The sequence below is a fragment of the Phyllobates terribilis genome, unplaced genomic scaffold (genome assembly GCF_046119375.1).
Source record: "Phyllobates terribilis strain yellow unplaced genomic scaffold, ASM4611937v1 Scaffold_4__5_contigs__length_816908805, whole genome shotgun sequence".
Classification (NCBI taxonomy): Eukaryota; Metazoa; Chordata; class Amphibia; order Anura; family Dendrobatidae; genus Phyllobates; species Phyllobates terribilis.
This window is the reverse complement of record NW_027362764.1, coordinates 90,586,290-90,658,378: the sequence shown is the minus strand read 5'-3', so window position 1 is coordinate 90,658,378 and position 72,089 is coordinate 90,586,290.

Genomic DNA, 72,089 nt, shown 5'->3' with positions numbered 1-72,089 from the left:
CTCTTTCCTGTAGAGTGTAAGCTCCTATGGTCAGCGGGGTCCTCTCTCTCTCTCCTGTAGAGTGTAAGCTCTTATGGTCAGCGGGGTCCTCTCTCTCTCCTGTAGAGTGTAAGCTCTTATGGTCAGCGGGGTCCTCTCTCTCTCTTATAGAGTGTAAGCTCTTATGGTCAGCGGGGTCCTCTCTCTCCTGTAGAGTGTAAGATCTTATGGTCAGCGGGGTCCTCTCTGTACTGTAGAGTGAAAGCTCTTATGCTCAGCGAGGTTCTCTCTCTCTCCTGTAGTGTGTAAACTCTTATGGTCAGCGCGGTGCGCTCTCTCTCTCCTGTAGAGTGTAAGCTCTTATGGTCAGCGGGGTCCTCTCTCTCCTGTAGAGTGTAAGATCTTATGGTCAGCGGGGTCCTCTCTCTCCTGTAGAGTATAAGATCTTATGGTCAGTGGGGTCCTCTCTCTCCTGCAGAGTGTAAGCTCTTATGGTGAGTGGAGTCCTCTCTCTCCTGTAGAGTGTAAGCTCTTATGATCAGCAGGGTCCTCTCTCTCCTGTAGAGTGTAAGCTCTTGTGGTCAGTGGGGTCCTCTCTCTCCTGTAGAGTATTAGCTCTTATGGTCAGCGGGGTGCGCTCTCTCTCCTGTAGAGTGTAAGCTCTTATGATCAGCAGGGTGCTCTCTCTCCTGTAGAGTATAAGCTCTTATGGTCAGCAGGGTCCTCTCTCTCCTGTAGAGTGTAAGTTTTTATGGTCAGTGGGGTCCTCTCTCTCTCCTGTAGAGTGTAAGCTCTTAAGGTCAGTGGGGTCCTCTCTCTCCTGTAGAGTGTAAGCTCTTAAGGTCAGTGGGGTCCTCTCTTTCTTGTAGAGTGTAAGATCTTATGGTCAGCGGGGTCCTCTCTGTACTGTAGAGTGAAAGCTCTTATGCTCAGCGAGGTTCTCTCTCTCTCCTGTAGTGTGTAAACTCTTATGGTCAGCGGGGTGCGCTCTCTCTCCTGTAGAGTGTAAGCTCTTATGGTCAGCGGAGTTCTCTCTCTCCTGTAGAGTGTAAGCTCTTATGGTCAGTGGGGTTCTCTCTCTTTCTTTCCTGTAAAGTGCAAGTTCTTATGATCAGCGGTGTCCTCTCTTTCTCACACGTAAAATCTAAGCTCTTATGGTCAGCAAGGTCCTGTTCCTCTCCTCTCCCGCACGTGTATTTTCCGAGCAATTAAAAGCTTTCCAGCATAGAGATTGACTCTAATTTTTTTGCCACAAATCAAATTTTTGGCCAAAAAGTCGGCCAATTCGAATTTCAAAAGATCTGCTCATCTCTAATTGGCTGGTCTTAATAGGCTGTTATACGAAGGGCAATCCCGTGATCAGCCGATAGTTATTCGTCCCAACTACCCCATGAACAGGCATCTTCATCTGTGGTCAGGGCACTTGATTTTTTCAATTGAAAGAGGGCGATATTTACTACTAAGGGAAAAGATCAGACGTTGCACTTTGACATGCTTAATCCTTCTATCCCACTACATTTTCTAACTTTTATCTCATAGGTATGACCAGTTTTCCACTTTCAGAGTCCATGGACTGTTTTACTCAAACTCTTTCCATCTCTGCCCCCCTTATCACATTACACCTTAAATATACTCACCACTGTTTTAGTAAACATTTGTGTTGACCATAACAAATTTAATAATCTGGATTTTTTTTTTCTTATTTTGCTGTCCTGCATTTCCCACATTGTAGGACAATCTTTGCCTTTTCAGTCCAAGCAATCAAAGCTATTTTGAGAACTCCTTTTCATGCGCTCCATTCTCAATGTTAAGATATTTACTAATGAAATCATAGACATCAGATTTCAATCAAGGCGAATGATTAATTAGCAAGTGTTATATAAACAGTATAATAGTGATATAGTTGATGTCGCTCACATCACAAGCATTGTTTATTGTACTAGTCATTTTATAATTTACCACGCAATTTACATTAACGAGCTACCTTGATTGAAGTCTGCAGACCAGATTACCAGAAGGATATGAAAACCTTCCTCATACTGAACTCCTGCTCATTAGCCAGCAAAAAGATCTAGGTCTATATATATATAAACAAGCTATGTAAATGGGGTCATGCTACTTATACATTAAGGATATAGTACACATGAGCTGGTGCTAATGCCTCAAAGCACAGAAGACGCCCTCATTAGTAGATAAATGTAACCTTAGCAGCAGCCAATTAGCACCGCTTCTTCGGTGGATTAAATAAGCAATGATAATCGTTGCAATCAAAGGTTATTTAATAGGCTGTTTCTAATGTTACTTCATCAGGTGTACTACCTCTTAAAGGGGTTGACCAGGATTTTTTTTAAAATGGGCTATGAAAAAGATATGTAAAAAAACATACTAGTTTCTGCCACTCCAGTGGTCTCCACCAGTCCTGCACTGATGACATCACGTACATGATTCACGTGACCACTGCAGCCAGTGACTGCATGCAGCAGTCATATGGCCGATGAGGGATTAAATAGGTGAGTTTCTAATGTAACTTCATTAGGTTATCTGCATTTCAAAATCACCTTATTTTATCATCTGCGATTTCTAATGTTATTTTAGAAGGTGAAATATGACTTAAAGGGGTTGTCCTGAATTTTTGAAATAATGGGCAAAGAGCATAAAATGTATTAACATATTTAAATAACTTATATTCAGCAATTCAATCCCCAGTTGTTCAGCGGCCTGCAGTGATGGCATCATGTACATTATTCACGTGACCATTGCAGCCATTGCTTGGCTCAGCAGCGATGCTTGCATATAGAGTATGACAGTGATTGGCTGCAGCAGTCATGTGACTGATGTATGAGATGTCATCTTTGCAGGACTGGTGGGACATTGAATATGTGAGTAATGGTAATTTTATGATTTTAACAAATTTTCTGCTCTTAGCCCATTTAACAATACCAGGTAACCCCTCTAAACTTTCACCATGCATGTATAGCAAACTTTCCTTGCATTCTAACATGCCCCATTATGTGGTTTATCGATACATGAATGCATTCACATTTTCACACACTACAGTTCTCATCTCACAGCATAACAGTGCTGTGAGATGAGAGCTGTAGTGTATGAGCAGAGCTTGTCATATACACTACTCTGCATCTATCCCAGGAATGAGGGCATTTTTCCCTGATACTTGGGATATATTCAGGGCTGCGTTTGTAATGACACAAAGCTCTGCTCTCTTCTCCTTGAACAGTAATCGCCGGCAGTTAGATCTGTGTGACCTGGTTAGACAAGAGTATTACCACATCACACAGAAAAAGCCGGTTCTAACACTTACTGGGGGTATTTTCTTTTTTCCGCCTACATGACACCTCCTAATTATGATTGGTCAACGTTATGCAAGGGAAAAGTAAATTCCTCCAGCTAAGAATCTTACTACCGCCTGGAGGAGAAATTAGAATCTAAACTTTACAAACTAATATCTTCGCAATAGAGATGATAAATTAAGAAATAAACGATTTATTCAGCTCTGAGGTCACTTCATGATGTGGCTAGTTTAGCATGTAAAATGAGGTGAAGGGTCCTCTTTAAGTAATGTCTCCAAGATATACATTTGTAGAACTGGGATTATTACATAATTTCGGACATATTGTATATAGATATACCACTTTACACCAATGAAGGTCCATTAAGAGAGCTAAGTGTTGGCTAGATTATGAAATCACTGCTGGAAGCCAGAAAATGTAATTGAAGCCGAGCTCATTTAGTCTATTAAAATGAGAACACACGAGAGGAAGTGAATCAGCCCACTGCAAAGTTTTCTAAACTATCTGTATGGCTGCCCTAAAGCTACTTAGGGAATAGCAACAACTAATTGCTCCAGGAGATTAAAAGACTGAAAATACTGTGAGTGCTTAAAGTTGCTCAGCAAATTAATTGATAGGAAAGAGAGAACTCACATTTATTGGTGTAATCAGCCATTAAAGTTGCTGTGCTGTAAACAAGAAGGGGATAGGCTGTAAAAGGAGCACACGGCAGTCATGTTCACTGCCCTCGATTCACCTGTTCACTCTCCAGGACCTTCATGCTCCAAGGAACAATTTATATATGTACAAGCTGAAAATTAAAATGCATCTGTTTTGTTTTTACATTGTGTTTTCTTGGGTCAGTGCTGATGTTTAGCTACATATCGACTAATGCACATAAACCTATTACAGAACTTTAATACAGCACACTTGGACTTACGTGGGCCCTTTTATACCACCAAACGTCTCCAATTTTATACTATGCTCCAGCATAGCATCTCTATATAAGGCCCCATGCACATTAGACTAATGTCTGCTGCACCAGTCGATATCGACAGGTTCATTCAACGCTCCAAATGTGAATGGGAGTGCCGGACAAACGGTTTGTCAGGGAAAAATGTCGATGGGTATGTCCTATTTCGGACTGCAGATCACTTTGTTCTCCTGGAGATAAATGGGTGGCGGATATGTCTGTAGGTGGCTTTCCTATTGAGAACACAGGAGTAACCCAGTGTATGGGAGAGATTGGTGGCGGACGAATAATCGGCTGAAGTCCATTTGGCCGACAGACATTTAAATTATATGGCCACCTTTAGACTACATTTATGTTAAGATAACATTTTCATTGGGAGGTTAACTTTTTCATATCAGAATTATTTTCTTTTGTAAGACACAATATAAAGTGGGGGAAATAAGTATTTGATACACTGACGATTTTGCAAGTTTTCCCACCTACAAAGAATGGAGAGGTCTGTAATTTTATCGGTGGAACATTTCAACTGTGAGAGACAGAATCAAAAAAGAAAAACTAAAAAATCACATTGTATGATTTTTAAATAATTAAATTGCATTTTGTTGCATTAACTAAGTATTTGATCACCTACTAACCAGCAAGAATTCTGGCTCTCACAGACCTGTTAGTTTTTCTTTAAGAAGCACTCCTCCTCTGCACTCATTACCTGTATTAATTGCACCTGTTTGAACTTGCTACCTGTATAAGAGACACCTGTCCACACACTCAATCAATCACACTCCAACCCCTCCACCCTGGCCAAGACCAAAGAGCTGTCTAAGGACACCAGGGACAAAATTGTAGACATGCACAAAGCTGGGATGGGCTACAGGACAGTAGGCAAGCAGCCTGGGAAGAAGGTAACAACTGTTGGCACAATTATTAGAAAGCGGAAGAAACACAAGATCTCTCCTCGTGGGGTAAGGAATAAGGATGATTCTGAGAAAGGTCAGAAATCAGCCCAGAACTACATCGGAGGACCTGGTCAATGACCTGAAGAGAGCTGGGACCACAGTCTCAAACATTACCGTTAGTAACACTCTATGCCATTGTAGCACCCTGAGGATTCGGCTGCTACAGGGGTATTGCACCTCAAACCAGAGGTGTGATATTCCACTCCCGGGTAAGGATGGAGTGTGGAACTGAGCTCAGATAGACTGCATGCACTACATACATCCCATTCCAGAGGAGCAGGCCGACGGTACTCCCACTTGGAAATGTGCAGGTACAACCGAGCCTGTTCCTGGCTGGAGTGGGAGGGGGGTGGTACATCCCATGTAGTGTAGGGGCAGATAGGGGGAGCAGTCTGGGTAGTGTTAGGAGCTCATTGGGTGCTGGTCACCTGAGCTCACACATAGAGGGATATATAAGGAGGGCACCAACTAGAATCAGGGTCAGACGCAGAGAGTCAGTCAGACGCAGAGAGTCAGTCAGCTGCAGAGGACAAGTCTGATGCAGAGAGCAGGAAACAGCAGCCCTGGAGAGAGAGAGAGTGGAGCAGAGAAAGACCCAGAGGGGGAAGACTGAAGGGACCCAAGAACCCAAATTAGAGCACCGGGTGAGGAGTCAGCATCAGGGTACCGGAACCCAAGCTGGTGGGGGCAAAAACAATCCCCAGCCAGAGACCGGAGACCGTGGGCAGTGTCTGTCACGGTCACCCACCACATTCACCCCGAAGGCACACCACATGCAGGGTCAGGGAACCCAGGGCCAAGGGTGTCCCAAAAGAAGGCCCGAGGGAGCTGGACCTAGGTGAATCCCTGGTGGGGACGGCTGAAGAAAGGACAGAGGGAGAGCTCAGGGCCACGCTCCGGACTTGTTTGGGGGTTGGCTGGATCCAGGACCTGGTGGACGCAGCACGGCTCGGGTGGTCACTAGCAGCTGGAGTGACCGAAACATCAGCAGTAAGTAAACTCCCTTAACTGCACAACCCGAGTCTGTCTTCATTGCCGGCTGCACCGCACCACCACAACCCCCATCCTCTGCGCCTGTCCCCTCTGAGGCTATACCCCTCCCGTTGGGGGTTATCCCACCAAGCTGCGCATCCACCATCAGCCTCAGCGGACCCTGCTGCAGCGGCGGCCACAGTGACCGCATCACAACGGGTGGCGTAGTCGACACAAAAGAACTTTAGTAACATCTGTAAAGCTGCCACATAACACTGAGCTTGACGCCCTGGGCACGGGGCCGGGTCACAGCCGCTCGGAGACTACAACCCCCCATCTGATCCGGTGCCGGGTATTCCCCTCAAAAAGGAATATGTCCCAGGGGGCGCGTCAACTTTGGCGTAGTCGGCAGGATTACGTGCCCGCAACACCCGGGTACTGCGTGCCTGAAGAAAAGTGCAAGTTTACCTCAGAAAGAAGTCTCCCGCCAGTTCCGGAGGGTCCACGCCATCGGACTCCATCACCAGTCGTTTCCCGCCGATTGTCCGCCATTTCCAACTTGTTCCCGCCATCTGCAGAGTTTCCCGCCACTGGGCGACGCTTCCCGCCAAAACCGCAGATTTCCCGCCTTGGAAGAGCAGCGGACGCCATTATGGGCGTGCCAAAAGAGGGCAAGAGGCCACCTCCCATCGTGGGCCAGGACAGAAAATGGCGCCAAAAGTGGAAACCGCCCCCACCAACAGAGACTGTGATGCTGGAGGTGTCTGTCAGCGTGAAAGAACTCCCCCTGGAGCTGACAGTCACCGAGTTGCCCCGGGACCGCCCTCGAAGTGGGTGGAGACGAAAGAGAAGAACAAAGATGGGTGTCGCTTGGAGCAGTCTGGAGCGAGCGCACCCGGAGGCAAGAGGTCTAACAAGGAGTAGCGGAGGAGCTCACCCGGAGATGGAGAGAAAGCAGAACAGCACCGGCCCGCTGGCCAGGAGTCTGCTAGAGACCGAGGAAGGAGGGCAGAGCAGCACCGGCCCGCTGGCCAGGAGCCTGCCGGAAGCCGAGCAGAGCAGCACCGACCCGATGGTCAGGAGCCTGCTAGAGTCCACAACCCCGCTAGGTCTAGCGGAGATCCTAGCGCAGCTCCCCCGAGACCGGGAGTGTGCACAAACTGCCCTGGAGGGCCTCGCAAGGAGGATGGCCCGGGTACAGCGCGAGATACTGGCGGAGTGGAGCCGGGAGATGGCCCAGCAACCAGAGACCAGTCAACGGAGCACGCTACCCTGGAAGAGGAAGCAGACCGCCTCTGAGGATGGCGCAGGAGGACCCAAGGCCGGAGACGGCGCCGAGGAGGGAGCCGAACGCATGGAGGCAGGTAAAGGGGACGCCTATACCCCAAGCCGTGACACCGCTTACCTGCCCCAGCTCCCCGTCGCAGAGCCCGAAAGTCCCCCTGCTGTGCCCGTAGCCGCCAGGTCACCGCCATGGACTAGGCCCCGACCGGAAGCCGCCGCCGCGACCCCTGTGACGTCACGCGCCTCGACCCGGAGCGTGACAAAACAGGAATTACCACCAGCCTGGTCGCAAGGCCTAGTACCCCCGGGCGCCGCATCACCAACAGCGCCCCCTACCTCCGCGGAGCCTCCGGCCTGGCCGCAAGGCCAGGTAGCCCAGGGCGCCGCCGTCCTAACGGTGCCCTTCACCTTCCAGGTGCCCCAGGCCTGGCCGCAAGGCCTGGGCAACCCGGGCGCCATCACCACCGCGCCCGTGCCCGCAATACCAAGGGTGCCACACCTGGGGGAGGACCTCTTCAGCCAGCTCACATGGCCGGACGGGCAGCCCTTCATCTGGCCCGAAGGATACCATGAGCTGGGGCGGCAACAGAGACGAGGGCCCTTGTGTGAGCCCCTGATCCCGGCTCCGAAGCCCGTGACTCGGGTCTCGCCTCCTTTGGAAGACGCACAGTTTGAGTGGGACCCCACCGGAGAAGATCTAATGGGGTTCACTCAGGAAACTCGGGCAGTCGCCGCTGAGCGGACTGAGTGTTGTCGTCAGCAGCTAGCAGAGTTTACGAGAGAACGGGAGGAGAGGCGGGTCAGAGAACAACAGGCCCAAATCCGGAGCGCGGAGCAGAAGAGCCGGACTAGGAGGAACCCCCGTGCAGCGCATTGTCCCCGCACCATCGGGACAGTGATAAAGTTCAACCCGCAGCATGGGTGGGGCTTTATTCGGGACCGTAACAACCGCGGTGACGTTTTTGTGACCCGCAGAGACGTCGAGTCCCACCTGCCGGAAGGTCACAAAGGCCGTGACCTCTACGTCGGAGACGAAGTCACTTTCACCCGGCACAAGTGTGCCAAAGGACCTTACGCCCTCCACGTACACCGCTTGACGGAGGAGGAGTTGCGGTACGGAGAGGAGGAGCCAGAGGACCCGGACGGGTCTGAAGCAACACCATATCAAGAAAGAGCAGGAGGAAGACGCCGTTGAGTGCGGCCGAGAAGTGATGTAAATAGTTACCCAATCGGGGTATAAAGGAACTGAAACTGAAACTGGAACTGTTGCTGCTGCTAAAATAGTCCCCGTTGGGACCAGTGAACTGTTTTACCCGTTAACCCCTTCATCTTACAGGCTGAGGACTGTGAGCAGCCATTCCCTTTCCTCTAACTGGCCGAGGACTGAGAGCGGCCAACTTTCCCTGTATATAGTTGCGCGTCCTAAAGCGCCCCCTACCGGTTTTATAGAAAACCAGATTTTCTAAGAGACTGTCGCACTTTTCCCGGACACACGTTGCACAGTGTCCGGAGGAGGAACCAGAGACAAGAGAAGTCTACGAGAAAGTTTTATCTGATAAGATATGTTATATATATAATGTTTTATATGTTTTATATGTTTATATGAAAAATTTGTATGTTTTGGTGTTTTATGTCTTACAGCCCGAGGACGTGCTGTGATTTACCAGGGGGGAATGTAGCACCCTGAGGATTCGGCTGCTACAGGGGTATTGCACCTCAAACCAGAGGTGTGATATTCCACTCCCGGGTAAGGATGGAGTGTGGAACTGAGCTCAGATAGACTGCATGCACTACATACATCCCATTCCAGAGGAGCAGGCCGACGGTACTCCCACTTGGAAATGTGCAGGTACAACCGAGCCTGTTCCTGGCTGGAGTGGGAGGGGGGTGGTACATCCCATGTAGTGTAGGGGCAGATAGGGGGAGCAGTCTGGGTAGTGTTAGGAGCTCATTGGGTGCTGGTCACCTGAGCTCACACATAGAGGGATATATAAGGAGGGCACCAACTAGAATCAGGGTCAGACGCAGAGAGTCAGTCAGACGCAGAGAGTCAGTCAGCTGCAGAGGACAAGTCTGATGCAGAGAGCAGGAAACAGCAGCCCTGGAGAGAGAGAGAGTGGAGCAGAGAAAGACCCAGAGGGGGAAGACTGAAGGGACCCAAGAACCCAAATTAGAGCACCGGGTGAGGAGTCAGCATCAGGGTACCGGAACCCAAGCTGGTGGGGGCAAAAACAATCCCCAGCCAGAGACCGGAGACCGTGGGCAGTGTCTGTCACGGTCACCCACCACATTCACCCCGAAGGCACACCACATGCAGGGTCAGGGAACCCAGGGCCAAGGGTGTCCCAAAAGAAGGCCCGAGGGAGCTGGACCTAGGTGAATCCCTGGTGGGGACGGCTGAAGAAAGGACAGAGGGAGAGCTCAGGGCCATGCTCCGGACTTGTTTGGGGGTTGGCTGGATCCAGGACCTGGTGGACGCAGCACGGCTCGGGTGGTCACTAGCAGCTGGAGTGACCGAAACATCAGCAGTAAGTAAACTCCCTTAACTGCACAACCCGAGTCTGTCTTCATTGCCGGCTGCACCGCACCACCACAACCCCCATCCTCTGCGCCTGTCCCCTCTGAGGCTATACCCCTCCCGTTGGGGGTTATCCCACCAAGCTGCGCATCCACCATCAGCCTCAGCGGACCCTGCTGCAGCGGCGGCCACAGTGACCGCATCACAACGGGTGGCGTAGTCGACACAAAAGAACTTTAGTAACATCTGTAAAGCTGCCACATAACACTGAGCTTGACGCCCTGGGCACGGGGCCGGGTCACAGCCGCTCGGAGACTACAACCCCCCATCTGATCCGGTGCCGGGTATTCCCCTCAAAAAGGAATATGTCCCAGGGGGCGCGTCACCATCATGGATTAAAATCCTGCAGGGCTCGCAAGGTCCCTATGCTCACGCCAGCACATGTCCAGGCCCATTTGGAGTTTTCCAATTTCCCTCTGGATGATTCAGAGGTGACATGGGAGAAAGTCATGTGGTCAGATGAGACCAAAATAGAACTTTTTGGTATCAACTCAACTCGCAATGTTTGGAGGAAGAGAAAGAATGAGTACAACCCCAAGAATACCACGCCAAATGTGAAGCATGATGGAGGAAGCATCATACTTTGGGGGTGATTTTCTGCAAAGGGGACAGGACGACTGCACCGTATTGAAGGGAGAATGGATGGGGTCATGTATCCCAAGATTTTGGCCAACAACCTCCTTCCCTCAGTAAGAGAACTGAACATGGATGGATAGTGGCTGGGTCTTCCAGCATGACATTGACCCAAAACACACAGCCAGGGCAACAAAGGAGTGGCTCTGTAAAAAGCATTTCAAGGTCCTGGAGTGGCCTAGCCAGTCTCCAGACCTGAATCCAATAGAAAATATTTGGAGGGAGCTGAAACTAAATGTTGCCTAGCAACAGCCCCGAAACCTTAAAGATCTGGAGAAGATCTGTATAACGGGTCTGGGAGGCGGAACCTCTGAGCTACTATACAAGGGGGTGGTCCTTGTAAGGGAGCGGGTGGCGACCAGGCAGGCAGTCACAGCAGGTGACCGGGACAGTCTCTAGAAGAACGGGCAGGAGGTCACGGCAAGTGACCGGGGCAGTCTCTGGATGAACGGGCAGATGGTCACGGCAAGTGACCGGGGCAGTCTCTGGGTGAACGGGCAGATGGTCACGGCAAGTGACCGGGGCAGTCTCTGGGTGAACGGGCAGATGGTCACGGCAAGTGACCGGGGCAGTCTCTGGGTAAAGGGTTGGTACGACCTGTGGCGGCTGATGGTAGACGTGAGCTCCCAGGTGAGCAGGCGAGAGTCTCTGGATAAACGGGTGGTCACAGCATGTGACGGCGGAGCCTCCAGGAAGACCAACAGACAGGCGGCAGATGAGCGCTCCCAGGTGAGCGGGCAGAAGTCTCTGGACAGGCGGGTGGTCACAGCACGTGACGGCAGAGCCTCCAGGTAGGCTAGCAGACAGGCAGCAGATGAGCGCTCCCAGGTGAGCGGGCAGGAGTCACTGGACAGGCAGGTGGTCACAGCACGTGACGGCAGAGCCTCCAGGTAGGCTAGCAGGCAGGTAGCAGATGTGCGCTCCCAGGTGAGCGGGCAAGCTGGTCCATAGACAGACTGACAAGAGTTGGAAGGCAGACCGTCGGACCTCAGGCAAGCAGGCAGGTAGTTGATGTGCGCTCCCAGGTGAGCGGGCAAGCTGGTCCTTAGACAGACTGACAGGAGTAGTAAGGCAGACCGTCGGACCTCAGGCTAGCAGGCAGGTAGCAGAATATCAGGCAGGAATAAGACAGCAAGCTGGTAGGAATCTAGCAGGTATCTGGCAGGTAACTGGCAACGGGACCTGAGGGCTGAAGCAGAGTAGTGAACAGTGCAACAACATTGCTCGGGCACCTCCATTTTGGAGGAGGTGCCTTATATATGGTGAAGTCCTCCGGCCATTGGCCGGGGACTCCTTAGGACGGCGCGCGCGGCCCCTTTAAGAGGGAGGGAGAGCGCGCGCGCGCCCTAAGCACAGTGGCCGGGAAGGAGCGCGCGCTGCCAGCAGAGCGGGAGGAGGACGCCGGGCACGGAGCAGAGAGGTGAGGGGAACAGCGTCCATGCCTAGCAGAGGGCAGGGACGCCGGCGCTACAATCTGTATGGAGGAGTGGACCAAAATCCTTGCTGCAGTGTGTGCAAACTTGGTCAAGAACTACAGGAAACGTCTGACCTCTGTAATTGCAATAAAGGTTTCTGTACCAAATATTAAGTTCTGTTTTTCTATTATATCAAATACTTATTTCATACATTAAAATGCAAATTAATTATGTAAAAATCATTCTATGTGATTTTCTGGATTTTTTTTAAGATCGTGTCTCACAGTTGAAGTGTACCTACAATAAAAATTACAGAGCTTTCCATTCTTTGTAGTTGCAAAGCCGGCAGTGTATCAAATACTTATTTTCCTCACTGTATTAGTGGACTCTGTCTCACTGCAGTGAACGGACATGTCAGGGGCAGGTATTGATATTGTTTTCCAGTATAAAGATGTAACTCCAGATAGAAAGCTTACTGTATAGCATTTTTCTAAATGTAAATGCAGCCAAATATGTGTACTGTACTTGAGGCAGCGTACGGCGCCAAATGGAGACCCTTAACTATGGAGTCATGGGAATTGTGTATGGCTTCAGGAGCAGATATACCACTATAGTATTCGGGGGAGGGGGGTTAAATGATGAAATGGTGTGCAGGAGAAGAACACAGCTGCAAGGCAGCTGATCTAGTAGGTGGCATAATAACAGAGTGGGAAATGCTCAGAGTTCGAATACAAGTGGGAAGGTGATGGTGTCCTCATGATTCAGTGGCAACCCGCAGTGGCCAGTCAAGCTAACAGAGACCCAAGACAGGGATCACACGTTCTCAAAGCCTATGGTATACTAATGCGACACAAGTGTAGAAGGTGAAAAAGGCTGTGAGTTATCATTCTAGTGAGTGTCTGGATTCTGCCCTACAAGGCTTACCCGTCACCTTACTGTACAGACAGTGTTAAGTGCCTTGTGATATGCTAGTTACACTGGGGTAGTAGACTGCTAAATTCTGTTTCTTAAAGATAATTTATCAATAGGATCAACCCTCCTAAGCTGTCTATATGGGCATGTAAGTCATAGAAAGTTTAATAAAATGATACCTTGATATCAACGATCTGATGTCTTATTCTGAAAAATCCACAGTTTTCTTAATATGTAAATGAGCTGTTAAGATCTATGGGCCGGACATAGATCTCCCCGAGAATCTGCCTCCAGACTAAAGCTTATTGTAAATGAAATGATGCATTACCAGTGTGAGACATGTAATGACTAGTGTTGAGCCACCCCCGTAGTGTTCGAGTTCGGTTCGGTTCGTCGAACACCCATGTGTTCGCCGAACTGTTCGTCGAACTGTTCGTCGAACACCTTCGAACACCGTTAAAACCAATGGCAGGCAAACAAAAACACATAGAAACACATAGAAAACACCTTCAAAGGTGTCCAAAAGCTGACAAACTGCTCTGAAGACACAACTAACACATGGAAAAGTGACAAGTACATATAGTCATGCAAAAAGAAAAGAGGTGGAGGAGTAAAAGGAGGGGGAGACACAGATATAGGCATGTCATGCCCTTCTAAAATCCAAAAAGTGAGAAGCCGACACGTTCAGTCAGCTCCTGCCCGTGCCACCTCCGTGTCGCCGGGTTTGTGCCAGAGCAGCAGTGAACCCTAACGGCCAGCCCCCCTCTCCCAATACTGGTGCCTGTCCGCTGGTGGGTCGAGCGAGCCCCCCTGTGGTGGAGGCAGCTCTAAGCTTTTTAATTTAAATTGTCTCTCTAATTTGAATGAATACACTTTAAATCCATTTACAAGGATCTATTGGAGGGCAAGTCTCATGCCAGCAGCCGCGTAATTCCAGCTCCAGTAGCGTCCACTAAAGCTGCTGCAGTTAAAAAGCTTTTATAAGGATCGAGCTCGGCTGTCCACCGCAAGGCATCCTACTGCCAGTCCCAGCCCCTATGCCTTGAGGTGCCTCCTGATGCTCTTCACTGAGTATCCCGTGGTCCCGAAGCATTTCCTTTGAAAAAATTAAGTGTCAAAACTACAGGTGGTGTAGCTTGCTTAACAGCCGGGATAATCCGCTGACTAGCAGACACTGCTACTAGGCACAAAGTATTTCCTGGGCTAGATGCAGTTAAAAATTTGTAATTAGATACTCTCGTTGGATGCTGAGAAAGCATTCCATAGAGTCTCCTGGCACGCCATATATGATTCTCTTAAAAAGCTTGGGGTAGGGGTCTAGGGGACCCTTTTATAGCCAAAATCACGGCCCTGTATCGCAATATGTCACCTAGGCTGAAGATAAATGGAACTGTATTACCCTGAGGGCTCGGTTGCTACAGAGGTATTGCACCTCACCCAGAGGTGTGATATCTCACTCTCAGGTAAGGATGGAGTGTGGATCAAGACCCGACACCTGCATGCATTACACCACATTGCCGTGGGGCAGGGCGACCAATATGCCCCTGAGTTGGGCACGACAGTCCCTGTCCCCGGCTGGAGTGGGGGGAGGGAACACTGAGGAAGGGGAACCCTGTAGTGAAGGAGCAGGGAGGAAGCAGTTCCTGGGTGCATTGAGAAGGGAGTATAAAAGGTGGCACCATCTTAGTTCAGTGCAGAGAAGTCTGAGCAGAACTGGCAGGGAGCAGGGGCTCTGCATGAGCTCTGCTCCGGAGGCGGGTCTAGTAACAGAGGCCCAGGCCTGGAAGAGGGAGAAGGAAGGAAGAGGAGCAGAGAAGGCTCCAGGAACGAGGAATGAAGGGATCCCAGGGGTGCGGACGGGCGAGTCGCCACCGCACGCCCGAATCCACCTGCGTGGAGGGGTCAGGCCAAAGGGGGTGACCGGTCCCCGAAACTAGTGGAGGCAGGAAACGACCCTCAGCTAGAAACCGGAGGCTGTGACATTTTATGTGGCGCAGCCCCTCGCTACACCCGCTAGGAAGGCACCACATAGGGTCAGGGAAACTGGCGCCAAGTTTACCAAGAGGAGGCCCGAGGCAGCCGGACAGAAGGGTTGGTAAGAAAGGCCAGACAAAGGACACACAAAGGGGGTCCTGTGAAGCGCTTCAAAGTTATCTGGGAGTTGTCAGAGCCCCTCACCTGGTGAGCACAGTACGACGTGGGCAGCCGTTACCTGCAGACGTGGTCTGGATAATAAGAACTGTGAGTAAAGGCCCTGGACTGCATCACTGACTCCGTGTCGTTACTGCTGCTGCCCTGCACCATCACCCCTATCCTCCGCATACACTGCCCTGAGGCTATACTCCTCCCATGGGGAGTTATGCTACGCTCTGCTGCACCCACAACACCAGCCTCAGCGGTCTGCCCTGGAGCGGCGGTTCACTCTGACCGCAATCCACGGGTGGCGTAGTCGGACATTTAAATATCAAAACCACATAAATAGTTCCGCCACTGGTTTGACCGCCCTGAGCCACGGAACCGGGTCGCCGCCACGGAGACTACAACCACCAGCATCCACCAAAAAGGGTCCGGCTCCGGGTGTCCCAAGGCCCAGGGGGCGCGTCAGAACATTTTCATCACCTTTCACAATCACCAATGGGACAAGGCAGGAATGTTCTCTGTCCCCTCTCTTATACATCCTAGTGACGGAGCACCTGCTCTCATCAATTCGCCATAACCCCAATATTAGGTGGATTGAGGTGGGAGGCACCGAGTACAAGTGCTCTCTATTTGCTGATGATGTCCTAGTATATATCACTCAATCACATATATCCATCCATGCTGTTATGGCTGAAATAGATCACTTTGTTACATGGTCAAATTTTAAAATCAATGCAGCGAAGTCTGAGGCCCTCGATGTCTCCCTCCCCAAATCCATATAGGATTCCATCCAGTCCAACTTTCCCTTTGCCTGGCCCTCACAGGGTATCAAATACTTAGGAATTCCTATTCATAGAGACCTCTCCCATCTATGTTATCTTAATTTTGGGCCCTTTATTGAACAACTCCATACAGACCACGGTTGGCAAGTTAGAACTGTAAGATTCACTACGTGAACCACTGGTGTTTTGTGGAAAAGCACATGTACACTGTGTTCCAAATTATTATGCAAAAAGTGTTTAGGAGTGATAAGGGAAGAATTTGTTTGTTTGTCAGTTAAACTCATTGATGGTGATGTGTGTCAGGGCTCTTTATATCACTGTAAGCAATTGCAGACACCTGTGCTAATTAGTTTGGCAGGTGTGTCCAATGAAAGGCAAGACTACTTAAGAAGGCTGTCTCACATTATTAAGCAGCCTACATTTTCTGCCAAAATGGGAAAGAAAAAGGATGTGTCGGCTGCTGAGAAGCAACAAATTGTGGAGTGTTTAGGTCAAGGCATGACTACAATCAACATTGTGCGATGATCAGGATGAAGTGTCTTGGCAATCAAGAAGTATGTAGCTGATTCACAGTACACACGTGTGCGTGCTGATAAGGGCAAATTGAGGACTCTTTCCTACAAGCAATTACGTCAGGTTAAAAGAGCAGCGGCAAAAAAGCCTTGTCATAGCAGCAGACAAGTTTTTGAAGCTGCTGGTGCCTCCAACGTCCCCCGAACAACAAGATGCAGGGTCCTTCAGAGGTTTGCAGCTGTGCATACGCCATCCTGTCGACCTCCTCTATCCACTTCACACAAGCAGAAACGGCTCCAGTGGGCCAAACATTACATGAAGACTGATTTCAAAACTGTTTTGTTCACGGATGAGTGCCGTGCAGCGCTCGATGGTCCAGATGGATGGAGTGGAGGATGGCTGGTTGATGGACACCCCACGCAAACACGGCTACAGCGCCAACAAGGAGGAGGTGGAGTAATGTTTTGGGCTGGAATCATGGGGAGAGAGATTGTCGGCCCCTTTAGGATCCCTGAAGGCGCTAAAGATGAACTCCATAATGTATGTGGATTTTCTCAAACAGCACTTCCTGCCATGGTTCAAGAAGAAGAACCGTGTATTTCACAGCAAGATCATTTTTTTGCATGATAATGCACCATCTCATGCTGCACATAAAACATCTGCATCTCTGGCTGATATGGGCATAAAAGGGGACAAACTTATGGTGTGACCCCCATGCTCCCCTGACCTCTACCCCATTCAGAACCTCTGGAGCATCATCAAAAGGAGTGTCTATGATGGCGGGAGGCAGTTCACATCTAAGCAACAGCTCTGGGAGGGTATTCTGTCCTCATGCAAAACAATTGAAGCAGAAACCATCCAAAACCTGACAAATTCAATGGACGAGAGAGTTCAGAAGCTCCTTTCGAACAAGGGGTCCTATGTGAAAATGTAACATCACCTAGAATAAAGTTTTGAGTTGAAAACTGTTTGATTTCAGTTTCTAATAACCTGCTAATGCTTATAATTTCAAAAATGACCATTTTTTTGGTCTTTATTAAAATGAAAAGGTTGATCGAAAAGTTTGGCGGATCTAAGAGTGTGGCAACCCAGTAGTCATGATTACTTCGAATTCTGACAATATGAGGGTCATGTTGCAGGTAGTGCAGCAAGAAGGCACTTATGTGTCTTGCGCATCTCGGAGCCCCAAAATTATTTTCCGGGCTAGATGCAGCTAAAAATTATTATTAATTTTAAATCTGGTGGAGCTTAGTATAGATGGCCTAATAGGATCAGTGCTGCACACTGCTACAAAGCCCAAATTATTTTCCAGCCAAGATACAGATAAACATGATTAGTAATTTTAAATCTGGTGGAGCTTATTATAGATGGCCTAATAGAATCAGTGCTGCACACTGCTACAAAGCCCAAATTATTTTCCAGCCAAGATACAGATAAACATGATTAGTAATTAGAAAGCTTAAAACGGTTGGTAGGGTGATTTTAACCAATCATCCATCTTTTACTCTCCCCAGGATGACACAGGGGTAGAAAACTCGTTTCGGATCCATGATTTGTTCATCTTTATGAACGTGAGTCTGTCTACATTATCAGTGGAGAGCCGCGTGCGCTTATCTGTCAGCACACCACCAGCAGCGCTGAACACACGTTCAGACAGAACGCTGGCTGCGGGGCATGACAAGATCTCCAAGGCGTAAGTGGCTAGCTCCGGCCATTTATCCAGATTGGAAGCCCAAAAAGAGCAAGGGTCCAGTGACACAGTCATGGCTTCAATGTTTACTTGGAGATACTCCTGTACCATCGTCTCTAGGCGTTGACTATGTGTCAGACTTCTTGTCTCCTGTGACCTTGCAAAGGATGGGCTAAAAAAGTGGTGAAATGATTGCGCAAAATTGATGTTACCAGCAGATACTGTGGTTCTGTTATGGTTTGAGTGCTGAACACTTGACGGTCCCACGGTTGGCAAGTTGGAACTGTGAGATTCACTACGTGCACCACTGGTGTTTTGTGGAAAAGCACATGTAAGATTCTGCAACAGTCTCTGCTGATACTCCTGCATGCGTGCATCCCTTTCTATGGCAGGAATAATTTCTGCAAATTTACTTTTGTACCGGGGATCTACCAGTGTGGCAACCCAGTAGTCAGGATTATTTCTAATTCTCCCAATTCGAGGGTCATGTTGCAGGTAGTGCAGCAAGAAGGCACTCATGTGTGTTGCGCATCCAGGAGCACCAAGTCCCTGTTGTGTTGGTGGCGAGGTAACAGTCATGCTTCCTTCCTCTGTCCTCTCCCCCCAACCTCGCACAACAGAAATGTGATCAAGGTCTCCCTCATCTGATGAGTCTTCCATCAGTTCGTCCTCCACTTCTTCCTGGGCTCCTGCACCTTCCTCACTAGTTTGGCTGCTACCATGCGCCCTGGTAAAACCATCTCCCCCACACTCACATGCCTGCCGCCTTGGTGCTGCCGACCGTCTGGACCTTGCAGACGTTAGCCCTTCCGCATACAACTCCTCCTCCTCTACTTCCTCCACCTCCTCTTGTGCCACCACCTGACTCCGAATTCTGTTTAACATGTGCTCCAGCATGTAAATCACCGGAATAGTCATGCTGATAATGGCATCGTCAGCACTAAACATCTTCGTCGCCATTTCAAAACTGTGCAGAAGGGTGCATAGGTCCCTGATCTGAGACCAGTCCTCCAGCATGATTTGCCCCACGTCTGGATCTCGTTGGCCCAGGCTATACGTCAGAACGTATTGCACCAGGGCTTGTCGGTGCTGCCACAGTCGCTGCAACATGTGCAGAGTTGAATTCCACCGGGTAGGCACATCGCATTTTAGCCGGTGAAGTGGCAGGCCCAACGACTTCTGTAGAGATGTAAGTCGCTGAGCTGCGGGATGCGAATGGCGGAAGTGAGCACACAGCGACCGTGCCCTCTGCAGAAGGCCATCTAGTCTGGGATAGTGGGCTAAAAATTGCTGGACAACCAGGTTCAACACGTGAGCCATACAAGGCACGTGTGTGACATTGCCCCGGCGAAGGGCCACACCCAGGTTTGCAGCATTGTCGCACACGGCCTTCCCTGGTTTCAGGTCCAGTGGAGACAACCATTCATGAAATTGGTTCTCCAGAGCTGACCACAACTCCTCAGCTGTGTGACTCACATTTCCCAGACATTTCAAAGTAAAAACCGCCTGATGACGTTGAGCCCTACTGCCAGCATAGTAAGGAGGTGTGCAGGATCCCTTCTGCGCAGTTAGAAAGCTTGTGGCATGACCAGACAGGCTTTGGGTGCAGGTGGAAGACCGAGAGGAGGTTGAGGAGGCAGAAGCAGTGGAGGAACTTTGACATAAAGAGGATTGACGCACAACTCGTGGGGACGGCAAGACTTGGACAGCAGCCCCTTGTCCTGCTGTCACCATAGTTACCCAGTGCCCAGTCAGCGACATGTAACGCCCCTGTCCATGCCTACTCGTCCAAGTGTCTGTGGTGAAATGCACCCTGTCACACACAGAGTTTCTCAAAGAAGCGGTGATGTTGTGTGCGACATGCTGGTGGAGCGCAGGCACACCTTTCTTTGAGAAGTAGTGCCGACTGGGCATCTGGTACTGGGGCACTGCGACGGACATAAGGTCTCGAAAATCCTCTGTGTCCACCAGGCGGAAAGGCAGCATTTCTGTAGCCAAGAGCTTGCAGATGGTGAAATTCAACCTCTTAGCTTTCTCATGGCTAGGAGGAAATGGTCTTTTACTTGTCCACATCTGAGGGACCGAGGGCTGGCTATTGTGCTTAGACGGGGTTGATAAGGGTGTCCCCGGCAAACTGCCGGTCTGTGAGGAAGATGCAGGCGGACATGTTAGGTTGCCTTGATCCAAAGGTGGTGCTATCGATGTCGGACAGCGCTCAACACCAGCTGGTGTTACCACCTCCAAAGAAAATGATGACCTGCCAATCACGCTGGCTGTTGTGGGTAAAGAGGTGGCAGGTCTGCGCCCCAAAACAGGTGTGACTGCTGTCCCCCCAGTCACAGGGGATGAAGAGGCCACGGATGCACAAGATATGGCAGACGGTGGTTGGCCCGGCCGGCTAGGCCGCATTGTAGCACACTGAGCTTCCCACTGCAACTTATGCTTCATGTCCATGTGCCGGTTCATGCATGAAGTACTCAAACTATGTATTTTTTGGCCTCTACTTAGCTTTTGCTTACAAATGTTACAGATAACACGAGTTGGGTCATCTTTATCGATCTGAAAAAATGCCCAGGCTATGCAAGGCTTAGCACCCATGCGACCTGAAGAGCCACCACGACTTGTGGTGAGAGGCAGAGTTGTGTTTGAGGATGCAGTTGTTGACGTGCTTCCAGTACTACGTCTCTGTCCAGGAAGGCGCAACCTGACCTCGTCGTCACTAGCATCTTCCTCCACCTCCTCTGCTGACCTCATCTCTTGGCTGACTGTGGGTTGACAGTAAGTGGGATCTCCAACCTCATCATCATCATCACCCTGTGCGTTATCACACCCGTCGTCCTCAGAGCCAACCTGTTCCTGCCCTGACAAAAAACTAAAGTTGTCGCTCCAATCAGGTATTTGAGTCTCATCATCGTCTTCCTCATTGTCTCCACCAACAGGAGTTACAGTTTGGGAATGAGGGTCTACATTATGGTCAGAACCTTCTGCGTCTGGTCCTGGATCCGACTCAAAGATTCTGGGCATCAGTGCAGATCATTTCCTCGTCTGGATTCACAGAAGCGCTGGAGTCGACCTCTGATTCCCAGGCTATAGTATGAGTAAACAGCTCTGCAGACTCAACCATCTGTTCTACCTCATACTCAGACGGGCAGCTGGAGATTTGGGAGCTGTGAGGAAGCAAGTGCGATTGGGGTGACACCTTTGAGGACTGGAGTATTTGTGATGTTGAAGTTGATGTGGAGGAGAGCCCACTTAAAGGAGCACTTCATATCCGTTGAAGCACCTGCTGTTTTTGTGCCTCATCTGGAATTTGTAGCGATTGGCGTGGCCGTAAGAAAGGGATCTTATCACATTGTCCGCTAAAAGAAGTAGACATTTTAGTTTGGCTGGAAGATGGTCTTTCTTCTGCAGATGTTACTGTTGCTTTAACACCTACCCCACAGACACAACCTTTTTTCCCCTTCCCAACACGCCTATTCCCCTTTCCACCAGCAGCAGGCCTTTTTCCACTCATTTTGGTGGTTAACTAATTCACAACTCTGGAGTTGTTTGCACAAAAAAACAATGGATGGGAACTGAGCAGAGCTGAGTGGCCAAACTGTGGTATTAGGCCAAAACTATTGGCTGGGTTAGATGTAGAAAAAAATTATATTCAATTTGCAACCTGATGGAGGTCAGTATAGATGGACTAATAGAACAAGTCCCACACACAGCTAGAAGCCCAAATATTTTTTCAGAGGTAGATGCAGAAAAAAAAATATTCAGTTTGCAACCTGATGGAGGTCAGTATAGATGGACTAATAGAGAAAGTCCCACACACTGCTAGAAGGCCAAATATTTTTTCAGAGCTAGATGCAGACAAAAAATTATTTTGAATTTGCAACCTGATGGAGGTCAGTATAGGTGGACTAATAGAACAAGTCCCACACACTGCTAGAAGGCCAAATATTTTTTCAGAGCTAGATGCAGAAAAAAATTATATTCAGTTTGCAACCTGATGGAGGTCAGTATAGATGGACTAATAGAGAAAGTCCCACACACTGCTAGAAGGCCAAATATTTTTTCAGAGCTAGATGCAGAAAAAAATTATATTCAGTTTGCAACCTGATGGAGGTCAGTATAGATGGACTAATAGAGAAAGTCCCACACACTGCTAGAAGGCCAAATATTTTTTCAGAGCTAGATGCAGAAAAAAATTATATTCAGTTTGCAACCTGATGGAGGTCTGTATAGATGGATTAATAGAACAAGTCCCACACACAGCTAGAAGCCCAATATTTTTTCAGAGGTAGATGCAGAAAAAAATATATTCAGTTTGCAACCTGATGGAGGTCAGTATAGATGGACTAATACAACAAGTCCCACACACAGCTAGAAGCCCAATATTTTTTCAGAGCTAGATGCAGAAAAAAATTATATTCAATTTGCAACCTGATGGAGGTCAGTATAGATGGAGTAATAGAACAAGTCCCACGCACAGCTAGAAGCCCAAATATTTTTTCAGAGCTAGATGCAGATAAAAATTATTTTTAATTTGCAACCTGATGGAGGTCAGTATAGATGGACTAATAGAGAAAGTCCCACACACTGCTAGAAGGCCAAATATTTTTTCAGAGCTAGATGCAGAAAAAAATTATATTCAGTTTGCAACCTGATGGAGGTCTGTATAGATGGATTAATAGAACAAGTCCCACACACAGCTAGAAGCCCAATATTTTTTCAGAGGTAGATGCAGAAAAAAATATATTCAGTTTGCAACCTGATGGAGGTCAGTATAGATGGACTAATACAACAAGTCCCACACACAGCTAGAAGCCCAATATTTTTTCAGAGCTAGATGCAGAAAAAAATTATATTCAATTTGCAACCTGATGGAGGTCAGTATAGATGGAGTAATAGAACAAGTCCCACACACAGCTAGAAGCCCAAATATTTTTTCAGAGCTAGATGCAGATAAAAATTATTTTTAATTTGCAACCTGATGGAGGTCAGTATAGATGGACTAATAGAGAAAGTCCCACACACTGCTAGAAGGCCAAATATTTTTTCAGAGCTAGATGCAGAAAAAAATTATATTCAGTTTGCAACCTGATGGAGGTCAGTATAGATGGACTAATAGAGAAAGTCCCACACACTGCTAGAAGGCCAAATATTTTTTCAGAGCTAGATGCAGAAAAAAATTATATTCAGTTTGCAACCTGATGGAGGTCAGTATAGATGGACTAATAGAGAAAGTCCCACACACTGCTAGAAGGCCAAATATTTTTTTCAGAGCTAGATGCAGAAAAAAATTATATTCAGTTTGCAACCTGATGGAGGTCTGTATAGATGGATTAATAGAACAAGTCCCACACACAGCTAGAAGCCCAATATTTTTTCAGAGGTAGATGCAGAAAAAAATATATTCAGTTTGCAACCTGATGGAGGTCAGTATAGATGGACTAATAGAGAAAGTCCCACACACTGCTAGAAGGCCAAATATTTTTTCAGAGCTAGATGCAGAAAAAAATGATATTCAGTTTGCAACCTGATGGAGGTCTGTATAGATGGATTAATAGAACAAGTCCCACACACAGCTAGAAGCCCAATATTTTTTCAGAGGTAGATGCAGAAAAAAATATATTCAGTTTGCAACCTGATGGAGGTCAGTATAGATGGACTAATACAACAAGTCCCACACACAGCTAGAAGCCCAATATTTTTTCAGAGCTAGATGCAGAAAAAAATTATATTCAATTTGCAACTTGATGGAGGTCAGTATAGATGGAGTAATAGAACAAGTCCCACACACAGCTAGAAGCCCAAATATTTTTTCAGAGCTAGATGCAGATAAAAATTATTTTTAATTTGCAACCTGATGGAGGTCAGTATAGATGGACTAATAGAGAAAGTCCCACACACTGCTAGAAGGCCAAATATTTTTTCAGAGCTAGATGCAGAAAAAAATTATATTCAGTTTGCAACCTGATGGAGGTCTGTATAGATGGATTAATAGAACAAGTCCCACACACAGCTAGAAGCCCAATATTTTTTCAGAGGTAGATGCAGAAAAAAATATATTCAGTTTGCAACCTGATGGAGGTCAGTATAGATGGACTAATACAACAAGTCCCACACACAGCTAGAAGCCCAATATTTTTTTCAGAGCTAGATGCAGAAAAAAATTATATTCAATTTGCAACCTGATGGAGGTCAGTATAGATGGAGTAATAGAACAAGTCCCACACACAGCTAGAAGCCCAAATATTTTTTCAGAGGTAGATGCAGAAAAAAATTATATTCAGTTTGCAACCTGATGGAGGTCTGCATAGATGGATTAATAGAACAAGTCCCACACACAGCTACAAGCCCAATATTTTTTCAGAGGTAGATGCAGAAAAAAATATATTCAGTTTGCAACCAGATGGAGGTCAGTAATAGAGAAAGTCCCACACACTGCTAGAAGGCCAAATATTTTTTCAGAGCTAGATGCAGAAAAAAATTATATTCAATTTGCAACCTGATGGAGGTCAGTATAGATGGACTAATAGAATGATGCTATGCCCAAAAGATTTTACTTCACTAGGTGCAGTAAAAAAATTGGTATTCTATACACAGGTGGTATATCTTGCAACACAGATAGGCTACTCCACTGACTAACACACTCTGCAATAGACCAAAAAGGATTAGCTTTGCTAGATTCAGCCAAATGCTGTGAAAAAAACTTGCACAGCACTGGCACAGACCTGCCTGGCAAAAACTGATAGGAACTGATGTAACCTAGTCCTGAAAAGAACTGCAATTACAATTAGTCTTTACTCCCACAACCTATCTATTTAAGAGCACAGACCTTCCTGATAAAAGTCGTAGGAAATGCTGTAACCTAGTCCTTAAAAGGACTGCAATCACAACTATTCCCTACTCCCAAGCTATCTGTAGATTTGTGCGAAAATTGGCTTGAAATTAACAAGGTATAGCTCACACAGCAACAGCGGTGCCGTCTAACACGCAGCTGCAGCAGTGAGAAAATGGTGGCGACGGGGAAAATGGCTTGGTCTTATAGGGCAAGGACATGTGACATACACTGCCAATGACACATGCCCTTGCTTGTGTGAAAAAAAGCAGTTCGCTCCGTGTGTGCGCTGCTGATAGGCTGACAGATTGCACCTCCCCACTGTAAATGCGGGAAAGAGAAAAAAAAATGGAGATCTTCATTATTCCTGCAGAGATCCATCCCCTGCCCCTCCCCCCACCCCGCTGTACACTCAAACTGCGTATTAACATTAATTTTCAGCATTACTGAGAAAAAATCCAGTTATGATTTTGGTGCACGAACAGTTATCGAACATAACCTCGAATAGCCGAATTTTTCTCAAATCGTTCGTGTTCGCCGAACGGCTCGAACACCGGCCAAAACAGCTCGAATTTGAGATTGGCGAACAGTTCGAGTAGAACAACGCTCATCTCTAGTAATGACTGATAGTCTTCTCTCCTGATCTATATTTATCACACTGGTAATGCTTCCTTTCATTTAAAATAAGCTCTTTGGACAGTTTTCATGGAGATCTATGTCCCACCCATAGATCTTAACAGCTCATTTACATAAAAAGAAAAACGTTGATTTATTGAGATTAAGACATGAGATCACAAATATCAAGGTATCATTTTTTTCTGTGACCTGCATGCTCATATAGATGGCTTAGGAGTGTTGATCCTACTAACAGATTCCCTTTAAGGACTGCCTTGTTCTTATACCAATGCTGAATTTATAGAGATATTCTTCCCTTGATCCAGTGCTGAATTTAACAGAATCTGATGAAAAAAAACTCTATGTCTCTGTACAAAATCAGATGCATAGAAGGGTAAAGGAGAAGTGAACTTTGATGGGGGCTGTTTAACAGTTCACAACTCAGAAGTTGTACAGAGCCATACTATGATTAATAGGGCTCAGATTGCTAGTTCTGATCAAAAAGTTTTTAAAAAGTGTGAATGCGGGAGCTGTCAACTAATCTGTAAAAGCAACATAATTGAGAAGTACTGAACAATCTTCTACACCAAGGTGCCAATTTCTATTTATCAAAGTCACAGACATTTTGCAATATAGAAGTAAAATAAAATCATGACATCCTCATTGTCTACAATCTTTGTTCATTGATGATGACATAGAAAATGAGAAAAGGAATTTTTGTCCACTTCCCGCTGATCCCGACTAGAAGTTTGTCGCAGAGATCCATTAAAATGTCAGCACTTTTAGAGTAGGGGACAACCACCGACTCCACAGATTAAAGCACAGCTGAACATAGAAATGCTGTAAACCAAACCAAGGCAAAGTATAATTATGATTTTCAGCTTCTAATGTACTTTGGCTTAGAAAACAAAGGGAACAAAAAGCTATTTGCTCCTGCCAATGATTAAAACCCCATTATGCTATCCTAATGTACCACACATAGCGCACTGTGATAAGAATACCATTTTGTGGGAAAGCAATCTCCTCTTCATTATGATTATGGTTTACAGGCCATCAACATTTGGGTGTATACAACATATGTTGTTTTTCAGGAAAGTGCCATTTTAACTCTTTTCTCGCCAGCTGCTCTTGTAATGAGGAAAATATCTCATTAATACATTTCTAAATTACTTTTTTGCATGGAAATATCTTGCATTTTTTAATATGGCCGCAGCCAGAACATTCTTAGAGCATGTTCACACTGCACCTTTTTCCAGGGGACAAAAACATCAGTTTTTCAAACAGAAGACGCTTCAGGAATAGCTCCTTTTCTCTGGCGTTTTCTAGACGTTATGTAATCCTGAGCATTATTTGTTATTTGTTTTTTGGTTGCTCCCTGAAACGCTTTGTTGCTGTTTTTTCGGACAGCGTTTTTGTTAAAGTTTTTTCAGCGTTTTTTAGTTATTTTGTTAGTGGGGTTTTTCTGACATTTTTGGTAATCTATTAAGCAATTAATTAAGCTATGAAGGATTTATAGGCCAAAATGCTTACAAAATGCTCAAAAAGACCCCCGGACATGTTCCAGACATCTTTTTAGAATTCCATTGACTTCTACAATAAAGTATTGAGTGTTTTTCTAGCGGAAAATGCCTGAAGTATGGTCAGGTCAGTTATTTTGCATCTTTGTAAGCCTAAAGCATTTAAAAGATACTCGGAAGCATGAACATCTGAACATCAAGCATTTTTTGCATCGAATATGAAAATGAGCTGAGCTGCTCAAAAAATGCAAGAAAAAGAGAGAGTGTGAACATATCCAAAGGGTGGATTATGCCCTGTGAGTACTTTCTATTATCACTTCCACCTCTACCTTTGATTTAAAATGTAATGTCAAGATAATATCAATACATACCATATTTGTGGAATAATTTGTGACTGTTCACTACTCTTGACATGACTTGAAAAGTGGTATCAAACGTTGGCATGGATTAAATAGCAGGTACAAGGTTAGCAATGGTCCACCCAAGGATGTTCCAACATTAAAAGATTAAAAATTATCATCTATCAACGGGACAGGTGATAACTTTGTGTGATCCTTGGGGTCCAACTACTGGGACCCCCACCAATTCTGAGAATGAGGCTCTGAAAAAGGAGGAAAAAAATGTGTTTTTTGACTGCTGCTGAAATCCAGTGAAAAAAAGGACCAGGAGGACAATAAAAAAAAAGTTTATACTTGGGCGCTGCCAATATTTAGTAACATCGAGGACTGGAGGACAGTAAAAAGAAAGTATATATAATAATCTTTCTTTTTATTGTCCTCCATTTTTTGGTGTTACTAGATATTGGCAGCTTCCCGAAACTGCATTTCTTTTATTTTTTCCCTCTACCATTCATACTCAGGACTTGGAATCCTTCTAGTTCAGCCAGCGGAGCAGCAGCCTTATCTCAGTATTTCCATGCTTGCATCAACGTTGTGCCTGTAGCATGCACAATCAGCTCAGGTGAGAAAACACATACCGTATTTTTCGGACTATAAGACGCACGGGACCATAAGATGCACCTAGGTTTTAGAGGAAGAAAATAAAAAAATAAAAATTTAAGCAAAAAATGTGGTCATGATGCACTTTTAAGTGGGAGGGGGTCTTCTGCTGACACTGGTATAGGGTAATGTCCCCCAATTCTGACAATATCCCCCATCCTGGTATATATGCCACCCCCCTTCCTTTTATATGTGGTCCCCATCCCCATCCTGGTATGCCTGGCATCCCTCCATCCTGGTATGCATGGCACCCCTCATCCTTATCCTGGTATGCATGGCACCCCTCATACCTATCCTGATATGCATGGCACCCATCATCCCTGTCCTGATATGCATGGCACCCCTCATCCCTGTCCTGGTATGCATGGCACCCCTCATCCTTATCCTGGTATGCATGGCACCCCTCATACCTATCCTGATATGCATGGCACCCATCATCCCTGTCCTGGTATGCATGGCACCCCTCATCCCTATCCTAGTATGCATGGCACCCCTCATCCTTATCCTGGTATGCATGGCACCCCTCATACCTATCCTGATATGCATGGCTCCCCTAATCCCTGTCCTGGTATTCATGGCACCCCTCATCCCTGGCCTGGTATGCATGGCACCCCTCATCCCTGGCCTGCTATGCATGGCACCCCTCATCCATGTCCTGGTATGCTTGGCACCCCTCATCCCTGTCCTGGTATGCATAGCACCCCTCATCCCTGTCCTGGCATGCATGGCACCCCACATCCCTGTCCTGGTATGCATGGCACCCCTCATCCCTGTCCTGGTATGCATGGCACCCCTAATCCATATCCTGGTATGCATGGCACCCCTAATCGCTGTCCTGGTATGCATGGCACCCCTCATCCCTGTCCTGGTATGCAGGCACCCCTAATCCCTATCCTGGTATGCACGGCACCCATCATCCCTATCCTGGTATGCATGGCACCCCTCATCCCTGTCCTGGCATGCATGGCACCCCTCATCCCTGTCCTGGTATGCTGCTTGGCACCACTAATCCCTGTCCTGCTATGCATGGCACCCCTAATCCCTGTCCTGGTATTCATGGCACCCCTAATCGATGTCCTGGTATGCATGGCACCCCTAATCCCTGTCCTGGTATTCATGGCACCCCTAATCCTTGTCCTGGTATTCATGGCACCCTTAATCCCTGTCCTGGTATGCATGGCACCCCTAATCCCTGTCCTGGTATGCATGGCACCCCTAATCCCTGTCCTGGTATTCATGGCACCCCTAATCCTTGTCCTGGTATGCATGGCACCCCTAATCCCCATCAGGCTGCACATTAAAAAAAATAAATAAATACTCATACTCACCTTTCTTCTCTCCTCCAGCGCTGCGTCCTGTCTGCCCGCACTGATCTCACCATGTGAGCCGCGCATGACGTCACTGCCATGCGCTGCTCACATGGAGAGATCAGCTGCCGGAAGTCACTGCTCCCCACGCCGGGTCTGTGTGCACGGGGAGCAGTGACTTCACTCTCCTTCATAGCCGGCACACAGCGGAGCCACGCTGCGGCTGCTGCTGCCGGCTATCTCCTGTGCCCGCTCATTAAAGGGCATGAATATTCACCCCCTCCTCATGCCCATGGGCGTGGAGAGAGGTTGAATATTCATGCCCTTTAACAACGGGCACAGGAAATAGCCGGCAGCAGCATCAGCCGCAGCGCGGCTACACTGTATACCGTTATTAAGGAGCAGTGAATATTCATTTTCTTTAGCAGAGGGGACAGTGTAGGCTGCAGCAGGCGGCTGCTGCCTCCTGTGCCCCGCTCCTCCACTGATACCGCTCCCCCCACACCACACATAAATATACACCCCCCCCAACATGCGGACCATAAGACGCACCCCCCATTTTCCTCCAAAATTTTGGAGGAAAAAAGTGCATCTTAAGGTCCAAAAAATATGGTATTCTGTGGTCTTACAGAAGCACTCCGATCAATGTTTTTATCCTCTTAATATATTGCAATCATCATATTATATAGCATTGTGTACTTACAATTGCTCATTTAACCTTTCTACCCAGTAAATTCTTCTCTTTTACATTAGGTCTATGACATCGCATGATTAAAAACCGGCTAGCTGAATCCTTCTAAGGTCTATGTAGAAACAGGAGGTAAATTTTCCCTGCATGAGTCATCACTACAAAAATCCCGGGGAAGGGGAGCAGCTGGGTCAGGAGTTGAAGAGGGGAAAGATAAATGCAAGGAAAAGAGACTTCCTATATCTACATAAAGCAGAAAAAAAGACAAAATAGAAGAATTAACTGGGTAGAAAGGCAAAATGAGCAATTGTAAGTACACAGTGCTATATAATATGATGACTGCAATATATTAAGAAGATAAAAACTTTGATGGGAGGAGGGGTGCTTCTTTAGTTTCTTTCTTACTGAATCACACTGTGGAGCGCCTCTTCTTAGCTGAAATGGAGTGGTGGCAGCTCATGCACGTCATTGTCTATGGGACCGCTGAAGATAGTTGAGTACAGTGAATAGAGCGGTGGCCATGTGGAGATAGCCAAGTATAGACAATGAAAGGGACAATGACTTGCATGAGAGGCCAATGCTCCATACTGAAAAGGCATTACAGTACTCCATTCACAGGATAGGTAGGAATTTCAGTGGTCAGACCACAAACTCACCACGTATTCTGTGGATACATGATAAAGTTATACTGACCATTAAAAGCTTAGTTTAAAGCCAAAATATAATAGAAAGGCAAAGCAAATCTACAATGTAGATTTAATTTTCTGGTTTTAATGTATCCCAGGATGCTACAAATTCATTAAAAGCTGTACAGAACTTAATAAATCTGTTGCAATTTACTTCTACTCTATTCAGTTTAGGACTGATATATGAACCACCAGTCTTAATAAATCTTTGTACATGATTATTATGGCATGTAAAAATTCTTTTAATCCAATTTTCAATAATACAAATATACATAAGTCTGATCAGACACAGATGATAGCCAATTTTAATTTTTTACAATTTTTTTCCACCCCTTCTCATTTTCAAGAAGCCTAACTTTTTTTATTTCTTCCTCCAACATAGCTATATGAGAACTTTGTTTTTTGCAGAATGACTCGTAGTTTCACATTATCATATAATGTATTAGAAAGCTGTAAAAAAATAAGCAAGGTGAAATTGTACAAAAAAATAATTTGACTATTGTTTTTTTAGGTTTTGTTTGTATGGTGTACATTGCGCTGTAAGAATGACCTGGCAATATGATTATTTAATTCAGCATGGTTATGGTGATACCAAACTTATAGAAAAATATTTAGATTTGAGAGTACTCAGTGGTTGATACCTTTTAATGGCTAACTGATGGTAACAAGTTGCAAGCTATCGAGACTATGCAGGTCTCTTCATCAGGCTAGTATACCACAAAATCTGAAGAGTCACATATTTATACACAATAAGACACAGAAATAATGCAATAGATGAGACAGGTGACGGAAAGTAGAGTTATTACTTGCAATAGATGAGACAGGTGAGGGAAAGTAGAGTTATTATAATAATTATAAAATTATTATAATAACTCTGCTTTCCATCACCTGTCTCATCTATTTGCATTATTTCTGTGTCTTATTGTGTATAAATATGTTACACTTCAGATTTTGTGTTATACAAGCCTGATGAAGAAAGCTTGTAACTTGTTACCATCTTTTCAGTTAGCCATTAAAAGGTATCAACCACTGAGTACTCTCAAATCTAAATATTTTTCTATCTACTGGCTAACATGGTACAAAAATATATATTTTCCCTGTACCAAACTTATATATTTTTTGTTGTTAATATTATATTAGGACTTTAAAAAAAAATTCAGCTCATGGAAAAAAAATATGTTTTATGTCACCATTTTCGAACTTCTATGAAATTTTTTATTTTTTCATTCATAAAACTTTATTAGGCTTGTTTTTAGGGTGCTTAACTGTAGTTTTTATTGCTACTTTTTTTGGGGAACAGACAATGTTTTGATTGCTTTTTATTACAATTTTTGAGGATATCCAAGGGACCAAAAAAAACAGCAACATCGGTGTTGTGATTTTTGTTCCCTTATGGATGTCACGATTCCACCACTCAGTGTCCTAAGAATGCTGTGAGTGACAGCTCAGCCTCTCTATAGGATCAAGGACGTGCTGAGGTGTCAGGGTTGAGAGTAAAGGCCCCGTCACACTTAGCAACGCTGCAACGATCCCGACAACGATATGACCTGTCAGGAATCGTTGCTGCGTCGCTATGTGGTCGCTGGTGAGCTGTCAAACAGGCAGGCTCACCAATGATCAGGGGAGCAGCGACATCGTGGAAAGAATCTTTCCACAATGTCCTGCTCCGGTTACCAGCCTGCTGAAGCAGGAGCAGGCTGGTAACCATGATAAACATCGGGTTACTAGGGGCAAACGCGCACCTAGTAACCCGTTGTTTATCATGGTTACCACTCTGCTACGGTGAGCTGGAGGTTACCGCTCACTTTAGCAGGCTCGTAACCATGATAAACAACGGGTTACTAGGTGCACGTGAGCCCCTAGTAACCCGATGTTTATCATGGTTACCAGCCTGATCGCTGCTCCCGCTGGTCACACACAGCGATGTGTGCTGACCAGCGGGAGGGCAACGACCAAAAAATGGTCCAGGACACTTTGCAGCGATCAGCGACCTCACAGCAGGGGCCTGATCGCTGCAAAGTGTCACACATAGCGACATCGCTGGTGAGGTCGCTGTTGCGTCACCAAAACCGTGACACAGCAGCGATCTCGCTAGCGATCTCGCTATGTGAGACGGGGGCTTAACAGCTCAGCCAACCAATCTGAGGCAGGTTTGTACTGAACTGTCAGTATTGTGAATGACAGCTCAGCTGCCTAATCTTGGCCAGGCCTGTGGGGTCTCCTCCAGCGTCGACTGTTGGCTGGCAATGATTGGAACATTGCTAGTTGTAGCTTATCTCAAGTGGTGTATTTCCTCTGTGCTCTGAGTTCTTATATTCTGATCTTTGTTTCCCGATCTTGGATTTGTCTTTGACCATCCGTTTGCCTAGCCCCTTTGTCTTAATCCTCTACATTCTTCAAATTCTGACCCTGAACTGTGACCTGACTACGCCTTTGTTTCACCCCTCTGTTTATGACATATCCTCCTGGCTTATGACATCGGACTCATTTACTTCTCCGACTTATGGCTTGTCTGTGAGAAGTGACTCAGCGTCACAATGGAATTTACTTTCTAAGTTACAAAATGTTATATTTTTGATAGATTAGACTTTCATGATGCATTTATACTGAATAAGCTTACATTTTTATTTATTTTTGGGGGCTGGGAAAAAGGGAGGTAATTGAAATGTTTTTTGTTTTTTTATTGTCACTTAATTTTTTAGTCTTCCTATTGCTCTTTTGGACTTAAACTTGTGATTCATGTACTATGCACTGTAATATACTCCATATATTGATGACATAATAGCACATCATGGAGCAGAGAGGGGTTATTATGATATAGCATTGCTTGAAAATGCAATATATTTAATTTTATTATTTTTAATTTAATGTTTGCATTTAGTTATTTGCACAAGTATAAAGATTAGATGTGAGAACGCAAAAATAAAAAAATGCTACTAAATTCACAAAAAATCCAAAACCATGATAAAAGGCAAAGTTTTTCAGCTGCCCTGCAAAATGCATTACTGTACCTTGTGAGTGACTCCCACCCTGATCACCCAAAGAATATATTTCCTTACATATCTGTCACTTCTTATCTGGGGAATCATGCGTCTTTTGGTCTTTCTTACTAAGAAAATAAAAAGCTGAAATGTCCATAATAACATAGGATCCAATAAGTGCAATGTTCAAGAGCTGCCTGCAGCAACATCTGTATCGGCCCCCACTTGGCTGCCATGAGCTGTAATGAGCAATGACTCTGGAGATGGAGAACATAAACACTTAAGCTGTCAAAGTTTCTTGTAATACATGACACAGAGATAGTTAGTGAACACGTATTAGCCAATTTATCACTTCCAAGACTAACTTTTAAGACCTTCAGGCTACTGACTAATGCACCTAAGCTGTTTAGTGAATGATCACTATGTATTTTAGCGGCAGATTAAGTTACTACTACCTAAGAAGTGCACATTTTATCTCTATAAAAATATAATTAGGGTGAAAAAAAAAATACCTTTAGGGCAATATATAAATGAAAAATATATGACCATATGGGTCAACTCTAAAATGTTCACGGTAATGTGATTACTATTGGAAAAAATAATTCTATTTGGTAGAATGGTTTGTCTCAGGGTCCCATATGGAGACCTGCCTGCTCTAATACATCCAAATGTTAGCGTTGGAAAATAATAGCTATCCTGCTAAATGTATTCAATATCGAATATGAATGTATTCTCATTCTCATCATTTAATGTTAAAGGAATTGTTCTCTTTCTTCCCTGGCTGCAGTTTGATATTAAAAAACAAACTGGGCTGCATAGTCCCTTTCCCGGGTCCACTGGTGAGTCTCCTCCATTGCTACTGGTTTCTGGTATTGGCTGCGGTGCTGAGGTCCCTTCAATAGCACAGCAGACTATCCATGCACTCAGAGCCTCTGAGCTCACTGATTGGCTGCCAACTTGCTTAAAGGGGTTGTCCATCTGCGGTGATATTCATTCACTTAAAGAGAACCCGTCATCAGGATTTTATACCCCAAACTAAATGTCAGGCTGTCAATCACCCAAGATGCAAGTGATGCGGGTGTGGTGAGCTGTCATTTTCTGTGTTTGGACTGAAACATGAGTGACCTGTCAGTCAGAGAAAGGAGGCAGGGAGCGGGTGGGGAAAAGGCAGAGAAGCAGGAGAGCTGTAAATGCATTGCCCACCCCACTGCACTTGCAACTCATTAGCATACAATTTAAGTATTTCTCTAAGACTACCAAATGGATTTCTACAAGAAAGGTAAAGATTTGATGAGCATTAAAGCACCTTTACATACATGACATTTGTTTGGGGTATAAAATCCTGATAATAGATACTCTTTAAATGCACGCATTTTGGGCTAAAAATGATTTTTGCAAAAGGGTTTCATTAAAAATTTTGCAGTGTCTGGCTTTAACAGGCTCTTTATTTCCATGCATATTCTACTTGGATGAGAGGAGCTCATAAGAAAACATATGACAATAGACTTAAAACATCCTAGTCATTTTTGGGTCACTAACAGATTTTTAGTTAATTCATTCTTTAGTCAGGAATAGACAGTCCAACGAAGAGGTTGAAGAAATTAAATGGTGTAAAATTGTTAATTAATCCCAAATGTAAAAATTATTTTTAGCCCTAGGTATATGCATTTAAGTAAAAAAAAAATTATCCCCAAAGTTCCAAAGTTGGACAACCCCTTTAAGTTATAAACTGTAAAGGGAAAACCACTTAAGTCTTCATCATCTCTGTGTCTGAAAATATGCTAAAAATACTGTTTACATAGTTCCTATTGTACCACTAGAGATCTGTGAAAGGATTTAGCTAATCTCGTTTTATGGTTTATTGCAGGAACAGATTTCACCACTTCAGCACATAGAAATCATCAAAACAGAAGACAAAGTCATATACTGTACATTAGCAGTAAGGAAAAGGAGTTGTGGCAATTTTACGCTAATTCGTAAAATCACAGATTTATTTGCATTCCAATAAAAAGCTGATTAGTTTCTGGCATGTTTGCGCCCTTAGTCCTAGTTTTGCAATATACTGTATAAGTGACCAGATGATCACTGGTTCAAGTCCCTAAAGGGACTAATAAACGAAGCAAAAATCTTAAAAAGTTGTACAAAAATAATGAAAGAAATTGAAACATAAACATTCAAATCACCCTCTTTTACTCGATTAAAAGTAAAGAAATAAAATATATATATATATATATATATATATATTTGTTATTGCTGCATCCATAAAATTCTAGTCTATAAAAATATCAAATTAATTATTCCATATGGTAAACATCATAAAGAGAAAAAAAAACATTAGAATTGTGTTTTTTTTTTCAGTCAGCACACGTCCTTAAAAACATGGAATAGTGTAGCGCAAATTTGTAGTAATAAAATTGCCAGCTTTCCACGCAAAAAAATCTTCACATGCCTGATGGAAAAATAAAGATGATACTGGTCTCTCCTCTGTTCATTCCATTATACGCTTCATTGTGATGACGATTAGGATTTAAAGAACAAGGATCAAACAAAACAGGTAGCCCACTCACACCTGATTGTCATCCCATTGATTGAAAACCTAGACTGGTATCACCTTCACATTATCTGCTAATTCTAAAGGTTTCTCATACTTTTCCCACTTACAGACAAGTAGTATTGAATAATTTTTCTTTTTTAAAAATGACAAAGTCTAATATTTTTTACTCATTTCTTTTATTTGGTTCTCCTGATCTACTTTTAGGCTTTATCAGGGAATGGGACATAAGTGGGAATGGGACATAAGCATTCATGCTTATCTCCCATCCCCTGATGGCACCGTTCTATCAGTGAAACATGTTAGGGGGACATGTGTTGCATGTTTGAGTTTTATAGAATCTTTGTTCAGTATATATTGATGGTACCTCAGGGTGCTATTACAATATAAAGAGATAAGCGGTTGCTACTAAATACAATATAATATTCAGGAATTAGGGCAAATATGATTCTATTTTAACCTTTTTTGCTTCATTTTTAATTCACTAAAAGAGATGAGCGTTGTTCGACTCGAACTGTTTGCCAATCTCAAATTTGAGCTGTTTTGGGCGGTGTTCGAGCCGTTCGGCGAACACGAACGATTTGAAAAAAATTCGGCTGTTCGAGGTTATGTTCGATAACTGTTCGTGCACCAAAATCATAACTGGATTTTTTCTCAGTAATGCTGAAAATTAATGTTAATACGCAGTTTGAGTGTACAGCGGGGCGGGGGGAGGGGCAGGGGATGGATCTCTGCAGGAATAATGAAGATCTCCATTTTTTTTTCTCTTTCCCGCATTTACAGTGGGGAGGTGCAACCTGTCAGCCTATCAGCAGCGCACACACGGAGCGAACTGCTTTTTTTCACACAAGCAAGGGCATGTGTCATTGGCAGTGTATGTCACATGTCCTTGCCCTATAAGACCAAGCCATTTTTCCCGTCACCACCATTTTCTCACTGCTGCAGCTGCGTGTGTGCGCTATACCTTGTTAATTTCAAGCCAATTTTCGCACAAATCTACAGATAGCTTGGGAGTAGGGAATAGTTGTGATTGCAGTCCTTTTAAGGACTAGTTAACAGCATTTCCTACGACTTTTATCAGGCAGGTCTGTGCTCTTAAATAGATAGGTTGGGAGTAAAGACTAATTGTAATTGCAGTCCTTTTCAGGACTAAGTTACATCAGTTCCTATCAGTTTTTGCCAGGCAGGTCTGTGCCAGTGCTGTGCAAGTTTTTTTCACAGCATTTGGCTAAATCTAGTAAAGCAAATCCTTTTTGTCCTCTTGCAGAGTGTGTTAGTCAGTGGAGTAGCCTATCTGTGTTGCAAGCTACACCACCTGTGTATAGAATACTAATTTTTTTACTGCACCTAGTGAAGTAAAACCTTTTGGGCATAGCATCATTCTATTAGTCCATCTACACTGACCTCCATCAGGTTGCAAATTGAATATAATTTTTTTCTGCATCTAGCTCTGAAAAAATATTTGGCCTTCTAGCAGTGTGTGGGACTTGTTCTATTAGTCCATCTATACTAACCTCCACCAGGTTGCAAATTGAATGTAATTTTTTTCTGCATCTAGCTCTGAAAAAATATTTGGGCTTCTAGCAGTGTGTGGGACTTGGTCTATTAGTCCATCTATACTGACCTCCATCAGATTGCAAATTAAAAATAATTTTTATCTGCATCTAGCTCTGAAAAAATATTTGGGCTTCTAGCAGTGTGTGGGACATGTTCTAATAGTCCATCTATACTGACCTCCATCAGGTTGCAAATTCAATATAATTTTTTTCTGCATCTAGCTCTGAAAAAATATTTGGGCTTCTAGCAGTGTGTGGGACTTGTTCTATTAGTCCATCTATACTGACCTCCATCAGGTTGAAAATTGAATATAATTTTTTTCTGCATCTAGCTCTGAAAAAATATTTGGGCTTCTAGCAGTGTGTGGGACTTGGTCTATTAGTCCATCTATACTGACCTCCATCAGGTTGCAAATTAAAAATAATTTTTATCTGCATCTAGCTCTAAAAAAATATTTGGGCTTCTAGCAGTGTGTGGGATCCCTTTCTTACAGCCACGCCAATCGCTACAAATTCCAGATGAGGCACAAAAACAGCAGGTGCTTCAACGGATATCAAGTGCTCCTTTAAGTGGGCTCTCTTCCACCTCAACTTCAACATCACAAATACTCCTGTCCTCAGAGGTGTCACCCCAATCTCACTTGCTTCCTCACAGCTCCCAAATCTCCAGCTGCCCGTCTGAGTATGGGGTAGAACAGATGGTTGAGTCTTTAGAGCTGTTTACTCATACTATAGCCTGGGAATCAGAGGTCGGCTCCAGAGCTTCTGTGAATCCAGACGAGGAAATGATCTGCACTGATGCCCAGAATCTTTATGAGTCGGATCCAGGAACAGACGCAGAAGGTTCTGACCATAATGTAGACCCTCATTCCCAAACTGTAACTCCTGTTGGTGGAGACAATGAGGAAGACGATGATGACACTCAAATACCTGATTGAAGCAACAACTTTAGTTTTTTGTCAGGGCAGGAACAGGTTGGCTCTGAGGACGATGGGTGTGATAACACACAGGGTGATGATGATGAGGTTGGAGATCCCACTTACTGTCAACCCACAGTCAGCCAAGAGATGAGGTCAGGAGAGGAGGTGGAGGAGGATGCTAGTGACGACGAGGTCAGGTTGCGCCTTCCTGGACAGAGACGTAGTACTGGAAGCACGTCAACAACGGCATCCTCAAACACAACTCTGCCTCTGACCACAAGTCGTGGTGGCTCTTCAGGTCGCATGGGTGCTAAGCCTTGCGACCTGGGCATTTTTTCAGATCGATAAAGATGACCCAACTCGTGTTATCAGTAACATTTGTCAGCAAAAGCTAAGTAGAGGCCAAAAAATACATAGTTTGAGTACTTCATGCATGAACCGGCACATGGACATGAAGCATAAGTTGCAGTGGGAAGCTCACTTTGCTACAATGCGGCCTAGCCGGCCGGGCCAACCACCGTCTGCCACATCTTGTGCATCCGCGGCCTCTTCATCTTCTGTGACTGGGGGGACAGCAGTCACACCTGTTTTGGGACGCAGACCTGCCACCTCTTTACCCGCAACAGCCAGCGTGATTGGCAGGTCATCATTTTCTTTGGAGGTAGTAACACCAGCTGGTGTTGAGCGCTGTCCGACATCGATAGCACCACCTTTGGATCAAGGCAACCTAACATGTCCGCCTGCATCTTCCTCAACCCCGTCTAAGCACAACAGCCAGCCCTCGGTCCCTCTGATGTGGACAAGTAAAAGACCATTTCCTCCTAGCCATGAGAAAGCTAAGAGGTTGAATTTCACCATCTGCAAGCTCTTGGCTACAGAAATGCTGCCTTTCCACCTGGTGGACACAGAGGATTTTCGAGACCTTATGTCCGTCGCAGTGCCCCAGTACCAGATGCCCAGTCGGCACTACTTCTCAAAGAAAGGTGTGCCTGCGCTCCACCAGCATGTCGCACACAACATCACCGCTTCTTTGAGAAACTCTGTGTGTGACAGGGTGCATTTCACCACAGACACTTGGACGAGTAGGCATGGACAGGGGCGTTACATGTCGCTGACTGGGCACTGGGTAACTATGGTGACAGCAGGACAAGGGGCTGCTGTCCAAGTCTTGCAGTCCCCACGAGTTGTGCGTCAATCCTGTTTATCTCAAAGTTCCTCCACTGCTTCTGCCTCCTCAACCTCCTCTCGGTCCTCCACCTGCACCCAAAGCATGTCTGGTCATGCCACAAGCTTTCTAACTGCACAGAAGGGATCCTGCACACCTCCTTACTATGCTGGCAGTAGGGCTCAACGTCATCAGGCGGTTTTAACTTTGAAATGTCTGGGAAATGTGAGTCACACAGCTGAGGAGTTGTGGTCAGCGCTGGAGAACCAATTTCATGAATGGTTGTCTCCACTGGACCTGAAACCAGGGAAGGCCGTGTGCGACAATGCTGCAAACCTGGGTGCGGCCCTTCGCCAGGGCAATGTCACACACGTGCCTTGTATGGCGCACATGTTGAACCTGGTTGTCCAGCAATTTTTAGCCCACTATCCCAGACTAGATGGCCTTCTGCAGAGGGCACGGTCGCTGTGTGCTCACTTCCGCCGTTCGCATCCCGCAGCTCAGCGACTTACATCTCTACAGAAGTCGTTGGGCCTGCCACTTCACCGGCTAAAATGCGATGTGCCTACCCGGTGGAATTCAACACTGCACATGTTGCAGCGACTATGGCAGCACTGACAAGCGCTGGTGCAATACGTTCTGACGTATAGCCTGGGCCAACGAGATCCAGAGGTGGGGCAAATCACGCTGGAGGAGTGGTCTCAGATCAGGGACCTATGCACCCTTCTGCACAGTTTTGAAATGGCGACGAAGATGTTTAGTGCTGACGATGCCATTATCAGCATGACTATTCCGGTGATTTACATGCTGGAGCACATGTTAAGCAGAATTCGGAGTCAGGTGGTGGCACAAGAGGAGGTGGAGGAAGTAGAGGAGGAGGAGTTGTATGCGGAAGGGCTAACATCTGCAAGGTCCAGACGGTCGGCAGCACCAAGGCGGCAGGCATGTGAGGGTGGAGGAGATGGTTTTACCAGGGCGCATGGTAGCAGCCAAACTAGTGAGGAAGGTGCAGGAGCCCAGGAAGAAGTGGAGCACGAACTGATGGAAGACTCATCAGATGAGGGAGACCTTGATCACATTTCTGTTGTGCGAGGAATGGGGGGAGAGGACAGAGGAAGGAAGCATGATTGTTACCTCGCCACCAACACAACAGGGACTTGGTGCTCCTGGATGCGCAACACACATGAGTGCCTTCTTGCTGCACTACCTGCAACATGACCCTCGAATTGTGAGAATTAGAAATAATCCTAACTACTGGGTTGCCGTACTGTTAGATCCCCGGTACAAAAGTAAATTTGCAGAAATTATTCCAGCCATAGAAAGGGATGCACGCATGCAGGAGTATCAGCAGAGACTGTTGCAGAATCTTACATGTGCTTTTCCACAAAACACCAGTGGTGCACGTAGTGAATCTCACAGTTCCAACTTGCCAACCGTGGGACCGTCGAGTGTTCAGCACTCACACCGTAACAGAAACACAGTATCTGCTGGTAACATCAATTTTGCGGAATCATTTCACCACTTTTTTAGCCCATCCTTTGCAAGGCCACAGGAGACAAGAAGTCTGACACATAGTCAACGCCTAGAGACGATGGTACAGGAGTATCTCCAAGTAAACATTGAAGCCATGACTGTGTCACTGGACCCTTGCTCTTTTTGGGCTTCCAATCTGGATAAATGGCCGGAGCTCTCCACTCACGCCTTGGAGATCTTGTCATGCCCCGCAGCCAGCGTTCTGTCTGAACGTGTGTTCAGCGCTGCTGGTGGTGTGCTGACAGATAAGCGCACGCGGCTCTCCACTGATAATGTAGACAGACTCACGTTCATAAAGATGAACAAATCATGGATCCGAAATGACTTTTCTACCCCTGTGTCATCCTGGGGAGAGTAAAAGCTTGATGATTGGTTAAAATCACCTCACCAACCGTTTTAAGCTTTCAAATTACTAATCATGTTTATCTGTATCTTGGCTGGAAAATTATTTGGGCTTTGTAGCAGTGTGCAGTACTGATTCTATTAGGCCATCTATACTAAGCTCCACCAGATTTAAAATTAATAATCATGTTTATCTGTATCTTGGCTGGAAAATAATTTGGGCTTTGTAGCAGTGTGCAGTACTGATTCTATTAGGCAATCTATACTAAGCTCCACCAGATTTAAAATTACTAATCATGTTTATCTGTATCTTGGCTGGAAAATAATTTGGGCTTTGTAGCAGTGTGCAGTACTGATTCTATTAGGCCATCTATACTAAGCTCCACCAGATTTAAAATTACTAATCATGTTTATCTGTATCTTGGCTGGAAAATAATTTGGGCTTTGTAGCAGTGTGCAGTACTGATTCTATTAGGCCATCTATACTAAGCTCCACCAGATTTAAAATTAATAATAATTTTTAGCTGCATCTAGCCCGGAAAATAATTTTGGGGCTCCTGGATGCACAAAACACATGAATGCCTTCTTGCTGCACTACCTGCAACATGACCCTCAGATTGTCAGAATTCGAAGTAATCCTGACTACTGGGTTGCCACACTCTTAGATCCCCCACACTCTTCGATCAACCTTTTCATTTTAATAAAGAACAAAAAAATGGTCATTTTTTGAAATTATAAGCATTAGCAGGTTATTAGAAACTGAAATCAAACAGTTTTCAACTCAAAACTTTATTCTAGGTGATGTTACATTTGCACATAGGACCCCTTGTTCGAAAGGAGCTTCTGAACTCTCTCGTCCATTGAATTTGTCAGGTTTTGGATGGTTTCTGCTTCAATTGTTTTACATGAGGACAGAATACCCTCCCAGAGCTGTTGCTTAGATGTGAACTGCCTCCCGCCATCATAGACACTTATTTTGATGATGCTCCAGAGGTTCTGAATGGGGTAGAGGTCAGGGGAGCATGGGGGTCACACCATAAGTTTGTCCCCTTTTATGCCCATATCAGCCAGAGATGCAGATGTGTTATGTGCAGCATGAGACAGTGCATTATCATGCATGAAAATGATCTTGCTGTGGAATACACGGTTCTTCTTCTTGAACCATGGCAGGAAGTGCTGTTTGAGAAACTCCACATACATTATGGAGTTCATCTTTACCCCTTCAGGTATCCTAAAGAGGTCGACAATCTCTCTTCCCATGATTCCAGCCCAAAACATTACTCCACCTCCTCCTTGTTGGCGCTGTAGCCGTGCTTGCGTGGGGTGTCCATCAACCAGCCATCCTCCACTCCATCCATCTGGACCATCGAGCGTTGCACGGCACTCATCCGTGAACAAAACAGTTTTGAAGTCAGTCTTCATGTATTGTTTGGCCCACTGGAGCCGTTTCTGCTTCTGTGCAGTGGATAGAGGAGGTCGACAGGATGGCTTAAGCACAGCTGCAAACCTCTGAAGGACCCTGCATCTTGTTTTTCGGGGGACGTTGGAGGCACCAGCAGCTTCAAAAACTTGTCTGCTGCTATGACAAGGCTTTTTTGCCGCTGCTCTTTTAACCTGACGTAATTGCCTGTAGGAAAGAGTCCTTAATTTGCCCTTATCAGCACGCACACATGTGTACTGTGAATCAGCTACATACTTCTTGATTGCCAAGACACTTCATCCTGATCATCGCACAATGTTGATAGTAGTCATGCCTTGACCTAAACACTCCACAATTTGTTGCTTCTCAGCAGCCGACACATCCTTTTTCTTTCCCATTTTGGCAGAAAATGTAGGCTGCTTAATAATGTGGTACAGCCTTCTTAAGTAGTCTTGCCTTTCATTGGACACACCTGCCAAACTAATTAGCACAGGTGTCTGCAATTGCTTACAGTGATATAAAGAGCCCTGACACACATCACCATCAATGAATTTAACTGACAAACAAACAAATTCTTCCCTTATCACTCCTAAACACTTTTTGCATAATAATTTGGAACACAGTGTACATGTGCTTTTCCACAAAACACCAGTGGTTCACGTAGTGAATCTTACAGTTCTAACTTGCCAACCGTGGTCTGTATGAAGTTGTTCAATAAAGGGCCCAAAATTAAGATAACATAGACGGGAGAGGTCTCTATGAATAGGAATTCCTAAGTATTTGATACCCTGTGAGGGCCAGGCAAAGGAAAAGTTGGACTGGATGGAATCCTGTACGGATTTGGGGAGGGAGACATCGAGGGCCTCAGACTTCGCTGCATTGATTTTATAATTTGACCATGTAACAAAGTGATCTATTTCAGCCATAACAGCAGGGATGGATATATGTGATTGAGTGATATATACTAGGACATCATCAGCAAATAGAGAGCACTTGTACTCGGTGCCTCCTACCTCAATCCACCTAATATTGGGGTTATGGCGAATTGATGAGAGCAGGTGCTCCGTCACTAGGATGTATAAGAGAGGGGACAGAGGACATCCCTGCCTTGTCCCATTGGTGATTATGAAAGGTGATGAAAATGTTTTGACGCGCCCCCTGTGCCTTGGGACACCCGGAGCCGGACCCTTTTTGGTGGATGCTGGTGGTTGTAGTCTCCGTGGCGGCGACCCGGTTCCGTGGCTCAGGGCGGTCAAACCAGTGGCGGAACTATTTATGTGGTTTTGATGTTTAAATGTCCGACTACGCCACCCGTGGATTGCGGTCAGAGTGAACCGCCGCTGCAGGGCAGACCGCTGAGGCTGATGTTGTGGGTGCAGCAGAGAGTAGTATAACTCCCCATGGGAGGAGTATAGCCTCAGGGCAGTGCATGCGGAGGATGGGGGTGATGGTGCAGGGCAGCAGCAGTAACGACACGGAGTCAGTGATGCAGTCCAGGGCCTTTACTCACAGTTCTTATTATCCAGACCACTTCTGCAAGTAACGGCTGCCCACGTTGTACTGTGCTCACCAGGTGAGGGATTCAGACAACTCCCAGATAATTTTGGAGTGCTTCACAGGACCCCCTTTGTGTGTCCTTTGTCTGGCCTTTCTTACCAATGCTTCTGTCCGGCTGCCTCGGGCCTCCTCTTGGTAAACTTGGCGCCAGTTTCCCTGACCCTATGTGGTGCCTTCCTAGCGGGTGTAGCGAGGGGCTGCGCCACATAAAATGTCACAGCCTCCGGTTTCTAGCTGAGGGTCGTTTCCGGCCTCCACTAGTTTCGGGGACCGGTCTCCCCCTTTGGCCTGACCCCTCCACGCAGGTGGATTCGGGCGTGCAGTGGCGACTCGCCCGTCCGCACCCCTGGGATCCCTTCGTTCCTGGAGCCTTCTCCGCTCCTCTTCCTTCCTTCTCCCTCTTCCAGGCCTGGGCCTCTGTTACTAGGCCCGCCTCCGGAGCAGAGCTCATGCAGAGCCCCTGCTCCCTGTCACTTCTGCTCAGACTTCTCTGCACTGAACTAAGATGGTGCCCACCTTTTATACTTCCTTCTCAATGCACCCAGGAACTGCTTCCTCCCTGCTCCTGCACTACAGGGTTCCCCTTCCTCAGTGTTCCCTCCCCCCACTCCAGCCAGGGACAGGGACTGTCGTGCCCATCTCAGGGGCATATTGGTCGCCCTGCCCCACGGCAATGTGGTGTAACGCATGCAGGTGTCGGGGTCCTGATCCACACTCCATCCTTACCTGAGAGTGAGATATCACACCTCTGGGTGAGGTGCAATACCTCTGTAGCAACCGAGCCCTCGGGGTGCTACAGTTCCATTTATCTTCAGCCTAGGTGACGTATTGCGATACAGGGCCGTGATTTTGGCTATAAAAGGGTCCCCTAAACCCCTACCCCAAGCTTTTTAAGAGAATAATATATGGCGTGCCAGGAGACTCTATGGAATGCTTTCTCAGCATCCAACGAGAGTATCTAATTACTAATTTTTAACTGCATCTAGCCCAGGAAATACTTTGTGCCTAGTAGCAGTGTCTGCTAGTCAGCGGATTATCCCAGCTGTTAAGCAAACTACACCACCTGTAGTTTGGACACTTAATTTTTTCAAAGTAAATGCTTCGGGACCCCGGGATACTCAGTGAAGAGCATCAGGAGGCACCCCAAGGCATAGGGGCTGGGACTGGCGGTAGGACGCCTTGCGGTGGACCGCCAAGCTCGATCCTTATAAAAGCTTTTTAACTGCAGCAGCTTTAGTGGACGCTACTGGAGCTGGAATTACGCGGCTGCTGGCATGAGACTTGCCCTCCAATAGATCCTTGTAAAAGGATTTAAAGTGTATTCATTCAAATTAGAGAGACAATTGAAATTAAAAAGCTTAGACCTGCCTCCACCACAGGGGACTCGCTCGACCCACCAGCGGACAGGCACCAGTATTGGGAGAGGGGGACTGGCCGTCAGGGTCCACCGCGGCTCTGGCACAAACCCGGCGACACGGAGGTGGCACGGGCAGGAACGGACTGGTCGTGTCGGCTTCTCACTTTTTGGATTTTAGAAGGGCATAACATGCCTATATCTGTGTCTCCCCCTCCTTTTACTCCTCCACCTCTTTTCTTTTCGCATGACTATATGTACTTGTCACTTTTCCATGTGTTAGTTATGTCTTCTGAGCAGTTTGTCAGCTTTTGGACACCTTTGAAGGTGTTTTCTATGCGTTTCTATGTGTTTTTGTTTGCCTGCCATTGGTTTTAACGGTGTTCGAAGGTGTTCGACGAACAGTTCGACGAACACAAGGGTGTTCGACGAACCGAACCGAACTCGGACACTACGGGGGTGGCTCAACACTATTCACTAATAAAAGCTATATTTTATTGACCTATTAGGGAGTGGTTATTTAGTGGGGCTTAGCCCTATTGGTTTTGCAAATTAGATTGTACCAGACTACCTTACTTTTTATAGTGCCTGTATATATCTCATAATCTGATGTAGTTTTAGGTCAAATTGATGCAGAATTATGAAAAGTTCTGAAGACTTCTCAAACTTTCAAGCTCCTTTGTAGCTAAGCCAGTCCCTTTCTTTCTCTGATGTAAAGACAATGGACAGAGAAGAGGGCTGGCTTAACTTTTGCAATAAGTCAGGCAGCCCTCTTTACACATTGTTCCAGTCACATGGTGACTTCTGTGCTCTCTATGGAGCATAAAAAGAGAAGCGCCGCAGGGATACGAGATCTGAGCGATTATGGGAGGATTGCGGCACTAGAGCTAATAAAACTGGTATTGCCCTGTTCTCGTCACAGTCGGGACAAATGTTCATGATTTCATCACGGTTCCACCAGAATTTTCAAAAATAGGATTTGCACATGCATCCGATGAGGACTTTCACTCTAATGAGACATACAGAATCTCTGCATGAGCCATCTGACCTCCATTCCTGCAGTGATTGCCTTTTTTAGGTGGACACAATAGACTAAGCTTTTGTATCCACTAGAGATGAGAAAACCCGAAATGTAAAGTCCGGGGTTCATACTGTCTGGTGACAAACTCCGAACACGGACTTTTCCTGGAAGCCTATTTTACAGTTCGGAAGGAGAGAGAGATTTTCCAGCTCCAATGTTCAGGTCCCCATTGATTTCTATAGGTTTCGGGTTCAGGTTCAAGTTCGGATACAGTTCTGGTACCCGAACTGTACTTTGGACCCAACAAACCCAAACTTACATGGGTCCGCTCATCCCTAGTATCCACCTAAAAAAATGAACACTGCAAGAACAGAGGCCAACTCTATCTGCCTCATTAGAGTTAATGGCTACATCGGGCTCATTCAGGCCCAACCATTTTTCATTGGTTCAGACGGACCCCCCAGTGGATTTACAAATTTGTGGACCAAATGTGATGTGAACAAGAATTTAGTGATATAACTAACTGTTTTAAGCTGATTTAACGATATATTTTTGTTCCCTGGAAAAGTTTAATAAATAGTGATGGTGCTTTTATGGCCAACCCTACATTGAGAAAGTAGTAACCATATTGTCAAGAGCACATTTGTTTTTGTGACATATTCGACTGATCCTTTTTAGTGGTAGATGAAAAGTAGGAACTAACTGTAGTAAAGTAATGAAACCCTTCTTTCCATTTTGTTTGTATTTTGTACAATATTGTTCTGTTCGGCAGTAACATATGCCTCTGTTTATATCTGCCTTTATGTCTGGGCTTCTTTTTAGTGAATACAGTTTATAATTAAAGCTAAATAGAATGTAGATTTATATTTTATACATCACAATAAGCTGCCAATGTTAGAGCAGAATTACGACATCACAGAGAGGAAAAGAAGATTAGAAGCAGCAAGGCAGATACAAACATATGTTTTATGTCCTCCTAATGTACACACATACATTCACATATACATTCCAGTAAATAGACTTATAAGCACATTGTTCCTTGTAATTGAGGGTTTTTATAAAAAAGCTAAAAGTTTCTAAACTTCACAGTCAGCATACTAACTTAACTTAAACCATGGATTAAGCATATATAGTCTTGGAAGAGCAAGAAAGTACATTTTCCTGTTTTTTTGGATACTACTGGGCAGTTAAAAGGGTTCTGTAATATAAGAAAAAAAATATTTTTAATAAATTAGAAAAAATGAACTTCCTAAAATCCACTAAATGCAGCCTCTAAGCTAGATATTGAGGACTGTTGTTATATGGTATATACATTATTAGACATACTGCAGTCCATAAAGGCCAGTCAACATTAGCTTGGAAACATAGAAATCTCTGAACTGAAAGCTAAAAATTAGGACGTTGGAGGCTTAAGGCCCCCATACACATTAGACAAATGTTTCTACAAGAATCATGGAGCCAAAGTCCCAGAATTATGTATAACACCAAAAAACTTCATTTTATTTGCTATACAAAGAAGGCTAACGATAACATACATATACATAAATATTAAAAAGGTATATTATCAGTATTAAAAAGCAATCAAGAACACAGGTGTTTAAGGCTGCAGGTCCACAAACAAAATAGAAGGTCATGGTCAAAGAGATCTTCACAAAAAGTCAAGCAATGTACAAGAGCTTCTCACTAAATTAGAATATCATCAAAAATTTAATTTATTTCAGCTCTTCAATACAAAAAATGAAACTCGTATATTATATAGAGTCATTACAGAGTGATCTATTTCAAGTGTTTTTGTTTCTGTTAATATTGATGATTATGGCTTACAGCCAATGAAAACACAAAAGTCGTTATCTCAGTAAATTACAATAATGAACAAAAAACACCTGCAAAGGCTTCCTAAGCATTTAAAAAGGTCCCTTAGTCGGTTTCAGAAGGCTCCACAATCATGGGGAAGACTGCTGACTTGACAGATGTCCAGAAGGCAGTCATTGACACACTCCACAAGGAGGGTAAGCCACAAAAGGTCATTGCTAAAGAAGCTGGCTGTTCACAGCGCGCTGTATCGAAGCATATTAATGGAAAGTTGAGTGGAAGGAAAAAGTGTGGTAGAAAAAGATGCACAAGCAACCAGGATAACCACAGCCTTGAAAGGATTGTTAAGAAAAGGCCATTCAAAAATTTGGGGGAGATTCACAAGGAGTGGACTGCTGCTGGAGTTATTGCTTCAAGAGCCACCACACACAGACGTATCCAGGACATGGGCTACAAGTGTCGTATTCCTTGTGTCAACCACTCATGACCTATAGACAACTCCCGAAGCGTCTTACCTGGGCCAAGGAGAAAAAGACCTGGAGTGATGCTCAGTGGTCCAAGGTGTTTTCAGATGAAAGTAAATTGTGCATTTCATTTGGAAATCAAGGTCCCAGAGTCTGGAGGAAGAGTGGAGAGGCCACAATCCAAGCTGCTTGAGGTCTAGTGTGAAGTTTCCACAATCAGTGATGGTTTGGGGAGCCATGTCATCTGCTGGTGCAGGTCCACTGTGTTTTATCAAAACCAAACTCAGCGCAGCCGTCCGTCTACCAGGACATTTTAGAGCACTTCATGCTTCCATCTGCCAACAAGCTTTTAGGAGGAGGAAATGTCATTCTCCAGCAGGACTTGGCACCTGTCCACACTGCCAAAAGCACCAATGCCTGGTTTAAAAACAACAGTATCCCTGTGCTTGATTGGCCAGCAAACTCGCCTGACCTTAACCCCATAGAGAATATATGGGATATTGTCAAGAGGAAGATGAGACACCAGACCCAACAATGCAGACGAGCTGAAGGCTGCTATCAAAGCAACCTGGGCTTCCATAACCCCTCAGCAGTGCCACAGGCTGATCGCCTCCATGCCACACCACATTGATGCAGTAATTGATGCAAAAGGAGCCCCGACCAAGTAATGAGTGCATTTACTGAACATACATTTCAGTAGGCCAACATTTCGGATTTTAAAAACATTTCTCAAGCTGTTGTTATAAAGTATTCTAATTTACTGAGATAATGACTTTTGTGTTTTCATTGGCTGTAAGCCATAATCATCAACATTAACAGAAATAAACACTTGAAATAGATCACTCTGTTTGTAATGACTCTATATAACATATGAATTGCATTTTTTTTATTGAAGAACTGAAATAAATTAGGTTTTGATGATATTCTAATTTAGTGAGAAGCACCTGTTTATATTGATATTCATATCTACCATTATAGTTTTCCCATGTAATATCTATAGATTAAAAAAATGCATAAAATGCTAATGCATAATTACCATATTCATTTCCAATATTGGAATAAAGCTTGATCTAATAACTGCCGTATATAATGTCACTGTCTTATTCATCCAGTATAAGCACCCTGATTAACATGGCTTATAGAATAGGAAGTAAATAGTAAATATATTCTATAGTAGACAACTAAGAAGATCAACAAAAAATGGGTCCTGCGATTCAAAACGAGAGATATACAAAAGAAGTCATTGTAGCCATATTTAACCTCTGTGGACCAGCTATGCCAGCATTTCACGTGTACTTCCTCGGGGGGCTGAGGCTCACTGTGTATACTGTTTCCTATACATAAACATATAACGGTCTAATGTATATGGGAACACTGGCCAACTGATGGTCAGGAAAGATGTCAATCAGACCAATTTCAGACTGCCAATTGTATTATTTTCCCTGAGATAAACTGCCGGCCAACGTGTCAGTCAGCGCCTTTCTCATAGAGAACACAGGAGTGCTCAGCTGAGTCTATGAGAGTGTTGCGTGAGATGGCTGTCAGCTGAACCATCGGCCAAAGCATCATTCAGCTGATGATAGTCCAATGTTGTCCAGACCTGCAGACTGTGTCAGGTCTGCCCAACTATTTAATGTGTTTGGTGGTATCCTGACCTTCTCCAGGTGGCAGATGTTGGAAGTGTTTCAACATACCCTATGCTTTTGTTTCTATTGAGGCCACATAGACAATTCCATGCACACGATATCCAACTATCTAAACTGAATGAACAGCCTTAAATCCTATTGATACTCTTAGATTCCAGTACGGTAGGCTTACAAGAGACCCTAAAGAATCAATACAGGGTAAAAAAACATTCCCTTTTTAATACTGTCATATAATATTGGTCATATTACCATTAAAATTAATTATTTTTTAATGTCTTAAAACGTGATTAACCCCCGACTATTGATATAAAGTAAGAACAGTGGCTTATTTGATTTGTCAGTCCAAGCAAGAAGTCAATTACCTGTTACATGACCCACAAGACTTAAAGGAAACCTGTCACCGGAAAAAATGCTATTAACTTGCAGATATGGGGTTATTCTGCAGGTTAATAGCATTATTAAGCTGCCCGGCGCCTGCACTTAGCCGAACGCTGCAGAGTAAAATAAACTTTATTACTCCCAGCAGCTTTCCGGTTTCAGTCACGGAGGCAGCGCCGGCACAGGTTCAGTCACCGCTCTGAGTATAGAGAGTGGCGCCTGTAACTGCGCCCTGGCCCTGACTGACAATAACTCAGTATTAGGGCCGGCTTTCAGTCAGGGCCGGGGCACGTTTACTCAGAACCGTGACTGAACCCGCCCGCACCGGAGCAACCCCAGTGACTGAAACAGTAAAGTTCCTGGGAGGAATAAAGTTAATTTTCTCCCCATAGCGTTCTGCTAAGTGCGGGCGCCGAGCAGGTTAATAACGCTATTAACCTGCCGATTAACCCTATATCTGCAAGTTAATAACGTTTTTTCTGATGACAGGTTCCCCTTAAAAGGGTTGTCCCATGAAACACATTATCATGTTATCACCTATCTGTAGGTCGGTGTCTGATTGCTGGGACTTGCACTGATCAGCAGGACGGTGAATTTTTATCCATGACAGGGCACTTTTATCCCTGTTACAAAATGAAGTGGCAGATCGGCTGCCAATCATTCTCTATACACTGTGTTCCAAATTATTATGCAAATAATATTTTCTCAGATTTTCCCAAATTACCTATATGAATTGCAGTCATTGTAATTTTCCAGTCAAATAACTATTAGAGTAAAATTGAAAGTTTTTTGTACAAACTGCCTATGATAACAGTATATTTAAAAAAAATTAAAAAACTCAAACTGCACTCAAAATGCATGTTCCAAATTATTATGCACAGCAGAGTTTTCAACCTTTTCATTTTAATAAAGAACAAAAAAATTGTCATTTTTGAAATTATAAGCATTAGCAGGTTATCAAATCAAACAGTTTTCAACTCAAAACTTTATTCTAGGTGATGTTACATTTGCACATAGGACCGCTTGTTCGAAAGGAGCTTCTGAACTCTCTCGTCCATTGAATTTGTCAGGTTTTGGATGGTTTCTGCTTCAATTGTTTTGCATGAGGACAGAATACCCTCCCAGAGCTGTTGCTTAGATGTGAACTGCCTCCCGCCATCATAGACACTCCTTTTGATGATGCTCCAGAGGTTCTCAATGGGGTTGAGGTCAGGGGAGCATGGGTGCCACACCATAAATTTGTCCCCTTTTATGCCCATAGCAGCCAGAGATGCAGATGTGTTATGTGCAGCATGAGACGGGGCATTATTATGCATGAAAATGATCTTGCTGCGGAATGCACGGTTCTTCTTCTTGAACCATGGAAGGAAATGCTGTTTGAGAAACTCAACATACATTATGGAGTTCATCTTTACCCCTTCAGGGATCCTAAAAGGGCTGACAATCTCTCTCCCCATGATTCCAGCCCAAAACATTACTCCACCTCCTCCTAGCGTGTTTGCATGGGGTGTCCATCAACCAGCCATCCTCCACTCCATCCATCTGGACCATCGAGATCATTTCATGCATGATAATGCCCCGTCTCATGCTGCACATAACACATCTGCATCTCTGGCTGCTATGGGCATAAAAGGGGACAAACTTATGGTGTGGCACCCATGCTCCCCTGACCCCATTGAGAACCTCTGGAGCATCATCAAAAGGAGTGTCTATGATGGCGGGAGGCAGTTCACATCTAAGCAACAGCTCTGGGAGGGTATTCTGTCCTTATGCAAAACAATTGAAGCAGAAACCATCCAAAACCTGACAAATTCAATGGACGAGAGAGTTCAGAAGCTCCTTTCGAACAAGCGGTCCTATGGGCAAATGTAACATCACCTAGAATAAAGTTTAGAGTTGAAAACTGTTTGATTTTAGTTTGTAATAACCTGCTAATGCTTATAATTTCAAAAATGACAATTTTTTTGTTCTTTATTAAAATGAAAAGGTTGAAACCTCTGCTGTGCATAATAGTTTGGAACATGCATTTTGAGTGCAGTTTGAGTTTTTTATTTTATTAAAAATATACTGTTATCATAGGCAGTTTGTACAAAAACCTTTCAATTGTACTCTAATAGTTATTTGACTGGAAAATTACAATGACTGCAATTCATATAGGTAATTTGGGAAAATCTGAGAAAATATTATTTGCATAATAATTTGGAACACAGTGTAGGGGTGCCGAAAAAAAAAAGAACTCAGCATTCAGCAGCTCCATAGGAAATGAATTGCGCACAGGTCGATAATGTGCACTACTGCTCCATTATAACTGGGATAAACGACCCCATTTTGCTGATCGGTTCAAGTCCTCCACCAATCAATAAGCATCATCTATCATTTGCATAAGTAATAACTTGTTTTTATTAGACAATCCCTTTAAATGGTAGTTATATGGTTCATGGTTCAAATCATCTGTTGCATTTTAGTGATCATACCTATGCTGTAACTTGTGCACAATAGTATCGGCTTTGGAGCTTCATACATTCAAGACACTTTGTAATTTCTTATACCAAACTCTTACAATTTTAGATATAATACATCTCTGCTAAGTATAATATGTGTCTCTGACGCGCGCCCTGGGCCATGTTCAAGGGATACCCGGAGCCGGATGTGTATGCTGGTAGTAGTCCTTGTGGCGGTGACCCGGTCCGTGCCCAGGGTGTCAAACTAAGTGGCAGTCTATGACAATAGATGTTAACTTGGATGTCGACTACGCCACCCGTTGAGTGCGGCTTTGAAGCCGCCGCTGCAGAGCAGTCCGCTGAGGCCGGTGGTATATGTGCAGCAGTGATGGTATAACCCCCAACGGGAGGGGTATGGCCTCAGGGCAGCAGGTGTGGATGATGGGGTTGTGATGATGCAGGAAGGAGAGGCAGAGTCAGGAGATGCAGTTTCAGGGTTTTTACTCACTGATGTTGCTTTAGTCACTCTGGCCTTGAGTGACCACCCGAGCCGTGCTGCGTCCACCAGGTCCTGGACTCGGCTAACCCCCAGGCAGTCCGGAGCATGGTCCTGAGCTTCCCTGTCTCTCTCTCTTCCTCCTGGCCGTTCCCACCAGGGATCCACCTTTGGCCGGCTCCCTCGGGTCTCTTGGTGGTCAAACCTCCTCTGGGTTCCCTGACCCTATGCTTGGTGTGCCTTTCTGGTGGATTTGGTGAGGGTCGTGGCAAATCTTGACCACGACCTCCGGTTCCTGGCTGAGGATTAGTGGCCTCCACCAGTTCGGGTTCCGGTACCCGTGTCCGCCAACCCTTCACCCTTTCTGGTCTGTTTCTGGGTTCTTGGGGTTCCCTCTGTCTTTCTCTCTGGGTCCTTCTTACTCCTCTCTCTCTGCAGGCCTTGCTCTGGAGCTGGGCCCAGCCGGAGCCACAGCTCCCTGTCAGCCCTCCTGGCTGAGCTCCCCTCCTCTTCTCCTCCTGCCTGAACTGAACCCTGATCTAAGATGGTGCCCACCTTATATACTCCCTCTATGTGTGAGCCCAGGTGACCAGCACCCAATGAGCTCCTAGCTTTACCCAGAGTACTCCCCCTATCTGCCCCTACACTACTGGGATGTTCCACCCCCCTCCCACTCCAGCCAGGGACAGACGCTGTCGTACCTGCACATTTACTTAGTGGGAGTACCGTTGTTCTGTCCCCCGGAAATGGGATGTATGTAGTGCATGCAGCCTACTGAGCTCAGTCCCACACTCCATCCTTACCCGGGAGTGGAATACCACACCTCTGGCTTGAGGTGTAATACCCCTGTAGCAGCCGAGTCCTCAGGGTGCTACATTCCCCCCTGGTAAATCACAGCACGTCCTCGGGCTGTAAAAGAATAAAATATCCAAAACATACAATTTTTTTCAAAACATACAAGAACATATCAAACATTAAACATTATCAGATTTAAACAAGATAAACTTTTTCTTTCATATAAAACTCTTTCATAATAATGTTCTTTGAGTTACTGGCCACTGTGCGCTTGTGACCAGGTAGAAGTGCAACAGTCAGTTCAAGAACAACAGTTTCCTACAAAACCAGTAGGGGGCGCCTTAGAAAGCGCAACTATATACAAGGGGAGGTGGCCGCTCTCAGTCCTCGGCCAGTGGGGAAAAGGAATGGCTGTTCACAGTCCTCAGCCTGTGGGGAGATGGGACACACTGGAACAGTTCACTGGTCCCAACGGGGACTATATCTTACTTAAGCAGCATGGCATATACCCTTACGGGTAACAGTTTAATTTGCTGGTCCCAACGGGGACTATAATGGTAACAGTTCCTGTACCCTGACGGGTAACTATTTTACAGTTCCATTTACCGTACTTTAGTAGCGGCGTCCTCCTAATACTTCCTCCGTGTACCCTTCAGACCCGTCCGGGTCCTCTTGTTCCTCCTGACACCTCAGCTCTTCCTCTGTCAGCCGGTGTACATGAAGGGCATAGGGTCCTTTGGCACATTGGTGCCGGGTAAAGGTGACCTCGTCACCCAGGTACAGGTCACGACCTCTGTGTCCCTCCGGCAGGTGGGACTCGACATCTCTTCTGGTCACGAAGACGTCGCCGGGGGTGTGATGATCTCTGATGAAGCCCCAACCGTGCTGCAGTTGGAATTTAATTACAGTCCCGGTGGCACGGGGACCGTGGGCTGCACGGGGGTTCCTTCGGGTCCGGCTCTTTTGTTCTGCACTCTTTACTTGCAGCCGCTCCTCGCGGACCCGTCTCTCTTTCCTCTCTCTGTCAAAGACCGCTAGCTGCTGCCGGCAGCACTCCGCACGCTCAGCTGCGGCCGCCCGGGTCTCCTGAGTGAACCCGATGAGGTCTCCTCCTGCGGGGTCCCACTCAAACTGCGCCTCCTCTAACGAGAGCGGGGTCATCTTGACGGGCGCCGGAGCCGGGATCAGGGGTTCGCACAGGGGTCTTTCTTTCCGGAGTCGGGGATGGTGGTACTCCGGTGGCCACACAAAGGGCTGCCCATCCGGGCAAGTGTGCTGGGCCAACAAGTCCTCACCCAGGTGCGGCACAGTGGAAGTTGAGGGCGCGGTGGTGGTAGCGGCACCCAGGTTTACCAGGCCTTGCGACCAGGCTTGGGGCATCCTGAACGTAAAGGGCACCGTGAAGACGGCGGCGCCCGGGGTTACTTGACCTTGCGACCAGGCCGGTGGCGTCTCCTGCTTGGCCGCGCTCAGGGTTGAGGCGCGTGACGTCACAGGGGGCGTGGCCGCGGCTTCTGTTTGAGGCCTAGTCGGGAGCGGTGACGGTGCAACGACGGGCACGGCAGGGGAAATTTCGGGCTCTGCGACGGGGAGCTGGGGCAGGCTCACGGCTTCTCGGCTCGGGGTAGTGACGTCCCCTTTACCTGCTTCCGTTTCTTTAGCTCCTTCCTCGGCGTCGTCTCCGGCCTTGATTCCTCCTGCACCATCCTCAGAGGCGGTCTGACTCCTCGTCTCGGGTGGCGTGCTCCGTTGGCGGGTTCCAGCCTGCAGGGCCATCTCTCTGCTCCACTCCGTCAGAGTTTCTCGCTGCACCTGGGCCATCCTCCGTGCGAGGTGCTCCAGCTCGGTCTGCGCACACTCCCGGTCTCGGGGGAGCTGTGCCAGGATCTCCACCAGTTCTTGTGGAGTGGCAGCTTGCAACAGGCTCCTGACCACAGGGTCGGTGCTGCCTGACTCTCCCTCCATCTCCGGGTACGGCTTCTCCAGACTCCTCCAGGCTGCACCCATCTTCTCTCTTTTGTTCTCTCTCCGCCCACACTGAGGGTGGTCCCATGGGAAACTTGGTGATTGTCAGTCCCAGGGGCAGTCCCCTCACGCTGATGGACATCTCAAGCATCACAGTCTCTGCTGGTGGGGGCGGTCTTCGTTTTTGGCGCCATTCTTGGTCCTGGCCCACGATGGGAGGTGGCCTCTTGCCACCCTCTGGCACGCCCATAATGGCGTCCGCTCTGCCAAGGCGGGAAATCTTCTCAGATGGCGGGAACCGCTTCCCAATGGCGGGAAACTCTGTGGACGGCGGGAAAAGACCGCAGATGGCGGGCAAACGGCGGGAACCGATCCGAGATGGCGTCCGATGGCGGGGACCCTCCGGAATCGGCGGGAGACTTCTTTTTGAGGTAAATGCGAACTTTTCTTCAGGCACGCAGTACCCGGTGGTTGCGGGCACGTTATCCTGCCGACTACGCCAAAGTTGACGCGCCCCCTGGGCCATGTTCAAGGGATACCCGGAGCCGGATCTGTATGGGGGTAGTAGTCCTTGTGGCGGTGACCCGGTCCGTGCCCAGGGTGTCAAACTAAGTGGCAGTCTATGACAATAGATGTTAACTTGGATGTCGACTACGTCACCCGTTGAGTGCGGCTTTGAAGCCGCCGCTGCAGAGCAGTCCGCTGAGGCCGGTGGTATATGTGCAGCAGTGATGGTATAACCCCCAACGGGAGGGGTATGGCCTCAGGGCAGCAGGTGTGGATGATGGGGGTTGTGATGATGCAGGAAGGAGAGGCAGAGTCAGGAGATGCAGTTTCAGGGTTTTTACTCACTGATGTTGCTTTAGTCACTCTGGCCTTGAGTGACCACCCGAGCCGTGCTGCGTCCACCAGGTCCTGGACTCGGCTAACCCCCAGGCAGTCCGGAGCATGGTCCTGAGCTTCCCTGTCTCTCTCTCTTCCTCCTGGCCGTTCCCACCAGGGATCCACCTTTGGCCGGCTCCCTCGGGTCTCTTGGTGGTCAAACCTCCTCTGGGTTCCCTGACCCTATGCTTGGTGTGCCTTTCTGGTGGATTTGGTGAGGGTCGTGGCAAATCTTGACCACGACCTCCGGTTCCTGGCTGAGGATTAGTGGCCTCCACCAGTTCGGGTTCCGGTACCCGTGTCCGCCAACCCTTCACCCTTTCTGGTCTGTTTCTGGGTTCTTGGGGTTCCCTCTGTCTTTCTCTCTGGGTCCTTCTTACTCCTCTCTCTCTGCAGGCCTTGCTCTGGAGCTGGGCCCAGCCGGAGCCACAGCTCCCTGTCAGCCCTCCTGGCTGAGCTCCCCTCCTCTTCTCCTCCTGCCTGAACTGAACCCTGATCTAAGATGGTGCCCACCTTATATACTCCCTCTATGTGTGAGCCCAGGTGACCAGCACCCAATGAGCTCCTAGCTTTACCCAGAGTACTCCCCCTATCTGCCCCTACACTACTGGGATGTTCCACCCCCCTCCCACTCCAGCCAGGGACAGACGCTGTCGTACCTGCACATTTACTTAGTGGGAGTACCGTTGTTCTGTCCCCCGGAAATGGGATGTATGTCTAGCACCCTGAGGATTCGGCTGCTACAGGGGTATTGCACCTCAACCCAGAGGTGTGATATTCCACTCCCGGGTAAGGATGGAGTGTGGAACTGAGCTCGGTTAGCTGCATGCACTACACACATCCCATTTTCGAGGAACAGACCAACGGTACTCCCACTTAGAAATGTGCAGGTACGACCGAGTCTGTTCCTGGCTGGAGTGGGAGGGGGGTGGTACATCCCAAGTAGTGTAGGGGCAGATAGGGGGAGCAGCCTGGGTAAAGATAGGAGCTCATTGGGTGCTGGTCACCTGAGCTCACACATAGAGGGAGTATTTAAGGTGGGCACCATCTAAGATCAGGGTCAGTCAGTCAGTCTTTGCAGAGGAGTCAGAGGAAGAGGAGCAGAGCAGCCCCAGGCCCAGAGAGAGTGAGAGAGGAGAGTCAGAAGGACCCAGAGAAAACAAGCAGGAACTCTGAGAACCCATATACAAACCTAGGGTGAAGAGTTGGCAAAAGGGTACCGGATCCCAAACTGGTGGGGGCTCAAGCACACCTCAGCCAGAGACCGGAGGCCGTGGGCAGGATCTGCCACGGCCACCCACCACATCCACCCTGAAGGCAAACCACGTGTAGGGTCAGGGAACCCAAGGCCAAGGGTTTCCCAACAGAAGGCCCGAGGGAGCTGGACCTAGGTGGATCCCTGGTGGGGACGGCCAGAAGACAGGACAGGAAGGAGGGCTCAGGGTCACGCTCCGGACTTGCTTGGGGGTTGGCTGAATCCAGGACCTGGTGGACGCAGCACGGCTCGGGTGGTCACTTGAAGCTGGAGTGACCGGAACATCAGCAGTAAGTAAATACCCTAAACTGCACAACCCGACTCTGTCTTTAATTACCATCTATGCTGAACCACCACAACCCCCATCCTCTGCACCTGACCCCCTGAGGCCATACCCCTCCCGTTGGGGGTTATACTATCAAAAGCTGCACCAACACCATCAGCCTCAGCGGACCCTGCTGCAGCGGCGGCCGTAGTGACCGCAATACAACGGGTGGCGTAGTCGACATAAAGAACTTTATAACATCTGTAGGACTGCCACATACTCTGAGCTTGACACCCTGGGCACGGACCGGGTCACAGCCACTCGGAAGACTACAACCCCCATCTGATCCGGCTCCGGGTATTCCCCTAAAGAATATGGCCCAGGGGGTGCGTCATATGTAGTGCATGCAGCCTACTGAGCTCAGTCCCACACTCCATCCTTACCCGGGAGTGGAATACCACACCTCTGGCTTGAGGTGTAATACCCCTGTAGCAGCCGAGTCCTCAGGGTGCTACATCTCTAGAGCACAAGTGGCAAACTCTAGCCCGTGGGCCAAATCTGGGCCGTGGGTCAAATCTGGCCCACAGGGTGATTATATTTGGCCCAGTACCAGCACCAGAACCACCATGTGGGGCCCATTATTCTGTATGTAGGACTATGTGGGACCCATTATACTGTATGGAGCGCTATGTGGGGCCATTATACTGTATGGAGGACTATGTGGGGCCATTATACTGTTTGGATGACTATGTGGGGCCATTATTATGTATAGAGGATTGTGTGGGACGCATTATCCTCATATACTGGTTGGCCCACGGCTTTGTCCAAGTTTTACATTTTGGCCCTCTGTGTGTTTTGAGTTTGACATCCCTGCTCTAGAGCGATAGTCTCCAATCTGTGGCTTATCATCCCTTTCTATTCCCACTCTGAGACTGTTCTGACAGTCACAATCTATGAGGGCAAGTCACACAAGGGCGGATATACGATTGGTGCAACCAGTTCAGACACAGGAGCCCCCCAGGTAAGAGGACCCACTTCTACCTGCAAAGCAGGTGGCATTGTGCATTATGATGGGCTATTAGACAGCAAGCAAAGGGCCCATGTACTGTTCTTGCACAGGGACAATCTTCTATCTTTGTCTACCAGTGAGGTGGGAGTGGTAATTTTGCCATCCCTAGAGAGCTACAGGTTGGATAGAGATCCATAAAGAGGTTTAATTCACAAAAGCCATGTTCATGTACGCTATTAATGAGTTAATAAAGGGGGGAAATCCACTGTTCAATATCCTTATCTATTGACCAATGTGGAGATCTGTTACAAAGAGAGTCTTTTTTGCACTGGAGGACCTGAAGTGTGCAATGCTTAAGTTCCCCTGTGGTGGTGCTGCAGGGAAAGTGAACACTTAATACCAGATCTCCCCACAGATTACAGCTGATCGCTGTGGAATACTTTGTGATCAGGTTATGGTGATAGGCCCCTTTAATAAAATTTATCATACTTTTTTTTTGTAGATCATCATATTTTTTATCTACTTTATACTCTGTATATCTATGCCCAGTTCTGTACAGGGAGTAATTGCTATAGAAAACGATTTCTTTCTAAATAACTGAAAGGATCATTTAGAAAAGTAGAAACCTTACGCTGTCCTTAGCACTTGAGCCATCATTCTTCAACTCAAATTGTATTTGTGGTATTTCTTTATGTAATTGTAATCATAATGGAAGTGAGAGGAAAGACCATTTCGTGTGGCCTTAAATGACTCTTAGCTGTAAATGGGCAATAGGGAAGATAAGAGCTTCACATGATATCATCATCGCTCTGACAGTATCACACTCCGGGAGTGAAGAATGTTTATTACAAAGTATGAAATCATGGCGATTGTAACACTATGATTTTCAAAAAGGCTTTTTTTTTGGCAAGGAAAGTGATAGTTTTATTTTAAGATGGAGATAACTCGGTGCAGATTATTCTGTATTTTGAGTAGTTTCCCAATGTAGTTATTAGATTGATTTCCCAGGGCAGCCATTGTCATCGTAAGATAAAGCCGACTATACGTGATGCAATCTTTCAACGTAAGGATATTTTAGATCATGTTGGAAGGACTTGGGGTGATTCTTATGGTGCCATTGTATCAGCAGAGTTTTGAGGGGCAGGCAGAAAGCTCATGGTCAGAAAAATAAAATATACATCATTACTTGACTGAATGACTGCTTTCTTACAGAAACAGCGCCACACCTGGTCAGAGGTTGAATGTGGTATTGCAGCTCAGTCCAAAAACCACACTAAGAAGAATTAAAATTCCCCAAAAAATTCAAGAAAAAACAGCAAAAAAGGACAGCAGTGTTTACCTGCCCAGATCTTCAAAGCCAAATGCACTACCAGGATGCAGCAGACCCACATAAAGATGGCGGATACACAGGAGCAAAATACTGATAAGACAATCACTCACAACCTACCATTTCATAGAGGGGGTGACTGCTTAGTATTAGAATTGCACAAAGATAGGCTTGTATAGGGTGCTGTTCACACTAGTGTAGTGCACAGTATCCGGCTAAAATATTGTCCAAAATATCAACTAGTACCTCATATATTATATATATATATATATATATATATATATATATATATATATATATATATATATATATATATATATATATGTAATTTTGCACACTTTTATTCCAGGGTGCACCCAGGCCCATCAGTGCGGCCATTGTAAACTAGGGTATCTGTTCCCAGGGGGTGCACTTGGATAGTACCGGGTAGCCCGCCTAGTCGAATAGTATGGGTGTAACTAATAGGCTGTAAGCCGGATACTGTGCACTACCCTAGTGTGAACAGCACCCTATACAAGCCTATCTTTGTGCAATTCTAATACTAAGCAGTAACCCCCTCCATGAATGGTAGGTTGTGAGTGATTGTCTTATCAGTATTTTGCTCCTGTGTATCCGCCATCTTTATGTGGGTCTGCTGCATCCTGGTAGTGCATTTGGCTTTGAAGATCTGGGCAGGTAAACACTGCTGCCCTTTTTTGTTGGTTTTTATTGCAGCTCAGCCCCAATCACATGAAGGGTATATTCACACAGGGCTTTTCTTTTCTACACTAAAAACACAGACGAACTCTGCATTCACTATGCATTTTCTGATGCGTTTTTGACAAATGTTTTATGCATTCATTTGACTGGGTTAAAAAAGGCAGCAAAAATGAATTGGCATGCTGCGTTTTGTTTTGTTTTTTAAAAAAGCACAGCAGCTCAAAAAATGCAAGGAAAAATAATGCAATGTGTGAATGCCACAGTGGAAGAATAGTACCTCTCAGGTGCTTGAGAAAGTTGGGTGTGCGTGTTTACTAGTGTGCCACCCAGAGCAGGCGACTTTTTGGCCTATCAAAAAAAAAAAGTGAAAAGTGTGGTGTGGATGTGTGCACAGTCTGTGGTGTGTGACTAGCTCATTGTTAGCTTACAGGTGAGTGGACAAATGAGGGCCCACTCACACCACCAATATATCATTGGTCTGAGTGCTATTCGATTTTTTTTTATCAGACAGCACTCAGACCAATGATATGTAAGGCTATGTGCCCACGATGCAGAAATGAAGCAGAAAATTTCTGCAGCATTTCTGTATCTCCCTGGCAGAAAAAACGCATGCAGATTGTGCATGCGTTTTTCCTGCAGAATACATGCGGATTCACATGCGGATTCACATGCGTTTCCGCATGCAGATTGACAAGCGCTTTCCAGGCGATAGCATCACTTGGAAAGTGCTTGACAACTAGGTCACACTATATAAATCCATGCAAACAGCATGGATTTATACAGTGTGAACCGTAAAAATAAAATAAAGCTATACTCACCCCCGATGCCCCGGGGTGGCTGCAGCGCTCGTTCCTGTCTGGTTCCCGGCTGCCGGCATATCGCGAGACAGAGCGGTGAAGGGCCTGCGGTCACATGACTGTGACGTCACCGCAGGTCCTCAAGCGATGCCGGCATTCAGAGAAACGCCTTCGGAAAGGTGAGTATAAACTTTATTTGTTATTTTATTCTTTTTTTTACAGGTACAATGGTACCCAGGTCTGGATGAGAGTCTTCTCTCCTCCAGACTTGGGTACCATCCGCACATTGAAACGCATATAGAATCCGCTTGTCAAATGTACAGACGCGCATTCTATGCGTCTCAATGCAAGTCAATGGCGGCCATTCCGCTGCGCTTCCGCAAAATTAAATGACATGCTGCAGATTTTTGTACGCAGCATAAACACTGCGGAAAAATCTGCAGCATGTGCATAGAACATGCGGAATCCCCTTGGGGACCATGGGGTGCGGATTACCTAGCGTTTCACAAGCGTTTACGCTGCGGAAATTTCGCAGCATAAACGCTTGAAAAACGCTACGTGGGCACCCAGCCTTATGGTGCAGTGCTGTTTAACCATTTTTTCCTCATTCTGATTTGGCATGAGAAAAAATTTGCAGCATGCTGTGATTTGTTGCGAAATTGGACGAAACTCACCCATGCAAGTCATTGGGTGAGTGCAAATGATCGGAGTGCACTCAAATGATATCCGAGTGGAGTCTGACTTCCGCGGACTCACAAAATGGAGGAGATGGAAAAATCTTATTCTGCATCTTCTCCTCACAGTGTGCTCTGATTCTCGCACAGAAGTTTGATCAGAGTGTCATTAGCATAATTGATCAGATTCTCTCGGATGAGCGAATCTATGGTCATGTGACCATAGCCTGAGTGTGAGAAGCAGAGTCCCTCCTACAGTCACATCCGAGTCACATGTACAGCAAGTGGGAACTGTTCAATACACCCTTCTTTAATTTAATTAAAGGAGTTGTCCACTACTAGGACAACCCCTTCTTGTTCTAAATGTTTGGCCCCTATAAAATAAAAAAGCCTATACTCACCTCAAGTGCCGGTGCCGTTCCAGCGGTGTCGGTACTCGCATTCCCGGGGCTCTCCTGCAATTGTTGTGACACGTGACCCCCGGTGCCCAATCAGTGCTGGCGTTGCTGTCCCCACCTTGTACGAATTGAACATGAAGAAGAAGTCCAGGCTGCGGCTGATCTCTGACTTCCTCTTCATGTTCAACTTTGTGTGAAGGCGAGGACAGTGACGCCGGCGCTGACTGGGCGCCAGGATCACGTGTCATAACAAGAAAGCCCCGGGGAGAGCGAGTGACGACATCGCTGGAACAGCGCCGGCACGGGAGGGGAATATAGACTTTATTTTATCGAGGCAAAACATTTAGATCAAGAAGGGGTTGTCTTAATAGTGGACAACCCTTTTAATTTAATCACAGAAAAATTCTAGTTTTCCATTCAGGTTTTTTTTTCTGATTAGATAAGCTTTTCAATTCTAATTTCTTAATGATTATATAGGCTGCCGTTATGTCTAAGGTACTGTATTCTGGACAGAAGAGTCCATAGTGTAAACTGGCCATTAACTTCTAAAGGAAAATATTGTGGTCATGCTCTAGTCTATGGCATGATATTAGGTTATGGAGCAGAGGGGTAAGGATCTGAGCTTTGTCTGCCATCTATGATGTGAGCCCATATCATATTCCTCCAGTCTCCTAACAGAAGTATTACCTGTTACCTGATGACAATGAGATAAATACTTGCCCTGTTCCTAATGTATACAGCACAAGCTGAAAAGTCACTTAGTTTAGTGTGAAAAAGCTAATATTTTAAGAAATTTTCATATAGATAATATATAGTGTCATGGAAAATAAATAAATAAAAATTAAACTTTCACGTAACAAGTGAGTACAGGATGGGCAAAATCTGCTCTAAAGGGTGCCATCATCTCCAAACATCACCCTACTATATATCTCAGCTTCCTAGCATCACATTAGGGAAAATACATATATTTAAATATACACTGCTCAAAAAAATAAAGGGAACACTCGAATAACACATCCTAGATCTGAATGAATGAAATATTCTCATTGAATACTTTGTTCTGTACAAAGTTGAATGTGCTGACAACAAAATCACACAAAAATCATCAATGGAAATCAAATTTATTAACCAATGGAGGCCTGGATTTGGAATCACCCCCAAAATTAAAGTGGAAAAACACACTACAGGCTGATCCAACTTTGATGTAATGTCCTTAAAACAAGTCAAAATGAGTCTCAGTATTGTGTGTGGCCTCCACATGCCTGTGTGACCTCCCTACAATGCCTGGGCATGCTCCTGATGAGGTTGCGAATGGTCTCCTATGGGATTTCCTCCCAGACCTGGACTAAAGCATCCGCCAACTCTTGGACAGTCTATGGTGCAACATGACGTTGGTGGATGGAGCGAGACATGATGTCCCCGATGTGCTCAATTGGATTCAGGTCTGGGGAACGGGCGGGCCAGTCCATAGCTTCAATACCTTCATCTTGCAGGAACTGCTGATGTGACACTCACAGCCCTCACCCTGGGAAGTGGGGTTACTCGGAGCCGGGTCAGATGTTGAGGGGATCCAGTCGTGGCCTAGACCCGTTCCGTGCCCAGGGCGGTCACATAAAAGATGTAATGGACTTTCAGGGTTGAGTGGTATTTCAACTACGCCACCTACGGTTTCCGGTGATGAACACCAGCGCTGTTTCAGTCCACTGAGGCCGCTGTTGCTGACAGCTATGATGGGACGGCTCCCCGCAGCAGGAGCGGGCCTCAGGGCAGTGTGAGAAGGGATGGTGGGTGCAGTGCCGCGCAGTAAGTAACAGGCTGAAGCGGGGTGTGAAGTCATCCAGGGTTTTTACTCACATTAAGATGAACTTTAGCCGCAAAGCTTCCCTCTGCTCCTCGTGGCGTGCTGCGGCCACCAGGAAGGGGGGTCCAGCACTTTCCAGATAGATCAGGAGCACCTGTCAAGACCCCGTTGGTGTGTTCCTCTCCTTCTCCCTCTCTTTCTCCTTCTCCTCCCGCTTGTGTCCCCCTGTGGGATCCACTAAGCCGCCGGGCTTTTCCAACAGTGACGTGAAGTACACAGTCAGATATCGGGGGCCGGTCACCCCTCTTGCAGCAGGAATCCATCTGACTAGGTCAGAATGAAGGTAGCAGGTGGCGTATGCCGCTCCGTCCACATCCCCCTGGGATCCTTTTGCCTGTGGAGCTTGTCTCCTCTACTCCCCTCCAAGGCCTTCTTAGGTAGACAGCGGTTAACTCCTGCCCACTCCTCGTCTCAAGGCCAGAGCACGAGGACCGTGTATCTCCAATCAGCTGCAGGTTCTAACAGAAATCCACATTCAGTGATGAAGATCACAATCAAAGACCTTGAACCTAAGATGGCCGTTAGTTAAATATGATGCTATTAGTGCATCCTAAAAGTGTGTCCTCCACCCTCACCCACTACATGGTTCCCCCTATCTTTGGTTCCCCCATCTCCTCTATCCCGGGCCGGGGCAGCACCCTGGTGCATCTAGGCCCCCTACAGGACAGGAGTGGTGTAGTGTTGGGTGGTGAAGTAGGGTCCTAAGAAGTGCTCCATTCTTACCTGGAAGAGAAGATACCACACCACTACTGAGGTGCAGTGCCCCTGTGGCTACTGAACCCTCAGGGGCGCCACACTGACACACTCCAGCCACATGAGGTCTGGCATTGTCCTGCATTAGGAGGAAGCCAGGGCCAACCGCACCAGCATATGGTCTCACAAGGGGTCTGAGGATCTCATCTCGGTACCTAATGGCAGTCAGGCTACGTCTGGCGAGTACATTGAGGGCTATGCGATCCTCCAAAGAAGTGCCACCCCACACCATTACAGACCCACTGCCAAACCGGTTATGCTGAAGGATGTTGCAGGCAGCAGATCGCTCTCCACGGCGTCTCCAGACTCTGTCACGTCTGTCACATGTGCTCAGTGTGAACCTGCTTTCATCTGTGAAAAGCACAGGGCACCAGTGGCGACTTTGCCAATCCTGGTGTTCTGTGGCAAATGCCAAGCGTCCTGCACGGTGTTGGGCTGTGAGCACAACCCCCATCTGTGGAAGTCAGGCCCTCATACCACCCTCATGGAGTCGGTTTCTAACCGTTTGTGCAGACACATGTGACTTGCCCTCCCTGAGCGGTGGGGTTACTCGGTGCCGGGCCAATGTATGGTGGTGTGGGATGTCGTCGTGGCCGTGACCCGGTCTGTGCCCAGGGCTCTCACATAAAAAAATGGGCTTTTGGATGAGTGGTTAATGTTCGACTACGCCACCTGTGGTCTCTGGTGAAGGCCACCAGCGCTGTTAGAACTCTCCTGTTAGGTTTTTTCTATTTTGCTGGTCACATGACCTTTTTGTCTATTTAATCCTGCTCCGCCCTTCTGGCCATGCTGGACTTCATTGTAATTTCTACTCTTAAGCTAGCCAGGTGCTTTGTAACCTTTCTCAGTCAGTTTAGCTAGGTCTTTTGATCTTTATGTTCTATGTTGTGTGTTTGTCTTTTTACTGTTACAATTTCTGCCAGGAGGTGTCCATCTTTCTCCCAGTCCCTAATTCTTGTAGGGATCCCTCCCTCACATCTATAGGTCTTCGTTCAGACTAGCTGAGGAATTTAGCGGGTCTGATCGCAGGATCAGGTTCCCCGTTACATCGTAGGGATCTAGCTTAGTTCTATTGTAGGGACAGATCTCCTGTCTTTCCTTAGTGTTTGTAGCCTATCATAACAAGCGCTGCAACAGTCCTCTGAGGCTGATGTTCTGGCAGCTTGGTTGGTACTACTCCCCACAGGCGGAGTAGGCCTCAGGGCAGTGAGTAGGAACTGGAGAGTTGTGGTGGGTGCAGTGCCGTGCAGAAATGAAACAAGTGAAGGCAGTAGGTGAAGTTATCCAAGCTTTACTCACTTTGGTGAAGTAGCAGCTGCAAAGCTTCTCTCTGCTTCTCGTGGCGTGCTGCAGCCACCAGGAAGGGGTTCAGCACTTCCCAGGTAGATCGGGAGCACCTGTCAAGACCCCGCTCTACTATGTTCCTTTCTTAGTAAGTTCTCCCACTGAGTCCTCTCCTGACTGTGTGTGGTATGAACGTGGTGTAAGGCTGGGCCCCACTGGATAAACACAGGTTGAGAGATACAGGTGGCGACTCCGCTCCATCCGTATCCCCCTGGGATCCACTAAGCCTCTGGGCTTTTCTGACTGAGACTTGAAGTGACAAAGTCAGATATCGGGGGCCGGTTACCCCTCTTGCGGCAGGAGTCCCTCTGGCTAGGCCAGAGTGAAGAATACAGGTGGCGACTCCGCTCCGTCCGTACCCTCCTGGGATCCTTTCGCCTGTGGAGCCTATCTCCTCTGCTCCCCTCCAAGGCCTTTCTTAGAACAGGACCCTGACCGGGTAGAGACACTTGTTAACTCCGACCCGCTCCTCGTCTCAAGGCCAGAGAGCGAGGACCGTGAATCTTCAGCCAGCTACAGACTCTTGCTGGACCCTGACAGAAGACCCACAATCAAAAGACCTTGAACTAAAGATGGCAACCTATTATATATGATTCTATTAGCGCTCTGTTAAGTGTTTCCTCCACCCTCACTCACTACTTGGTTCCCCCTCACTTTTGGTCCCCCCCATCTCCACTATCCCGGTCCGGGGCAGCACCCTGGTGCATTTTCGCCCCCTACAGGACGGGAGTGGTGTAGTGTTGAGTGTGAAGTGGGGTCCTGTGTGATGCTCCATCCTTACCTGGAAGAGGAGATACCACACCTCTATCTGAGGTGCAGTACCCCTGTGGCGACTGAACCCTCAGGGGCACCACATTCCCCCCTGGTGAAACACAGCACGCCCGCGGGCTGCAATAGAGTAAAGGATTGGTACAGACATTCAAAATTTTTAAATGCTTTGTAAACAGTAAAACAATCTTCCCTTTTTGGGAGGTTCGGACACTTTCAACGTTACAGGATATATATATGGTATAAATACATAAAACATTTGCAAGACATTATACATGTAGAAAAGTGCTAGTTCAGCAGCATGAGGGACCTGCCCAAAACCCTCAACGTAGGCCCTGGGGTGGCTGCAGGGCATGGAGATCCTGAGTTTGACCTCCAGTAGAGCCACGACCAGACAGGTTTTGCTTCTGAGGTCAGAGGTAGAGGTGGTTTTGCATAAAACCAATAGGGAGCACCTAAATAGGTGCAAACTATATATAATGTTAGTCTGTCTCATGCTCAGAGTCCGCAGGGACAAATGTTTGTTTCAGATAAACCAGGTGCAAAAAGGAACATGAAAACAAATAAAAGTTCAAACAACAGGGAGGTGCATCCTCCTGGGGCTGCTCAACAGTGGTATCCCGACCGGGGAAAAGGCTCGTGCTTACCCACGGAGCCTGACCGGTCCTCTGTGGTTAGGTGCGTGGGGGCATCTTCTTTAAACACCCTGTAGACATCCAGGGCATACCACCCACGCTCCCCGTGGTGGCAGGTGTAGGACACTAGGTCACCCGGGTAGAGGTTCCGGCCAGGGTGGCCCTGCTTCAGCCGCGGCTCGACATCCCGCCGGTTGACGAAGACGTCCCGGTTGAACTGTGGGCTACGGATGAAGCCCCATCCTGCCTCCTGGGGGAAGCGCACGATAAGGCCTTCTTCCCGAGGGCTTGGACGGGTGACATCTGCCTGACGGGCCTGTGTCTTAGCAGCCTTGGTGCGCACCTCCAGGCGCTCACAGCGGATCCTCCTCCCTCGCCGCTCCATCTCGAGCTGGAGGAGCTCCTTACGGCAGAACTCCTCCCGCCTCCGCGCTTTGGACTGGGTCTCCCGGGGGAAGCCCATTAGGTTGCCCCCCTGGTTGTCCCAGGCAAACTCTTCTGCCGCCGGGCAGGCGACTGGAGGTGCGGGCAGCGGCAATAGCGGGGGTCGTTGCGGGCCCTCTATTGGTGCGGTCCAGTCCGGGTTGGGGCAGGTGTACACCCAGGAGAGTGCAGGGTTCTCTGGATCGGGAGTCGGGAGGCATAGCAGGCCTCCGGGAGTGGCGGTGGCTTGGGCCTCGGCCTCCGGAGCCAGGAGCTGCTCCCAATCGATGGCGCCCGGGGACAGGGGTGACGGCAGGAGATCTAGGAGGGCTTCGGTGCGTCCCGCGCCCGGGATAGGGGTTTTGACCTTACCCGCTCTTGGGCTGCACAGGGCCTCCTGGGCTTCCTCCGCCTGGGCTGAGGCCTCAGCAGTCAGGTGCGACGAGCTCCGGCAGCGGGCCTTGATCTTCCGCAGCACCTCTTCCCTCCATTCAGCAGCGGCCAGTCGTTGGGCCTCTTCGACCCTCCGGGTCAGATCATGCGTTTCACCGCGGAGGAACTCGGCCTCCTCCGCAGTCAGGTGCATTCCCTCCATAGTGAGGGAGGTGGCAGCTGGTGGGCTAGCGACGGAGGGCATCTCCTTGGCTGGGTCCATCTCGGCTGCAGGGTGCGGTCTCTCTGGACTTGTTGCGGCCGCACCTTGTCTCGGTCTTCTTCTCCTCCTTTTGGGGCGGCTCCAGGGCGGCTGGATGACGGGCACTCCTTGGGACGTCCCATCCGTCTTGACGGACACTACCATGCGGACAGTCTCTGCTGGAGGGGGTGGTCGGCACTTTTGGCGCCATTGGGGAGCCAGGTCCACGATGGGAGGTCTTAGGTTGCTGTTGTTTTTGCACATAATGGCGTCCGTTCTTCTTGGGCGGGCGCCACTTTGAGTGTGCGAAGACAGTCTTTTGCGAAAGGCGCACAGTACCCAGCGGCAATGGGGATTAACTTCTTCCGTTGCTGCGGGCACACAATCCTGCCGATTGACTCGCCCTACCTGAGCGGTGGGGTTACTCGGTGCCGGGCCAATGAATGGTGGTGGTGTGGGATGTCGTCGTGGCTGTGACCCAGTCCGCGCCCAGGGCTGTCACATAAAAAAATGGCTTTTGGATGAGTGGTTAATGTTCGACTACGCCACCTGTGGTTTCTGGTGAAGGCCACCAGCGCTGCAACAGTCCTCTGAGGCTGATGTTCTGGCAGCTTGGTTGGTACTACTCCCCACAGGCGGAGTAGGCCTCAGGGCAGTGAGTAGGAACTGGAGAGTTGTGGTGGGTGCAGTGCCGCGCAGGAATGAAACAAGTGGAGGCAGTAGGTGAAGTCATCCAAGCTTTACTCACTTTGGTGAAGTAGCAGCTGCAAAGCTTCTCTCTGCTTCTCGTGGTGTGCTGCAGCCACCAGGAAGGGGTTCAGCACTTCCCAGGTAGATCGGGAGCACCTGTCAAGACCCCGCTCTACTATGTTCCTTTCTTAGTAAGTTCTCCCACTGAGTCCTCTCCTGACTGTGTGTGGTATGAACGTGGTGTAAGGCTGGGCCCCACTGGATAAACATAGGTTGAGAGATACAGGTGGCGACTCCGCTCCATCCGTATCCCCCTGGGATCCACTAAGCCTCCGGACTTTTCTGACTGAGACGTGAAGTGACAAAGTCAGATATCGGGGGCCGGTTACCCCTCTTGCGGCAGGAGTCCCCCTGGCTAGGCCAGAGTGAAGAATACAGGTGGCGACTCCGCTCTGTCCATACCCTCCTGGGATCCTTTCGCCTGTGGAGCCTATCTTCTCTGCTCCCCTCCAAGGCCTTTCTTAG